Below are 72,089 nucleotides of genomic sequence, written 5' to 3' on the forward strand. Positions count from 1 at the left end.
TAGGAAGTCTATGGACATGACCAGCCTATCTTAGACGTTGGGATTTAATCTCTTGGACTATATCGCTCGCTCTATACATCTGCTTGACCTCATCATTTGTTCTCATTTGGTATTGGTTGCTATTAATGTCGTGATAAGGCCCAAAGATTCTTCTGAGGATTTTCCTCTCAAATTAAAAAACTAATGAAATCCAGTTTTTCCTTTTCCTTTAGGAAAAAAGTATAGTAATGTAGTAAGAAAAATAAAACTTAGTGACCTCGATAGGCGATTTCAAGAATCTAGGACTGCTTCTTAGGGCTCTATGAGCTATTAGGACCTTAATAATTTTAACTTAATGAACTTAAGTTTGAAAACCATCTTCAAAACTTGTCTTAAAAAATTAAAAATATATATTTAAAGTGATAGCCCAACTTGAATTCTATTTTAAAGATTTTTAACCCCTGTTATTTTTAAAATGATAAAAATTTTCATACTTAATTTTTACTTTTAGCCGCGCTGCCATCTACGAGAAACTCTCTTAACCCGCAAAGCAAAGTTAATTTACTGTCAAATTACAGATTACTCTAATAACCGAAGAGTATACAGTAGGGTGGGTCAAAAGTTGAACAACATCGGAAAGCAGAGGTCTCTCTTCTGACAAGTCTAACACCATTTTATATTTGTTTGATTTGCTATTTTGCTTTTTGCTTCTTGATAAAATCATAACTTAACCTAAAAGTTATATGGTTTGAAAGCATCGTTTTTTGTGTATTGTTTAAAGTTTTTAGTCGCTAGGTGCAGATCTCATATAAAACTCTAATTTGAAAATGGCAAACACAAACACAGACTTAACGGAAGAGGATGCGGCAGACCTACAGTTTCCTAAAGGTAAGATCCTTTCATTTTAATATACCGAGCTAGTTAGTGGAATTTTTCTATTCAAAATTTCAGACGATGACCTCTCAACATTTAGTAGCTGTAATATTTTTGACAGCAACGATTCAACCTATTGTACAAATTGTTTAAACGAAGTACAAAGTAAGTACATTCTGTGCGAGAAGTGTAAAGTGAATATCTGTCTAAGTTGTTTTTCAAACGGAGCCGAGTTTTCAAACCACAAAAATGATCACGATTATCGTGTGTTATCTACAGACTTTATTCTATTCGAAAATTCGGATTGGACGGCTGAAGAAGAGCTTAAACTTCTTGATGGGATTAGCAACTATGGTAATTGGTACCATTTGACACAAGAACTTCCAAATAGATCAGTGAACGAAATTATAGAGCATTATGATTATTATTATCTTCAAAGAAAGGGCTGTGAGGGTTTTCCAAAGGCAAACCTACCAGATTCTGCATTATTTCCAGAGTTAGTAGTTCCTTATAGATTCCAGCTTAATCATTCAGATGAACCTCCTAGATATTTATCTAACACTATTGGTAATAAGTCACTGGCAGGATATAATCCAGCTAGATCTGATTTTGAAATTGAGTATGATAAAAATGCGGAGGATATTCTTTCAAATTTAGAAATAATAGATGAGGATGATCCAATGTATGACCTTCTTACGAAATTACAATGTTCTTTGGTTGAAGCCTATAATCGCAGGTTAAGAAATAGGTACCGATGGCATAGTTTAATTAGAGATCATGGGCTTTTGTTGATCAGGAAAACTTACTCGTGGCTAAAAAGGTATGAATTTACCATCCACAAAAATGTTTATGAAAAAATGATCCGGTTTATGCAGCTCTGTGAACCTACATATTTTGAATCCCTGATGGAAGGGCTACACAGATGTGGAGAACTGAAAATTCAAATTGCAAGGTAATTATTTATTTTATTACTCACTTGTTAGTTATAGTCATATATTTTATTGCTCTTTCCATTTATGATATTTAATTCTGTTTAGTTACTTAAAGGGTTTTTGTTTTCTTTTGAAACCATTTTTTAATCTGTTTATTAAGTATATCTAGAGTTCTCTTTTTGATCATTCATAACATTGTCAAAAGTGCTACATGTGTTGTCTTAGTTTTATAAAGCAACAGTACCTGTATCAGTATATTATAGAAATATAAAATATTCCACCCATATAGCAGTCTCCTTAAAATATAAAATATTTTGTAGAACCTAATTAAGCAAACTATCTTACTTAATTAAAAACATGTTATAGAAGATATTTAGATTTTTATTAACATTAATGGATTTAGGTTTTGGCAGGCCTGATCTGTGAAAGATATAAGAAACCTTTTATTCGTCTATTAAGAACATCTACTTACTAATATAGGAATTTGTGGTATTTTCTTGTTTCATTTTGATCAAATCAACTGTATCTTATTTAACATTTGCTGTTCATATTTCCTCTGGATATGCTTTTCCTTTCTTCTTAAGTGCTTCAGGAATTTTTTCATGTGCCAAGTTTTTTCTAATTGTTGGATTTTCATACTCATTATCAAACCGCTGACTTCTTTTTTCTGCCCTGTTTTTACCCAGTATTTTAACTGATTTCTCCAATACAATATCTCGTATTTTTATCCATATCCATATCTGCTACATTTTCTGTTATTTTAACTTCTATTTGCTCCCTATACTATGTCCGGATCTTTTAGTTAGAGAATATTTATTTTTTCTTTCCTTTTTTGATTGAATATTCTGTCTTTAAACTGTGCCTTAACTAAATACTGATCATTATCAATGTTATCTCCTCTGGAAGACTTACATCTGGAACATTGTCTTGTATCAATGACTATTTGGTGAACTGTGTCATTGTCAGGAGATTTCCAAGTTCCCTTATGGATGTTTTCATGGGAGAATGGTGTCCCACCTTTAACATATTCTTAATCATAGACAAGTTTATGAGTCTCGGTCTGTTGTCATTTGAGTCTGCAACTAGGCTCTCTTTACTGATGGAGGTGAAAATATATTCTCTCCTACTATTATTTTAACATTATTTTTAGGCACTTATAGTACACCAAGTCCAATGCCTCATAGAACATGTCTTTTTCATTATTTTCCTCTTCTTGAGTTAGTGCATGGATATTTATAATGCTAAAATGAGCAATACTCTTTTTACTTCTGTAAAAAAAGAATCTCGTTCTGATATAGATAGAATTTTACTTTACCCAAATTCGATTTTTTACTTTAAAATAAGCAAATAATCACTAAAATGTCTGTTATACACAGGTTTCTGTGTTAAATAGGATCTGGGTTAGTTGTCACTTTCTGTAGTATTTGAAACTATGCATCTAAATTTGCTACCAAGAATTTTGTTTTTTGAGGAGTTAGTTTAGCTTTCTTATCTAGTACATACTAATTTCTAGTAGTAAAAATTTGTTACTCTTTTACATTGAAGTAGATTTTAATATTTTTTTGTGATCTATTATACTAATCCATCTTTTGCAATACCTACATCATCATTATATTCTATATAAATCTTGTTTTTAGTATGTACAATAAATTTACAGATTTTTAATATTAGTGATGGATTTGACTGTTACTTGATGGAAATTCATTTTTTATAACAATAAAACACTGAAAAGGTTTGTTTTCAAAACTTCCACAAAATTTTTATAATTATTTTATCACTACAGCTGTTTTGACACAGTGCCTTTCTCAAGTCTCATTGTTAAAAGAATTATTGAAAGCTGATACTGAACTGAACTGATAGCAGTTGCTATCAACAAGTCCTCATAGACACTTTTTCTCAGGACCAGCAACCTCCTGTAGAGTCTTACGTTGCCATATTATCAATTCCAATTGTAACTTTAACATCATAACATATAAGATCCAATAATGTAACCTAAATTCAAATTAATAACATTTAACGGGTTTTTACTCAAATATTTAGTGGCTCAAAACATGTACACCTAGACACACTGACGATGGAATATGGATTCCGAAAACGTTTTGTGATATATCCCGATTGGTTATTTTAATTTTATACCTCTTATAAAGGATTTTTAAATAAATTTTTTCTTATTTGTTTTACTACATATGGAGTGGGATTTAAAAAAAAATTTGTGTATTTGGGAGAGTGTTAGGTAGCCTTTAATGAATTGTAAGACAGACTTTTATATTCAACCGTTATTTTGAGTTGTGCCACTACTGCACATCAACATTTTGTCTTTCAAGACTAATTAAGGCAAAGACAAAACTGGCATTTTTTTTGTTCTTCCTATCAACTGAAATAAAGGTTCAATAAAGAATACTACAAATTACTTGAATGAGGAAATGTGTTTATTAATAACTATAAGAACGAAATAAAAAAGTATATAATGATACTTAGTAATAAAAAAAGTTATGATTAACAATGCTTTAAATGTCGCTAAAAATCAGCGTTGAATTGGTGGAACACTGTTTTCTTCACAAAGGGTAGTAAGGTATTCTTTTCTTCTTTTCAGTTATTTACAGGCTGCCAGTGTAAGCCTTTTCTTGTTCTATAATATTCATGCTTTTTAAATCTTTTTTTGTTTTTTTTTCTTGGTGGTATCAATTGATCTGTACTCCTCTTGCACAAATGAAGTTTTAAAATAGTAGTGAGTACCAGAGCTTTTTTTTACAGGAATTTTACAAATATCATTGAAATGAAAAGTATTTCCTTGGACATCTTCATTGAAAATTGTCGCTGTTTTAGTACTTAACTTTTTCTGGTCAAAAAAATTATTAAGGCATAATTCATGTCCTTTGAAAGGTTGTAGTCAACGAGCAGTTCGGATCAGCATAAGGTAATGAGCCGACAGATAAATAAGCTCTCCTTTTAAAGCTTTAGTGATATTTCTTTCTATTATAGAGTGGGAGCTGTCACCCTCATTTTGTGTGTGACCGACAACTAAATGGCGAGGAGTTATAGAAGAAATTTTGAAATGAGTTACAGCGTACTGATACATTGCAATTAGGTACTTGTTTTTTCCTTGGCCACCACAATTGGCTGAGTAAAATCTGAATTTCAAATCGTCAGAATCGGTTTTTATAGATGTTTGTTCCAAATACATCAGCAGGCACGAACCAATTTCTATGGCACCTTCCTTCTTCGTGTAAAACATAGGCTGCACATTTCTCAGTGCCTTTTTCTGAAGTTTACACAGAGAAATGATAGGTTGACAGCTTACATTTATAATAGAAAGCGGAAAGTCTCCTTTTGGTGTCGGTAGAGCAGCTTGTAAATCAAACAAACAACTTTTTGTCAGTTAGTTACATTCTCTTTGTCAAGTATTTTTAGCTCCAGTCTTATGATGGTTATTATAAGCATCTTCTAGGGCTATTTTTTTTACTGCCCGAATTTTTGTATTTTTCACAATACTGACATTGATCTTTTTGAAAGAAAAGAATGTATAGTTAAATTCATAATTAAAAAGTTTATGATATAAACCAATTTTTTTAAATTCATCATTGTCTCTTTGACAATCAGCTTTATAATCATTGTACAAATCTGTCAATGTTTTACCTTATTCAATATATTTTTTGAGGTACTAGTTCAACAATAGTGGCTCTCCATTGTCGGAATTGAAGAAAGGTGTTTACGAACCCTGTTCATAGTTTCGTTACAAAATGTTTTATGCAAGATTTACCTCTTTGATCGTTTGATCGTTGCTATAAAGCCACTTTCCGTCTTTCCAATACCAGTTCGAATACATCTATTAGTAATTCGAATGGTGAATATAAAAAATCTTTTGCACACTTTTTTTTCTGATCACGGTTTTCCAATTAAAATGCATGATTATAACCACAGCTTGATGTGTAACCTTTATCTGCATATCGATATGTTGGTTTAATTATAGACATGGATCTCAGAATATAATTTCGTTGTTCATTTATATTTCCCATTGATCAATATTTTTCTGATCTGGGATCAGAATTCTTCCTTGTAACGTGAATTTTTCATCATATTTCAGTTTACATGGATTGCAAGATGGACCTAAACTGCGAGCCTGTACAAGATTACCATTAATATTGGAGTATTTTTGGTCTGAATTTCTAAGAAACTTTCTGACATATGTCAGAACATTGGATTTCTTTTCCATTGGTCCGAACAAGCCTTTCTTTTCCTACTATTAGGTTTATTAATCGTTACGTCTTCTATCACCTAAAATGCCCTAATATAGACGATCCTCTCTTTGCGAATCGGTTGATATAAACTAAAATGGGTTTATTTTTTGTTTAAACCGGTAGATGTAAACAAAAAATCGTTTAAAGTTTTCTACTAAATCGATTATTTGGAATTATACATTAAAATAATATTGATATTATTATATTGATACGTTACTCCTGCTCGAGATATGATTAATTCACTTCTTTCCGAGAACCCTTTGGATCTGACAGTTTTAAAACAATAAATTTATTCCTTTCATTTAATGTGACACAACTCTAAAACTGTCATTGATACAGTTTGAAAAATATCTAAAATTGTCTGCTATAGTGGCACAATTCAAAAGTACCGGTATTGCATAGAAACTTGATATCGACACGGTTCGACTTCCGCTGCACAATTAAAAAGGGCCAGTACTTACTGCAAGAAATAATTTATCTCAACCGACAACATGTCATAATGACACTAGTGACGTCTAGTGGACATTTTTGCTATTATTATTGTGCCAGTTTTGCAGGTCATAAATAAACGCTTTTTCAGGCCCTCTGATGATGTTAATTCAATTTTATTAATTTTTGAGTTAAGCCACTAATGCATACAGCCGACGATATGTTTATCAAATGGTGGTGCAGCTCTTGACCTGTCTCAAAATGTCTTTGCTTGTAGAGTTCCAGTTATCTCCATTCCCTCATTTCCAATATCTTTCAACTTCTCCTTTATATCATACAGATATCTGAGCTTCTTCTTCTTAATTTTCCATTACTGAAGGTTGGCTATAACTACAGCAAATTACTCTCTATCTGAGCTTAGGTTGTCTCTTTCTTCTCCTTCTGACCGGTTCGTTTGGCATAGCGATTTTAGTAGGATCACTTCTATCCATCACCATTATGTGGCACATAATAGTTTTAAGAATGTCTGCATTAAATATCAGAAACTTTGTAGGTTTCAAATTTATGTCGCCTTCTCCATAAACCAATTATGTGAATTTAATCTTCAATATATTTTTTTCAATGATTCATCTGTTAACATCCATAAGTGAGCACTGGACGTTTTATCCTTTTAAAAGTTTTTGTTTTGTTGCTCTTGACATAACTTGTATTTATTTCGATGTATTTTTGTTACAAAGACAGACACCATTTCCAAGAATTGCCAAGAAATTACTATTTCAGAAGTACTATAACGTTAACTAAAAGAAATAAAGACTGCTCTACAAATAGCTTTGAAACACATTTCTATTAAATGTTGTCGCTTTTAAAACACTATACAGTTTTTAATTTTTTATCTTGAATAAGCATCAAGCCGATACTCACGATTGTTTTACTGGCTTACAGGCCATGGCCTGAAATGATTTCTATCTGACGTTTCGTCCCTACTGCCAGTAGTGGGTCTATAATACCTCTTGACAGTTGTTCTTAGCCTATATATTTTTATGAAAGATATTACATCTCCCTCTTATATTATTTATTTATGGGACTCAAAGCTATATCATCTCTAACACCAAATATTATTCTTAGTATCTTCTATTTGATTGATGTTTCAGACCCTTATGTCAGCATTGGTACAATAAATCTTCGTCTTGTTAGTTTGGTTTATTGGCTTTACTTTTTCTTTCCTTAATTATGAACTTCGGGTCATGAGGAAACCTTCTTCTTCTTCTTCATCGTCTTCTTCTTCTTCTTCTTTTTATACAGACATGACTCTGTCTGTTTTTCAATGTGTGTCCAGTAAGTTGTCGTTCCATCGTTTTCGTGGTCTTCCGACTGATCGTCTTCCTACTGGGGAATCGTCTCTTGTCTTTACTACTCGATTTGTTGTCATTCAGCTTATATGATCGTTCCATTCTACTCTTCTATTTATTACCCAGTTCTTGATGTTCTCCACCTTGCATTTACGTCGTATATCTGTACTTCTAGCTCTGTCCCATAGTGTCTTACCATCAATTTTTCTAAGTGTGTTCATCTCTGCTGTTTCGAACATTCTTTTTGTCCTCTCTGTGTCAGGTCTTGTTTCTGCCGCGTATGTCATTATTGGTCTGATGACTGTTTTATAAATTCTGCCTTTCGTTTCTTTCCCGATATTTTTCCTACAGAAACCTAGATTAATTAATTAATTTACTATATCATTACTTTTGTTTTCTCTTCTCATTATGAAGCTCACATTTCCAGCCACAGTTCAGAATGAGGCAAACATATCGTTAAGATTTTAGTCGGAGAGGGAGGCCAGGTCCAGATTACCAGGATTTGCTTTTATTTAGTATAAATATTCCTATTATTGTATAAGTCAGTATCTCTTAATCTTCCACAGTGCTCTATCGATAGGAATACATGCCAAAGCTTCTTCCTGTCATAAGTGTACACATGTGTTAAATACTTGTGAAAAATTATCTGAGTCATTTTTACAAGTCTTATAGAGTAGAAGATATTAAGTTTAATCTTAGACATCTCAGCACTCTGTGATAAGCCGATATAAAATCTACAGACTTATATAGTAGTAATATTGGATTCATTGGTCTTTTGTTGCTTTCAATGCTTTGGGTAGCAATGGAAAACCAAGGAATAAGCAAAAAAATATACAAGCAGTACAACAGCTCTACAAAAATATGACGGCAAACATTAAAACTGGAAATAGATTAACTAGAGAAATTCCTATTAGTAAGGGCCTAAAGCAAGGCTGCTGCATAGCACCTACACTCTTCAAAATATATCTAAATGAGGCACTTTTAGTGTGGAGAAGAAAGTGCTGCAATATGGGCATCCCAATCCGAGATGATAGATTGTACACGATACACTTCGCTGACGACCAGGCCATTCTAGCTGAAGACGAGAGTGATGTAGGCTACATGCTTAGAAAACTGGAAGATGAGTATACCAAATGGGGCCTCACAATTAATATACAAAAAACTGAGTACTTAGTTGTAGGAGAAAAACCAGAAAGCCTACAAATCGAAATGGGAACTATAAAACCAAAAGACAATTTTAAATACTTGGGAGTCCAAATAACATCAAAAGCAGGAAGTAGCGAAGAAATACACTCCAGGATTGGCCAAGCAAGAGCAGCCACCAGACAGCTACACGGACTATTATGGAATAAAAAAATAACAAAAGAAGAATTTATAAAACAATAATAGAAAGTATTGGGCTGTACGGCGTCGAACTCTGGGAAATAAACCAAAGAAACCAATAAAAAATTAAGGCCATGGAAATGAACTACTGGAGACGATGTTTCCAGCTCACTAGACTTGATAGGATGAGAAACGAAGATATTCGGAGAGAAATGGAAATCGATCTAGACATAATAGACACAATCGAAGCCAAAAGACTTAACTGGTATGGACACCTTCAGAGAATGCCTGAAAATAGATGGCCAAAAAAAAAATAGAAGAATGGACTCCACCAACTAGAAGAAAACGAGGTAGACCAAGACGATCCTGGAGAGACGATGTCGACGATGCAATGACCGCCAGAGATCTAACAACTGAGGATTGCTTCGACAGAAAACGCTTGAAATTAGGATGCGAGAAGCGGCGCCAGCTGTAGAAGACTCGCTTGTTATATATATTGGTGTTTTGTAATATTTGATGTATCAGAAAGACATAGCCTATTGCAGATTTATCGCCTTTGATAATAATTGCAGAAGTCGCAGACGAAAAGTGAGGTAGAAATCACAATATGTTGGTAAATTAGTACAGTTCTATTATAAGAGGCACTTTGTTAATTATTTTTTATAATTGTGTTAGTACAGCTGTATCTACTACATGAAACTATATTTTAAATTTTACTGAATTTAAAGTTAATAAAATAATCTTTAATACATTAGCAACCTAATTTTACCCATTCTAAATAATTCCAGCTTTCTTTCTGAATTCTCGTAGTTCTTCTTCTGTAGGTTTCAGGAATTTGTCCTTCCATACTGGTAATATTATATGATATGTTAAAGTACATATTAGTAGCACAGCTACAGGAAGTCTGTTTCTAAATTTGTGCAATAATTTGGTTTTTGTAGGTAATGCCATATTTTTATCCCAATTGTCAACCTGAAGTTTGTCGTAAAATATTTTTGTTTTAGTCTATAACATTCAGAATTCTTCTTTTTAATTTTATAAGTTGTATGTCTTTGTAAACTCAAAATGTGCGTTCTCTCATATTACTTTTTTTCATTTTCAACGTCTTCTATGTAACAGTTTAAAATTTTTAATTTTCGTGCGCTGTCAAACATTTCATTTATTACAATACATGTTATCATTTATTAACTACAAAAAAATTAGAGCTTATGCACAAGAAAAATGAGCAGCGACCTCGTATCCATTCTTTGAGTATCTGATGGTCTAAACATTAGTTCTAGAAAATCTAATCATTTTTTAAAAACACATGTCAAATTTTAGGAAGATGCAGCCATTAGTATGTTTTTGATAGATGCATAAAATTGACGTTTTTGGAAAAGTTGCGGATAAGAAGATGGCGATATGCTCATGGAAGAGCTTGTAGTAAAGGTCCGTACTTAAGAGCTCAACTGTCAAAAGTATAGAGTAATCTCCTTGCTGTATTGTGGGTATAAAATATTTACCAGTATACTTAACCATAGACTACAACCCCTCACAGAGAAGATCAGCGGAGAATATCAGGCAGGATTTAGGCAAGCAAGATCAACCATCGACCAACTATTTACGGTTAAGCAGGTCTTAAACAAATCCTGGGAACATGACATAGATATCTATAATATTTTCGTCGACTTTCAACAGGCATATGCCTCAATAAATAGGTCACACTTATACAGAATATTAAGTGAATTTGAAATATCGTCTAAATTAGTTAGTTTTATCCGAATGCCGATGTCGGATACAGTGGCTCAGGTACAGAAAACATGAGATCACGGACCCATTTCAAATAATACAATGATTAAAACAGGGTGATGGGCTGGCACCAACATTGTTTAATATAGCAATATACCTAGTAAGAAAAACATCAGAAGGTAGAAACAACATACTTATCAATAAATCAGTATAACTGGCAGCATATGTAGATAACATAGATATCATGAGCAGAACTAAAGCAACAGGTGAGAATACGTATACGGAACTTAAACCACATGCTAAACAAATAGGTCAGTCAATAAAAACATAATGCTGTGACCATTTCTCAGCTGTGTTTCGACCTGTTGAACCGCAATCTGTTGGATTTTTGGCGTCCATTGGTAACCATTGATGAAACCTAGATCCACTACTACACATCATAGAACAGAATGAACGCCCGCCATTGGAATAAAGCCGGAGAATACTAGTCGTTTTTAAGTTTAGCAGCAACAAATTGACACTACTCGTATCATGCCATTATAACGTATGGACTGAACTGCTAACTGATATACGGACGGTATCTAATTCGTCACAACTTTCCCTTACTCGGTCGGTAGGAAGGCAGGTACCCCAAAGATGATATGTCAAATTCGTCAAAATAATTAATAATAGATTATTTCCTAATGAAACAAAATATTCTAGGAATGTAATACTGTAAATGTGCCTTATAAATACAAATATAGTATTCTAAAGTTTCTAATTTGTAGGTAGTAAATTCTTAGAAGTAATAGTGACGGTTCATCGGTATTGTAGGTCTTCCAATGGCGTACGAAAAATGTCATAAGAAGTTACGACAAAGCTACTTGTATTAAATAAATATGTACCTATTTATAATTATGTTAATTTTAATATGATTATTATTGACATTTGGGTTATTATATATATATTAATAGAATATACATGGTGTTCGGTAACGAATGGCCATAACTTAATCTTAGATTCCTGAGATTAAAATAGGCCGATTTAAACTAACTTACTTTAGTTCGAAAGTTGATAATAACTAAAATAAAGGGTGTCAAAGTTAAACTTTTATTTTTGAATATTTCGTGACAGGCATGGCATAACAAGACGAAATTTCGTAAGCTGGAGTTTCTTGGAACGAGAAATCTAAATTTGGCTTTAAAAATGAAGGACGCCACATACGTCTTTCGTTTCGTTTAGAATCAAAACTTTTATTCTCTTAATATTTTTACTTAGAAAAGATATACTACATCGCCGTACAACCCAATACTTTCTATTGTTTTATAAATTCGAGTTAATTACGATAACAAATAATAATTTTAGGTTAGAAGGTAATAGTTATACCTCCCTAATAACGCGATAGTCGGTGAAAGTCAGCTACTCAGGGATTCAGTTGTTTTGCTATCGAAGTAAACAGTGGTGAGATGACGATGAGTAGAATACTATTTTGCTGACGTCAAGTTGCCTAGCAACCGTCGATTCTATTCGTCGTTGCTATGTAACGTGACGTCAGCAAAATAGTATTCTAATTATCGTGGCCCCAACGCAGGAGATGACTCACATATCGATTAGATTATCTAAGCAATGAACACGTATTTTAGTGTTGTGAGTAATACGGAAAGTGAAAGCAGTAAAAGTAAACGACGTCCAAATTTTTCGATGGAAGAAAAAACTATTATATTCAATGTGTTTTGTGGACTCCGTGAAAGGAATAAAAGTATGTTGGTCAACGATGTAGTTACCCTGTGTAGTGATTTGACTAAAGTGTCGACGAGAAGTGTATACAGAAATATAAACAATTTTAAACAAATTGGATGATGGACCTGTTGAAACCATTGAACCAGAGGTAGAAAACGCATCCAGCTTGAAGATCATACCAAATATGCTATTCGGAGGAAATTTCATGCTTTCTTTTTTCGGAACGAAATCCCAACCTTAAAGAAAGTTGAAGTTAAAATAAATTCCGATAATTCAATACCCAAAATATCACGACGTGTTTTATTGCGAACATTAGAACAAATGAACATTAAATATATGAAAAGAAGCAGGAATAGTGTTCTTTTAGAAAAAGATGAAATTGTTTTGTGGCGGAGAAATTACTTACAAAAAGTCCGAGAGTATCGTGAAGGACGAAAAGTATACTATTTAGATGAATCTTGGCTAAATCAAGGTCATACTGTCTCAAAGCTGTGGCAAGATTTAGAAATTAAAAGTCGTCGACAACCCTTCATTGAAGAGCTTTCATTAGTTTAAAAACACCAGTGGGTAAAGGACGGAGGCTGATAATAACACATATAGGCAGCGATTCGAGTTTTTTGGACAACGGCTTGTTACTATTCGAATCCAAGAAAACCAACGATTACCATAAGGAAATGGACGCTCAAAGATTCGAAGGTTGGTTTTCAAATATTCTACCAAACCTTGAAGCAAATTCTGTCGTTGTTATGGACAATGCGTCATACCACAGTCGACTGTTGGAGCCATCACCAACGACTGCCTGGCGAAAAGGTGAAATAGTCAACTGGCTCTCTCAAAAAAATATACCATTCGATGACAACATGTTGAAAGTACATTAAATCTCGCGAGGATACATATAGCCGTTTTCAAGAAATATGAAGTCGATGAAATTGCTCGTGCAAACAACATAATTGTACATCGCCTCCCTCCGTATCATTGTGAGAAGAACCCTATTGAGCTTATATGGGCTCAAATAAAAAACCAAGTGGCAAGAGAAAACTTGAGTTTTAAAATGGAGGAGGTGAAGTGCTTCTTAGCTACTGCCATACAAAATGTCACACCTGAGTCTTGGAAAAATTGTATAAGACACACTATAAAAGAAGAAGATAGAATGTGGGACTTAGACACAAGAGTGGATATTTCGGTTGAACCATTAATTATCAATGTAAATAATAGTGATCGCGATAGCTCTTCATCAGCCGACGAGTCGTCTTCATACGATGATTAATATTTTGACTTCCTGTGGAGGTTGAACCATTTTATCAAGATTACTTTCGTATGTAAGTAAGTTTATTTTGTTAACCTAGTTTTCAAACTAAAATACGTTTTGCACCAATATATTTTGCTCTTAAAAAAATTAATACTTCTTATATATATTAGGTATATTCGATTCGATTTATTTTATTTAATTATAATATATATGTGCGTGTGTTCACTATAAGTTGTTCACTATGTTCATATGTTCACTAAAAGTAAAAGTTCACTTTTGGATTTTCCTAATTGGATTTTCCTAATTATGTAAATTAGTATATTCAAAATATAAGGAATTCCAATGAAAAGAAACCTTTCATTGAAATAACAGCAGGGTAAATCTCTCTACCTGCCTTTTCGATAATTAATTTTTGTAACAAACAAGAAATGTCATTAAAAAAAGTTATAGTTTGTCATTAAATGTCATAGAAAGTTTCTTTGTCTGGTATGTTTTGTACAAAATTATGGAATTTGAAAGTAGTTTTTTGAGAAGTGTTTTTTTGTGATAAGAACGTATTCACTTCATAAGTTAAATATAAGTCTCATCATATTATATTAAGATTAATTTTTAAAATTCACTGCAACAGTGTGAACGATACGCTACTGAATGCTAAGCTAGGAAATCAATGAGCAATTTATCTCTCTCTATATTATACCAACGTTGATCTACTATTCCTTTCTACCGGTCCTAGAATACGATGTTGTCATGTATGACTTTTACAAAGAATATTATCGTACTTTAGATGTTTTCTATATATAAGTAATGTATATAAATATAATATTATACATAAATATTGATGTTATTAAATACATTTTATTAGATACCTTAACAAATACAAAACGATCATGATCATAATATGATAATTTTGCTGCATGTCAATGATTAAATTATAAATTGCTAGAATATCTATCATCACAAACTGGCAACGATTTTGTCGCTTTATCGCATTCACAGTTCTGAGAATTTACTGCCTATATTTTTGAAACTTTATTATAGGTACTACTATTAAAACAGAGAAGTGGCTTCGTGAAAACATTAAGGGGGGAAATAAAATACAGGTTACAATTACATTATTTGCCTAAGATACAACAACATTCGTGCTTTGTATTTTCTTATTATTATTATTAGTGTAAGAGTGTTTAATTTCATAGGGTCTTATACTAGCGTATATGTAACTAAACAAATTAATGCATAACTCATAATTTTTAAAAAAATCTTATTTGGTTTCAACTACATCCGTACGGCAATGGTTTATGGCCTTGACGGTAACCTTTAACCTCTATTTGCATTTGTACTGAGCTGCCAGTCGCAAACAAATATATTTAAGCGAAATCTTTGTGTATTTTTATATCTTAGCATTGGTTTTTTCTTTCTAACAAATTTTTTATCGTTTATTTTGTAGGTTAATAAATTTGAAAAGACTGGGCATTTGTACATTAGCTGACGGTAGATTATATTTCAAACTCAATAAGATCCGCGAAGCCAACAAAAAGTCTCTAAAACTTTTCAAACAACTTCCGGCTCTCAATTGGAAGCAGACCAAAGACGCAAATTTCACGACTTTGGCCAAATTCAATCGCCGTCGAAGTGTCGCCCCAATTGAAATTGTCGGCATGCCTGGCTATGCGCAGCTATCTACTCAAGAAGCTGAACTCTGCAGTACTGTAAGACTGGTTCCAATTGCTTACTTCCAGCTGAGGGAGACTTTGGTGGCTGAGAATAAAAAAAATGGTTCTGTTTCCTTACAAACTGCTAGAAGACTGTTGAAAATTGATGTAAATAAGACTAGAAAATTGTATGATTATTTGATACAGACGGGATATATTTTAAAACCACCTCCAGTATAATATATGTGTAATATTCAAACAAAAGTATTTGATTTATGTTTAAGTTTAATGTTTCTTTTTATTAATAATTTTAATAACAATAAATAAGTTTTATATAATTCGATTTATTAATAAATCTCTATCTTAATTACAGTATTTCTCTTACTAGATTTCATGCACGTCTAAGAAGAACACAAGTTGTACTGGTTTGGGGTAGGCTTCTGATATTCTTAGAGTATGACACAGGGATCTGAGTGCGCCTCACTTTTCTTTTTGTTGTTTGTCAATTATATCACTGGATGCCTCTATGATTCCAAGTATTTAATATCCGCAGATGATGTTAAATTGTATAAAGTAATTTCACGCCAGGCTCATGCGATTAATCTTCAAATCAATGTTAATACCGTGAGGAAATAAAGTATTATGATACGCGCGCACTTGACCAAGCCGGGCGGCGACAAAACACAGCTACAACCCTGAATTAAATGCTGTAGGAAGAGGAACAAGACATGTTGTATCCATACTTGAATGAGTTACGAAAATATCAAAAACAATTAAGGGTAACCAAGGGAATGGTGGCCTGTAAGGTAATAGAAGCCACACAGCTTCTAATAAATGTCACAGTGTATAATTTATTTAACGAAATCAACCAGTGGCGCTATCTACTAATGGGTAGTTTAACTAGTTAAGGAAGAACCAGCGATTTCTAAAATTAAGGCGTCCGATAAGAAATTTTAATTGTATCTTTTCGCGGATGAAATTTAATTTTTGGTTTTCATTAAACGCATTACAGTGTTTCTTTAGTAGTCAATAGACTTTAGAAAAAAATAATCGTAAGTAGCGTTTTGTGTAATATTAAATTTTTTTTAAAATTGAGGTAAACATCTACATTTTGGGGTTATGTTGGGCTACCATAGCCCCTTGATTGATGGAAACATAATTTTTAAATCTAAAAATAAAAAATCATTATTTCAAACATGATAAATGATGTCCTCATTGAAGTAATGGTTTGGGAAGTACCCTTCAAAAAGGATTAAAGTAAAACAGCGATAATGGACCTTCTTTAGGCCCCAAACCGGTGTTTTCAGAAGTAAAAGAAAAATATCTAGCAGGCATGTTTTACATCTCTCAAACCTTTTCTATGGAATTTCAAGGCAAGAAATTAAAAAATCACCTACCTTACCTTTTTAATAAAGATACAAAAACTGCAGGCGATGATTGGATGGGGTTTTATGAAAAGAAATCCTTCAATCGCTCTCAGTAAGCCGGAACCAACATCCATAAACCAAATAACAGCGTTGTGTAAAGAAGAATCCCCATATTTTTTATAATCTAGAAGAAGTGCAAGCAAAGTACAATTTTATTGCCTATAAAATTGTCCACACTAATGATACAGGGATTTCTACTGTCCAGACACGAGGAAAGATTTTAGCTAAGAAGAAGTGAAGCAATTGTGATTTGATACCAGTTGAGAAAGGGGCAGAAATATTACAGTGGTGTGTGCTTTCAGCGCAACCGAAGTTTGTGTTTTACTCATTTTTTTGCGAGGAAAATAATGAATGTACAACTCCAAAGAGGGGGTCCACTTAGAGCTATTTACGCTTGTTCGGATAAAGGATAGTTCACATAAGAACTGTTCGTACAGTATTTAGAACATTTCCAAAAATTTGTGAAAACAAGCATGGAACATCCTGTTCTAACTATAATTAGAAGATCCATTCAACTCACTATACGCTGCAAGCTGATCAATTTTGTAAACAAAAAAAAATTGGGAATTACACTGTCTAGTTATGGACAAAGAAGTGAGAGATCAAGTACAAAAAGCAAATAGACTGACAGGATCTCTTAATAACACTGCATGGCGAAACAGACACATTAACACTGAGATGAAGTCAAGAATTTATAAACCCAGTGTAAGACCAATAATGACATATGCCTCAGAAACAAGACCGGACACAGCCACAACGCAAAGGCTATTGGAAACGGCAGAGATGAGAGTACTGAGAAAAATTACAGGACATACGATGAGAGATCGAAAGAGAAGTGAAGACTTTAGAAGAAAATGTAACGTGCATTGTATAAATGAATGGACACAAGATAGAAAAAAAGAATGGAATAACCACATAAGCAGAATGGAGGAGACCCGTGTCGTCAAAATAGCAAGAGATAAGTCACCAATCGGCAGAAGTAGTACAGTACCGCGCAAAAGATGGAGTGACAACCTTCCATAGAGGTATTAATCCGTCAATGAACAAGCAGAATTGCTTATAAAGAGGAAGAAGAAGAAAAAAATTTAAACATATGATTCAACACTGTTATTAATTGGATGACACTAATGACTTAAAATTTGACAATCGTTACGAATCGAATCTTTTATTGACAGATATTCTTTTAATTTTTTACTTCTCATTTAATGTCTGTATTTTGTTAATTTTCATGCAGTTTTTAATTTAAAACTGTTTAGAATAAATATATGACAAGAAACGAATTGATGGGGACTAGTGAATCGATGTGAACAACCATTATTTCGTGGTGCTAGTTCCGTGACGCTCGCCTAAACATTTTACTATAGAGAAAAAAGTGATACAACTCCAGTATAGAAGCTTCGCCTTAAAAACTATTTCGGAAGCATAGCTTTGTTATCGCTGGCTACGGACAGAGCAGTGGGTCGCGCAGAGGTATGATAAAATAAAAACGACTGTTACGGCAGATCGCGCGACTACACACTACGTGGAGTAGTAAACGTAGTTCCGTGCATTTTTCTTAATAAATTAAATCAAATTAAAAACCACCGTTCCGTGCGTAGACGATATGCTTCACCTCCTCGGTTACTCCCGGAGTGTCACATCCGGTTTTTTTTACCATTCAGTCATACCAAATTTGTCTTTGTAAAGATTTAAATATAAAATATATTAAATAAATAACCTATTTTTCTTCTTTTTCTAAAAAAAAAACTGATTGGTTTAGTATAACAAAACTGGAATGAGAACAAATCGATTACTCTGAACGCCTTTTTTATTTTCTGAATTACTATTATAATATACAGAATAAAACCACTACCTCATAAAATTTAAATATATCTGTACGTCTGAAAAAAATCAGTTACCAAACTAGTGGTGTCAGGGATTTATTAGAATATTTTTATACGGGTTTCTGACATATTAGCTTTGGCGCTTGGTCTAATGATTAATAACACGGTATAGTTTAAATCTTTTTTACAAAACTGGTTTGATATGTCACTCGGTATATCAAACCAGTTTTTGAGTTTATAAGGTAGAACAACGCACAACGTAGACTCCAACTGAGTTCAGGTTAGTAGATGTAAACCTAAAAAAAATTAGTAATATTTATGTGTTTTTAAATATTTATTGAGAGGTCGTCGGTATAAATTATAAGATGGAAATTGTTAAATATGTATTCCAATTTTTAGAATTTGAAAATGCAGAAACTTTACTAATATCGGAGGTTCACATGTTATTAGAACATAGAAAGGATCAAAATGAATCTGCGGAGGATGAGCAGGAATTTTCGGATGTATTTATGAAAACGTTAACGTATACAGATCGATTTAGGAAGTTTAAAAACAAGGAAACCATATCAGCTGTAAGAAAGTAAGTATATTTAACAATTAAACAAACTAGTTACGTCATCGCGACCGTTAGAAATGTGAAACCTAATAGTAGGAGAGCTACTGAACCCTCCGAGTAACGTTTTGTCTTTTAGGCTAGAAATTCTTATAATGATAGGTCATAGCATGCTAAGTACGGTAACCATCACCTGGCACGCATCAGCCCTGCACATCATCAACCTCTGTAGTTATGAAAGTCTAGAAAAAATTTAAAAAAACTTGTTCCCGTAAGCTTGAAATTTTCATATGATTTAGTTCATTCACTTTGAAGTTAAAAGAAAAAGATTGAAAGGCGTTTTCAAGGAGCACAAGTACCTGACCGGTGAACCGAAAGGTGTGTCGTATATGCGTTACGGTTAAACTTCGAAAATGGTTAATCTCAACATTAACAGGTGTATTAATGTTAATATACGAAATTGAGATATATTGACACTAACAGGTTAATGCCGAGTGTTAACTATTCTCCTTGGGTTTTTTAAGCCCTTCTATCTATTATTATTGCCGAATATAGGCCTCTCGTAATTCTCGCCATTCATCTCTGTTTTTTGTAAGACGTTTCCACATTGGTCCTACAGTTCTTTTAATATCGTCGCTCCAGCGCATTTGCGGTCTTCCTCGTGGTCTTTTGGCTTCATATGGCCGCCAATTCCCGATTTCTTTATTCCATCGGCCATTCTCGTTATGTCCAGCCCATTTCCGTTTCAGTTTAGCTGCCTGTTTGACAGCATTTTTTACTTGAGTTTTTCTGATCTTCTCAATGTTTATTTTAGTAAATGTCCAGGTTTGAGCTCCACTTTGGTAAGTACAGGTAGGACACAGGATTAAACACTTTGGTTCGCAGAGGTTTTAGGTATATTTTTATTTTTAAGTACGTATAAGAGTCTTCCGAATGCTGCCCATCCCATTTTTACATGCCTGCTTATTTCGGTAGTCTGATTTTCTTTGCTTACCTTGACATTTTGACGCAGATATGTATATTCATATACGTGTTCTATCTCTGTCCCTTGGATGTTTCTCATAGGTTTGTCATCTTTGTTTGACATTGGTTTAGTTTTGCTGAAATTCATTTTCAGTCCTTTTTAGGGATTCTGCGTGGAGCTCTTCAATCATCGTATTCAGTGCATTCCACGTGTCGGCTATTAGTACTACATCATCTGCGTATCTAAGATGGTTCAAGTATCTTCCGCTAATAGGGATTCTCTTATTTTCCTAGCCTATTGACTTAAATATATCTTCTAGGGCAGCTGAAAATAATTTTGGAGATATTGGGTCTCCTTGACTTACGCCTCGGTTGATTTTTACTCGTCTTGTTTCGATTCCATTACCCAACGTCACTATCATTTCAGCTTGTTCGTAGATATGTATTAATATTCTGTACCTGGAGTCGATCCGGTTGTTGACTAATGCTTGTTCTATTGCCCACAGTTCTACGCTATCACCAGCTTTTTCAAAAGCTTTTGATAGCGTAGTAGATAGATCTTCTTGGTTAATGTTGAATAATTTGTTAGAAAATAATACAACGTTGTCAATTGTATAAAAATACCTGCTATTTTAAACTGGCAACAATTTGGAAAAATTCTACCATAACCATACACACAAAACTAAAGCTGGTAAGGGCACTCATTTTTCCCATAGCCACATATGCATCCGAAACGTGGACCTTAAAGAAAGCTGATAAAAATGAACTAGACGCTTTTGAAATATGGGTATACCGCCGCATGTTAAGAATATCCTGGATTGATCATCGCACTAACGTATCGATATTAGAACAACTTAAAGTGAAAGATAGATTGCTTAAACAAATACAACAGAGATATTTGCAGTATTTTAGACACATTGCTAGAAGAACAGGTACAATGGAAAAACTGATAGTCGAGGGTAGAGTTAAAGGAAAGAGACCTAGGGGAAGATCTCCGAGCCGTTGGGTAGATCAAACAAAAATATTGATTAACCAAGGTTTACATGAAGCCGAACGACTAGCCCAGGACAGGTAAGGATGGAGGGAAATCGTGAAAAAACTGTAAAGGCCTGATGGTGTCACCACATCCCAAAAGGGATTAGGACTGAGGAGAAGGTTTTCCTTCAAGTCGTCAATCGATTCATGCTTATCGACGTGGACTAGCACCTTCACATATCCCCACATAAAATAGTCTAGCAGTGGTTACCAAACGTTTCCTTAGCCCAGTCTGGTTATACAAAAATCATCGATTTCACGGCAAAATGTTTCGCAGATATCTGAAGCTTTTAAGACATAGGTGGGGGTTACTAGATGACGAATAGATAAAAAGATACTCCTATTTTTACCTTGCGTTTTTTTTTAAACGATAATTTATGGTCAGAATTTGATTTTTTATCTATAAGTTTTTTCCCTTAGAATTTAAATAAACAATATTTATACCATTTTTTTATATCAAGAATATCTTTACTTTCCCGTTTTTTCAATTAAAATTGATAAATAATTTACGGAGATATTTGCAAAAAGCAGTTTTTTGCACTAATTTATAAATTTAATTAATTTTTTTATTAACAAAACTGTATTATTTTTATTAACTATGTATTAAATGTTATTAATACATTTCAACATTGAGGAATTACCGTCCTTTAAATTTGTGCGAAATTTCCCCCCGATCGGTCAAATAGTTTAAAAGTTATTCAATTTGTTTATCCCTGGGACTAATTATTTAAACCATTGAACTTGCCCTATGAATGATGCTAGACACATTTAACAAATTTCATAGGATTCTTTAAGACCTATACTATCTCAGAAGTTAAATGAATATTAGGTTTTCATCGAAATTATTTACAAAATAAACGTTTGAAAAAGGGGTATGTTTTTTACTTATAAACAATTGCAATAACTTCCATATTTTTTAAGCTATTTAGGGTGAATTTCAAATGGACTCAATTTTTCCGAGTTTTCCCATATTTTCCGGCCAGTGAAAGCTATGTAGTTATTCATATTTCTACGAGCTACCCCAGAATAAAAAAAGAGGCTTGTAGCTGCAAAGGAAGCCAAGATAATGTAAATTTTTCCTACGTGTTGCAATTTGAAGTTCCGATGCCGAAAGAAAAACGGAGCTGAAACAGATATCCTCTCGACTTTCCTATGTCGATCTTTCGAAAGTACCGTCGTTTCGAAAAATTAGATAAATTTTATAGCTATAAGTTTCAGTATAAAGTTTAGATTTTCATTCAAAATTTGTGCAAATTTTACTTCTTAATGTTTATAAACAATGGAGATAGAAGATAGAAGGTTTTTTATTTTTTTAATGTGAGCTTTTTTACCAGCTATCCAATGGTTGTACGTATAAGTCTGTAGCTTGAAAAATTTAGAAGTTATTACAATTGTTTATAAGTAAAAAACATACCCCTTTTTCAAACGTTTATTTTGTAAATAATTTCGATGAAAACTCAATATGCATTTAACTTCTGAGATAGTCTAAGTCTTAAAGAATCCTATGAAATTTGCTGAATGTGTCTAGCATTATGCATAGGGCAAGCTCAATAGTTTAAATAATTAGCCTCAGGAATAAACAAATTAAATAACTTATAAAATATTTGACTGATCGGAGGGAAATTACGCACAAATCTAAAAGATGGTAATTCCTTGATGTTTAAATGTATTAATACCATTTTATTTTGTTAATAAAAAAATTAATAAAGTTTATAAATTAGTGCAAAAAAACTGCTTTTTTGCAAATATCTCTGTAAATTATTTATCAATTTTATTAAAAAAACGGGAAAATAAAGATATTCTTGACATAAAAAAATGACATAAATATTGTTTATTTAAAATATAAGGGAAAAAATTTATAGACAAAAAATCAAATTGTGACCATAAATTATTGCTTAAAAAAAAAGCAAGGTAAAACTAGGAGTATTTTTTCATCTATTCATCATCTAGTATCCCCCACCTATGTCTTAAAAGCTTCAGATATCTGCGAAACATTTTTCCACCTTTTTTTTTAACCAGACTGGGCTACCTGCAATAAATCAATTGTGGCACGAGCTGTGTGACATGTTGCGCCGTCTTATTCAAACGACAGCTTCTGCACATCATGGTTGTTCAATTGGGGAATGAAAAAGGCAGTAATCATGGCTCTATAGCGGTCATCATTAACTGTAACGTTCTGGACAGAATCGTTTTTGAAGAAGTACGGTTCAATGATTCCACCACACCATAAAGTACACCAAACAGTCAGCTTTTCTGAATGTAATGGTTTCTCAACATACATTTGAGGATTATCTTAACTCCAAATAAGGCAGTTTTGTTTGTTAACGTAACCATTCAACCAAAAGTTACCTTCCTCGCTAAACAAAATTTGCTTATGAAAATTGGAATCAACGGCAATCTCGTTTTAGTTTTGAAAGCCTTATATCAATTTAATCTCATTTTAGACCCACTCACCGAATCTACGAATCTACGCCTTGTTAGGTGATGATGTACCTTCAATTCTTGCATGAGTTGATTTTGTAAGCACGCAAAGCAAGATCTTTCCGCAAAATCTTCCATAAAGTTGATGGACACGTATCCAACCGCTGTGCACGATGGCAGATAGACTGATTCGGGTATTCCTGTATGCTTCGCTCTACAGCAGCAACAACTTCTGTACGCACTACACGGCGTGTCTGTGGATGCATATTATCATTTAGAGTAAACGTGGTGCAAAAACGTTTCAATGGTTAATCGAATTACTTACTTTGCTGGACTATTATGTTGACAATAAAATGGACGTAGTGCGCGATACGTATTTCAAACAGAACCACAATTTTCAAAATAAATTTGTACAATTTGGAAGCATTGTTCAGGCGTCAAGTCTATTCATGCTGAAATGCCAATCCGAACTAAACATAAATCTCTTGACAGCTGTCAAAATCGCCAACAGTTAAAAAGTATTACCAACTTACATTTCTATATCTCTAAAAAAATCACACTTTAGTACACATTCAAAATCAATTATCACAACAGTAAAAGAAAAAAAATTCCAATTCTAATACAAATTAAATTACATTAAATATTAATGAAGGTACAAATTTACAGAAACTTTCAGTTTTATTTTTACGTAATGCTTAGAATTTTTATTATAAATCATTTAATTCTCCGGTATTGTGTTGTGAAAGTCTAAACTGTAAGTAACAACCAAGACATTTCATTTTTTATTTTGTAACAAACTTCAAACAAGATTAGGAGAGTATTCGGAAGTTATGAAAACTTCATAAGCTAACTTTCGAGAGGAGTTTCTATAAAAGAAGTATCTGGAAGAAAGGTTAAAGTATAAAATGAGCTCCCGATTTTTCAGTGATGGAATATCTTTGAAAGGCTGTTTTATACTTAACAGAAAGATTGCAGATAATGTCCTTTCATTTTTTTATATTGTTTTAGTTAAATTAAGTTTGGTTAATCAACATCATCAGCTTAGTATACTAAAACTTTATACAAGGCGCCTACAAAGACTTATTCAAAGAGGGTGTATTTTAATAGAAGACAAAGGTATTCCTCAAAAAGTTTCTACTAGACAATATGTTAGCGACTGTAGTTTTTAAATTAAATATTCTACGTATTCCACCATACTGTTGCTAGGATCAAGTACTGGTCCTAACTACATACAGTGGGTGATCAAATTATTAGAGCCACCTAGTAAAAGTAATTTTTTTACTAAAAGTGTATATAATTGAGCTGAATGATGTATTAATTCCTTTGTTTCCATTTGATTATCTTGTATAAAACTATGGAAGTACAATAAATAGTCTGGCAATAGTGTCACCCCATCGGGCGTGGCAATATGTAACTCAGATGCCATTGTTTGTCAGTGCTCTCCAGCCTAGCTTGCAACTCTTGTGCATATTATGTTGTATTCTTGGTGTTTAGAGTTATAATAAATAATTTCTATTGCGCTCTAGTGATATTCTGACAGCCGTATACTATTTTTTGTGAATTTGACGAACATTGCATGTTCGGTACACCAGTAATACCAGAACATCATGGGAAAAGCCAAAGACATCTCACCACGGAAAATAACGGAAATAAAAACAATATTATTGAACACTTATCATTTTAACAGAAAAATAGCATCAATTTCTAAAGTTTCAAGGGCAACTGTGGACCGTATAAAGAAAAAATCTTTGGATTTGACGCAAACAAAGTTGTGGTCGAAAATAAATTACAACACCACGAGATGATAGAAAAAATAGAGATATTGTCTTCGCCAATAGAAAACAACGTCGAAGGATTTTAACGAAATTAATGCAGGAGTCGATTAACGAATTTCTCATTAGAAAGTGGAAATTTGAGTAGCCTATAAATGTAACTGTTGAAAGCAGCCATTTTATGTTGGGTTGAATGTTGAGATTTTTCGTACATAACATGATCTGTTTGAGTAGGTTTTCTGTAAATATTGTACTCTAGAGAATCTTTTTTACGAGACGTAGTAATATCCAAGAAGTTTAACTTATTGTCAGATTCTGGTTCCAGTGTAAAAGAGATGTTAGGATGGAGGTTATTAAGATCGTCCAGAATCTGTAAAGCATCATGTTTGGTTCTCTGTATGAGAGCTGAACTCTTTATTTGTGGGACATGGATTAGAGCGCTTGTTGCAACTTTGCGGCAGAACGACAGACCATACATATAATATAGTATATGAGTGACGACTTTGTTACAGGTATTCCTGAAGCAGTTATATTAATAGTTATAATAATAGATTCCTAATTATAAACTACCAGATAAATAATAAAATACATATTATTTTCTCAACAAATACAATAAATAATGTTTTTATTATCACAAATTAATCTGTGAAGAAAAGTACTAGTCTAGAAGCTTGGTAAATAGATTCCTCTGGGTCCCAGACCTTTTGTTCAGAACACTACTGAAGTTGAGGTTAATAGATCAATTGTCACCAAAGATACGGATAACTCAAGATATAGATGAGGCATAGTATTGAAATTTCACTTAGATGTTCGGCAAAGGCCAAGCCCGATACTCTGTTGTATCGGTTTCTTATTGGTTATACAATATAATACATTTAAAATTATTTTATTTTACAAAAGATATGCTATACTAATTAAAAATTGTATATTTTCAGTTTACTAATGCAGACCAAAAAACTTCATAAATTCGAGTTGGCTGCTATCGCAAACTTATGTCCGGAAACCACCGAGGAGGCGAAATCTCTAATTCCTTCCCTTGAAGGACGATTTGAAGACGAGGAACTTCAGGCAATCCTGGATGATATTCAAACTAAAAGAAGTATACAGTATTAGAGAAAAAAGTTGATAATCATATTTAATTCCAGGTTTCTTCTATTATATTTTGGAACAATTTAATTTATATTTAAAAATGCTGTAACAACTTTTTTACGATGTAATGGTAAAATATTTTGTTTTAAAAAATTATTTTCATTGTTTTTTTAATTTTGAGTAAATATATCATATAAAACAACAAAATTTATAATTATATTTTCAAGTAGCCTCTAAAGATACATACTTTTACATTTCGATTATGTTGGAAAATTAGTACCCTTAAAGCTGTGTAACCCAGATCCCGTCTACCACAGAATGCAGTGTGTGACGAAAATATATAGTGGTTACCTGCATATTGTAATATTAAATATTCAATTTGTATAACACGCAATCCATATATGGCGGAAAAGTGGTTGGCGACTATGCAATTCCGTTTTACACGGTTTAACGCATTTACGCTGTTATAAACAGCTTTATTAAAATCTTTTACTAAGTAATTTTCCCCTTATTTTAGCAAATTCAGCAATATCATTCTTTGTACGTAAAAGCGTAAAGCTTTAATGAGTTGGTGAATGTCCAAAAATGAAAAACGGTCTCTAAATATAGTTAATGCCTTCTTGTATCTGGAGAAATGCTGAGAGCAAATAATGTATATTATAAAACGGCTAAAAGTACATAAAATAACTCTTATATTCATAGATAAAGATGTAAAAAATTAGTACAGAAAAAACCTCTTGGAAGGAATTTTGGAAGTTCTTTTTCGAATAGTGGGACAGTACAGGCTAAATAAAAAAAATAACGTTGTGTTATATAGGTACGCATTACAGAATGTTCTGTTTTTTTTTTAAATATATCTACTATTGATATTAGAAGGGAAAATAGAAGGAAATAGAGGACCGGGACGCCGCCGAATATCCTGGCTTAAGAATTTGAGACAGTGGACAGGTATGACCACCACAGACCTATTTCGAACAGCTGCTAATGAAATACGATGGGCCATTGTGGTAGCCAACATCCATGAAGGATAGGCACTGGCAGAAGAAGAAGAAATTGAGTTAATTGCATCACGATGACTCTGTCCGAAATGTAACTTACACATTTAATATAGCAAGAGACTTCTTTATGTAAAATGTATGCGACGCCATTCCGGTGGTTAGTGCCTTCTTCTCCGGAATATAATACATCGTAGTCATCTATCCCAAGAACTGGTACATAGAGCCTTATCATCTCACGTATGGTGTTTTGTATCTTACCGGGCTCGTAGAGACTTATCACATTCCATGTGCCTATTCTGATACCTGATTTTATTCTTATTATTTATTTTCCATTATCACGGGGATTACGCTGGATAACGGCCTGGGGAGCCCTGTGTGCTTGTCTTCTCCTGCCGGATCTTGGTGTCCGAGAATAATAATGGGGTGGTTTCCCGTTGCCTACCCCATCGCAGTATCACAACCATTTAAACTGCTCCAGTCATGCTTGTGATGGTCCAGTTTCAAGCCGATCCAGGATTATTTTCTCTGCGCCTTGAGCTGGTACTGATGATCGCTGCTGCCCTTCATTACTTATAGTGATTCTACATAATCCCTACAATCAAGGGATTGCCACTTCCGCCAACCGTACCGAAGGAATTCTTCCCCGCCGTGGCTGCGGTTGTGGACTTCATCCGTGACCCTGGATAAGGGACCCTACATAAGATAAGCAGGTACTAGTTTCCTGGTTCAGGAAACACCTGGAATCTGCGGAGGGCAGAGATTGATTCGTTTTCCCTGATAGGACTATCCAGAGGAGTTCCTACCCGCTACTCACACATATACATGCCCCAAACTGCTATGATCTCACAAACCTTGAAATGTCTTTGAACTCGATTTAATAAAGTTTGAAACCACTAACTCGGAAATGGCAACTCCAAAAATCCTTTTATGTCTTTACCAAATCTTGTGATACAAGTTCGAAAACATGTAGACCTCTGTTATAAAGAAAAGATGCTGATTTTCTTGAAGAAGCCATTTTAACCTCTAAATGCCCCTTAGAATTAACCTTAAGGACAGAGTAAATACCTATGCTGATTACAGTCCCTAAGTCCAATTATATCCATAAGAGAGATCTTTGTCTTGGTGCTATTGATCACGTAACATCATCCACGAGAACGAGCTAACTCCATTAAATTCTTACAATAAAAATTTTTTTGACTTTTAATGTTTCTTTGTAACATCCAGTTTTTTTTTCTGTAAAACTTTGAATTTTATTTTTATCAACTATTTATTTGCGTCTCCCTAATCTCCTATTCTTAAAACAGATAATTTTATTTTTAAATTTCTACCAAAAAGTTGTTTAAAACTTTCAGTGTGAAAAAGTTGTGCACAAATAAATGATTAATGTTTACAAAAATGGACGTGTTAACGGTTTTAGCAGTTTATGTTTTGCAAACTTGTTTTTGTAGTGCTAATATTTAAAGTTGTACTTTGAAATAAACAGATTTACAGTTTGTGATTAAATACAAGGTAGTAATTCACATGATTGATGATTTGTTTTCAAACGGCTTTTAGTATTAGCATAGCGCCTACACATCAAAATGCATTTAATTTGTTTAGGGATTAATTTGCTCTAAGCCTTTTATCTACCAACTGCACCAAATCTAAAAAAATTGTATATATGACGGTATATCTTAGAAATAGTTACATAATTTTAATCTTTCGCAAACAATTTAAATCTTCGCTTTTAATGATAATGAGAATAATTTATTTGTTACATAAAACGGAAAAGTTTAGTTGTTTCTCCTCCTCATGAGAGATATGTCGATTATTTTTCACTCTTTCTCTCTCATTGAGGTTTTTAGTTGTCTTTTTTATTGAATCTGCGTCTGGTTTTATCATTCGTGTACTGCGTTTTTTGTCTCGCTAAGTGCACTGCAAAAATGCATCGCATTCATATTTTTTAATATTGTTATTCTACTGATTGTATTTGGATTTACTAAAGAACGACAAATGCTGGATATTGAGCTAGTTATAAGAAGAAAAATAAGTGACTTATTTTAATGTTATATAAGATAAGGTGAACAAGTAAAGTTATAGGAAGAGAAATAATACGACCAAAGTGACAGTATGCTGCATCATTTGGACATAATATTAGTTGTTGTTTGTTGTATTGTATTAAGCTATTTTTGTTGATATCTTGTCTAGATATGTCTGTATCGAGTAGAAAGTACTGGGTGTTTTCTCTGTTGGTGGAAAGACTAATTTGACATGGGAATTTTTATTAATCTATGTAACATGCTATGATAGGCAGGTGCGGACTTTTTTTTATGAGGGTGGAAATGTTCTAAATACCATACCATTGCTCGGCGTGTGTTGGATTCAGGGCAGAGGAAAACATCTGAGCCCCTTTCCCCATGTGTAGAGGAGGTCCTGAAAACGGATGCCTTTCTGTTGCCCTGCCTACCAACTAAAACCACCCATTCTTCGTCAAGACACCCCCGTACGTGTTCAGTTAGCGAACGAAACTTAGAGGTGCCTTGCGCTGCCTGAATTGATAATGAAGATTTGTTGCCGGTTCTTAGCTAGGAGCGGTAAGGGACCAGAAAAAAATGTATATAAAATAGTTACATGGACTTGCCGATGGTATTACCTAAGAGCGGTAAGGAACCAGGGGGAGAGTATATGGAATGTATAGTTATACAAGGTAACAATAAGCAAGTATAATAAACAAGTGTATTACATACATATGTACATACATAGATACGTACATACACATACACACCTACGTACACACATATACACATATCTACATATTCATACATAATATACAATGATAACCAGTTTTAAATGGAGGTGGATTGCCCCAGATCACTCTCATCCTGTCTCAGTTTCTTTCTCTATCATGGACTTTCTCTTCATAATTTTTGTTACTTGGTCTATAAGAAATTCAAAGTTATCTCTGCTTTTCATAGCGACACGTATCAAGTTGTCAGAGGATATCTCTCCTAGGTTTGTTCGCATTATATGTTATTCCGACGCAAACACCTTGCACCTGAAGATACAATGCCCCGCATCGTCTTCTACGTTACATATGACACAATTATCATCGCTGGTTTTTCGTATACGATACGTGTAAGACCTGAAAGATCCATGTTCGGTCAGGAACTACATAAAATAAAAATTTACTCGTTTGAACTTACATTTGTACCACTCTATCACATTTGGTATTAGTTGTTTGGTCCATCGTGCCTTGTCTATCTGTGCCTCCCATTCTGCTTGCCATTCTGTTAGTAATTGTTCTCTAATAGCGGCTCTGACACCTGAAGTAGGTGGCCGTCTCGAGATTTATAGAGCGTCTGCCATTCTTTCGCTAGGAGGTGAATAGGGAGCGTGCCCGCTATTACCTGTAGGGCTATCGTTGAAGTAATCCTGTACGCACTTGTAAATTTTAATAGGGGCTTTCGCTGGGCTCTGGTTATCATGTCTCTGTACTTTTTGTAATTTAGTACATCTGCCCAAATGGGAGTTCCATATAGGAGAGTCGACTGTACCACTTGCAGGTACATTCTTCGTTTTTGGCTGCTTGCTGCTTCTTTCTTCCGCCCTCTGGACTACATTTGTCAGGTGTTTTGTGAACCTTAGGCCTGTGTCGATGTATATGCCTAGGTATTTTGCACAATTTGTAGGCATTAAAATAGTACTACCAATTTGAAAATTCATCTCGGGTCTTCGTCGTGGTCCTTTTAGTATGACTACTTCCGTTTTGCTTCCTGCTAGTTCGAGATCGTTTCTAGCCAAAGAGCTGTTGACTTTTCTGCAGCATGTGTTGACTTTATCTTCGATTTTTTAGTTCATGTCAGTCATGACTAGTATCGCCAGGTCATCTGCGTGTGCAATAGCTAGAGTATCTCTACCATAGTCTATTTCTAGTACCCCGTTATATAATATATTCCAGAGTGTCGGACCTAATACAGAACCTTGCGGTAAGCCAGCTGTTAACTTCTGTTCTGAAGTTTTTTGCCACTGTAACGTATCTATTAGTAAGATACCTTTTAATGATATTGATGAGATATCCTGACACTCGTGCTGATTCCAGTTTTGTTATGATATATGCCCAGTTGGCAGAGTTGAAGGCATTCTTTACAACTAACATAACCAATATAGCCCATCTTTTCTTTGTGTTTTTTACAGTATCGGTTAAACTTTTTACCGCGTCTATGGCTGATTTAGCTTTTCTAAATCCGTATTGTCTGTTGGAGATAGTCTCTCTTTCACTTAATTCATCTTCTAATCGATTTTTGACAATATTCTCGTACAGTTTTCCCAGACAGTCTAATAAACATATAGGCCTGTACGAATTGGCTTCGTCCGGGTTTTTACCGGGTTTATGGATTAGTGTAAGTTTAGCTAGTTTCAGCTGGTCTGGAACTTCTTGTCTTGTTAGCAGCTCATTGAGTGCTATTCTAGTAGCTTCTGGGCATTCATTCACTAGTATTTTTATCGCCTCTGGTGGCACACGGTCCGGTCCAGGGGATTTACCTATTTTGATGGAATTCGCGGCTCTGGTGAGTTCAGCCACCGTTAATTCTTTGGGACAGTTCTCATAGTCTCTCATGACGAAATAGTTAATAGCCTTGTTAGGAAACAGGATATTCGCTATTTCCCTTCTTTTGTCATCGCATAGGTTATATGGGGTCTCTGACCTCAGCGTCTTAGTGGCGATCATGTATGCTTGGCCCCATATATCGTGAGGAAGCCAGGCGCGGACTAAGGCCTAGGCAACCTAGTCACGTGCCTAGGGCCCGTAATTTTTGGGGCCCCAAAATTAGGTTTTTAATTTTTATAATTAATTATGGCGGATCGTTGTTTGATAAAGTCGACAAGTGTAGACGAGCGTTCCCGTGATTATGCATCCACATTCACACCCGCAGGTGTCGATGGCGATGTGTGTAAATACGATAGAGTCTCGCGCCTATGGAGTTTAAAAAGTAAAACGTACCTATTTAAATCAGTCTCCCGAACGTTACGTAATCTATCTTATTATGTGAGTTTTAATTGAAAATTGTGCAATCAAGACATCAGTGCAATCAAGTGCTAGACTTGATTGTAAATAGATTGTTTTGGAGTCATAGTTAATAGTTTGTAGATGTTGAAAAAGTTGCATCGTTAATCAAAAAATATTTAAAAGCTGCAGTTGCTACTGGATCGTTGGTGTAAACAAAGGGAAAAAGAGCGCCAGGATCTTTAAGTTAGCGTCTATGTCATCGTGTTCTGGATCTACAAAGCCTAGTTCAGAAGAAAAATGAAAGCTGGAGGAACAACTAAACCGAAAAAAACTGCTATCGCTGCGAAACATTCTCCTAAAAGGCAAAATCTATCAATTCGTAGTAAAGTACAAATAACTGCAACTATGCATCTTGGAAATCATAGAATGGAATAAAAACCTTCTTCAACTTGGACCATTTCATCATTTGTTTGATATATTTTCAATTTTTAAAACTGTTGCCTTCGATATACCTATATAGCCAGCTACTGATATTTGCATTCGTCCAGAATAAAAAAAAAATGTTAAAAATAACTGTTGCGCTGGTGTAACAGCTTCTGCCCTAAAAATACGTGCTGATATTAGTATTTTCTCTATATACATTAGAACATAAATGTTGGTTGGTTTATTGATTTTTATCCACCAATGTTAATGTGATGACAAATTTTATTATAATTTTAAATACCTCTTCTTATTTTATTATAATCTTACCTCTTTGTTATGAAATTTTATTAAAAGTTCGATGTGTTCAAATAAAAAAAATAACTGTATCTTTTGTCGAAGAAAACCTTTCAAAGAAATACAAATCATATTATTCTAAACAATTCATTATTTCCTGTAAACTTTTGAGTGGCATACATATATATATATACATATATATATATATATATATATATATATATATATATATATATATATATATATATATATATATATATATATATATATATATATATATATATATTCATTTTTGGGATAATTCGAACTTAAACAAGTTATCAGCATCATTTTTAATTTGAAAAAATAACATTTTAAACTTAACACTTTGACTGCCGCACTAAATTCACCATAAGAGTCCTGTGTGCCACACTAATTTTTTTATGAAAATGTATTTAAAATTGTTTATCAACATACCTTAGATACATTGCTTAAATAATTTAATTATATTTTTTGTAGTTTGACTATTTTCACGAAAAATATACACGTGGCCTGTAAAAGCATTTTTTTAGTCTACACCGCGTGTATAAGTACGGATATACGGTCTATACTTGTCGTATCTTGTCTAAAACGGTAGCGTGACGTTGGCTTGTATTTGTTAGTTCAACTCTAGTTTTTCTTGTATAAGTGTATAAAATGTCATCATATGAGAGTGAACAGGCCCGGCTTTATGCAATATGGGATGAAATATCAGATATAGGTAATGATAATTATTATCCATTTGAGAATGAGTCTAAAGAATATCCTGACTACGAAACAGAGAGTTCACGGAACAGCAGTGACATACCAACTAAAAGACCTTGGATAACGACTAAGGGTAAGTTTGAATAAAGATCAATAAATAAATATAGGGCCGTAACTGATAGTTTATATACTTATACATATTTGGCAATGAAATAATAGGTATTTATGTTATAAGTGCATATATCATGATGCAATAATTTTATTATATCCCAATGAGCTGGCGGGAGAGGGTAGAAAATTACAAGGGCAATAAGGTCATGTTTATGTGCGAATGACACAGGATGTTATGTACGACTACATTTGAATGCAAATTTATATATTCTATTGACATGCTGTTAGATTTTGTTTTTTTTTTTGTTTCAGATAGCGATGAGTCAGATAATCAAGATTCTTCAGGGAAAGAAGAAAATACAGGGGCTGATTGGGGATTAGTATTAGGCGATCTGAGAAATTTTAATTTTGAAGAAAATATAGGATTAACAGAAGAAGTTCTAAACATGAAAAATGAAGAAGAATTCGCCTACTTCAGACTTTTTGTGGACGAAGAAATTATCAGCATTATTGTCGAACAAACCAACATATACGCAAATCAGGTGATTGTGAATAACATCGTTGAAGAAACCATCGGTCCATCTTCAAAACTGCATAAATGGAGAGACACAGACGTGACTGAAATGTATTGCTTTTTGGGGGTACTGATTTGGATGGGTCTGGACCATAAACCTAAACTTCCTGAATATTGGAGAAATTGGGATTTATATTAGCCAAAAGCAGCAGGATATATGTCTCGAAATAGATTTGAAATTTTGTTGCGTATGTGGCACTTCGCAAATAATAATTTATGTCAAGCAGAAGACAGACTGTACAAAGTTCAGTCCCTTTTAGCTTTGCTAAATTCCAAATTTAAAAAGGTTATAGTACCAGACAAAATATCTGCATAGATGAAACGATGGTACCCTTTCGCGGGCGTTTAAAATTTCGCCAATATATGAAAGGAAAGAAACGTAAATTTGGAATCAAACTCTTTAAGCTATGTCTCAATGGAAAGTATACGTATCACTGCAAAATTTATTATGGTGCAGACAAGATTGATGGAATGTATGTTGCAACTAAAGTAGTATTTGAACTTATGGACAAATGTCTCGATAAAGGAATGACATTGTGCACTGACAACTGGTACACCAGCGTAGAGCTAGCTGAAAAGCTACAAAGCAGACAAACGCACCTAGTAGGAACACTACGAAAAAATAGGAAAGGTATTCCGAAAGAAGTACTGATAAGCAAACTGAAGAAGAGTGAAATTGTAGGAAGAGAGAGAAACGGCATTGTCATTTTTATATGGAAAGATAGCGCGATGTCCTGATGCTTACCACCAAACATAAACTGAATTTTATTGATATTCCAGGGAGAAATGAGGTCAAAAAGAAGCCAGAAGCTATTGTAGTGTTACGATAAATATGAGTCATATTTAACCTGTAAACATTTTGTTATTCTAACTTGTGTTCTAGTATATTCTCCGACCCGCTAGAAACCTGTTTTTCGCTCCCTTCCGTTCGAGAAAGGTCAACACAGGTCGCCGAGGGGATTCCAGAACAACGGCTCTTTAATATAAATAGAGGAATTCTCATTGTGTTAGGGAGTCTGAAAATATAATCGAGTCGAGTTTGAAATGTAACGCGCGTATTGTCGGGATAAATAAACTGTAAGAAATGTTGTAAATAAATTATATAATTATGGTGTGAAATAAATTAGTATAATATTGTACAAATAAAAACTTTAATAAACTAAGTATTCGAACATTTTTTATAATAAATAAAGTTAATAAATTAGACTAATAAACTCAGTTCAGTAGCTTATAATAATGCAAAAAGTTTCATTGATGTATCGGACCAATTGTCGTCTTATTCTACCTCTATTAGATGGAGCATTAAATGGTACATGAAGGTGGCAGTTGAACTACTTACTTGAACAAGCATAGTAAATGCTCATTATTTATATAATAAGAACACAACTGTACCAGAAAGAATAAGTATAACAGATTTCAAATAAAAATTGTGCTTGAAACTACTTTCAAAAGGTAAACAAAGGTATACTCCCCACAACACACCATCAGAACATAAATTTATTCAAGAAGTTAAAAAAAGTCGGTGCCTAATTTGTTACCAACGAAATAAAAATGACCATGGATGACAGTATGCAATAAATAAATCTAAGCATGTTACCACTAAATGCCAAGTCTGTGACCAAAAATTTCTCTGCTTAGAATGTTTTTTGATAAACACAAAATTTTGCCAAAATAGTCATTTGAGTATAATTTAAAATATGTGTTATTATTTTATTTTATAGTGTATTATTGTATCTATTATTAATCACAATAAACACTATTACATCAAAATTAATTAGCGTTTAAGTTATAAAAAATCTAGTATAATTCAACTGCTGATAGAAAAATGACGAAGTATTTTTTCCCAGGCTAAGATCATTTTTAATTTGTCCTAGGCCAAGTTAAATCCTATTAGAAATACACGTAAAGTGTGCTGTGGAATACACCTGGCCAAACGATCTTTACTGACTGTGTATATTTAGGTATACATATATATATATATATATATATATATATATATATATATATATATATATATATATATATATATATATATCGTCGTTGCGCGAGCAAAATCTGCTATGTACACTTTGTGGTGAAATTGAGTTATGAGCACAGAAATTCCCAAAATTTAATTCTTAACACATTGGTATAATCTGCTCTAGGCTATGAATGGAATTAACCAAGTTATAAACTTTTGGTTAAAATCTGCTATGTGTTCAGGTGAGGTAAAATCTGCTAAGTACTAAAATTGCTTATAACCGAAATTGCTCTTTGTAAAAGTTGAGCGACTACGTGCACTTAACAGATTTTAACTTTATTAAATTCTCTGCTGTAACTATATTTTAGGCACATTAAAAATACATTCTTTTGTGTTAATTTCATTATGAATTTGACTGAGTATGTACTTTTTACACACAATGCAGTATTATACGGGCGATTTATAAACTTTTCGCTGCCGTCCGCGTTCGCAGTTGGCGTTGGATTGGAATAGTCCATTATTTATAAACTCTAGCGGCCGTGCGTCGCTACAACGCAACACAACTTATCTGTTCTATGGTGCAGTGTGTGCATATTGTAATAACTTGTTTCTTTTGCATTCTTTTGCAATTTTAAAATTAGTGTTTCTCTTCAGTTTATAATAAACTATTTCGACAGGGGACTTATAAATCAAGGTTTGTATTAATTTTTTAATTCATCTGCTAATAAAATCATTTCAAAATTTTATTTTCTCTTTTGAGGTTAGGTGCATCATGAACTCATATTATAGCCTTGTTATACATTATTTTTCTCAGTTACTCAATTATTAGGCTCCGAACTAAATTATTGAATAATTAAATTATACTATAAAATTATGCATAAAATTTATTATGACCATTGTTTCAGGACAATGGCTCATAGAAGCAATGGTAGAAGGCGTTTTTTAACCTCTGCTGAAATGGAACAAATTTTGAATGAAAGTACTACCGACAACGAAGATTTTAGCTCGGATGATGACTAGAATGATCCAAATTGGACGCCAATCGTAACCACTTCTGTCCAAGTACACTTGCGTCCAAATTCTGCTTCTATATACATGGAGGAAACAACTTCGGTCAATCAGCCCCCAGACAAACCAGCTGTCGACAAGCCTGAGAATACAACTGCGGTCTATCAGCCCCAGGACACGACTGCTGTCAATCAACCTAAACACACGCTTACGGTAAACCAACCTCTCGACACAGCTGTGGTCGAACAGCCCCAGGACACACCTACGGTCGACCAACCCCAGGACACACCTACGGTCGACCAACCCCAGGACATAGCTGCGGTCGACCGAACTGAGGAATCCATTAATAGGTTATCCAGGAAAAGAGCACCAGCTTATAAGAGACGGACAGCTAAAAAAAATCGATTGATAGGAAAAACATACATTGGCTTCGAGAAAAATGAAAAAGGAAAGATAACTCAGGCAGTAGAAAGACAGGAGAGAGGTGTACTGCCAAGATGTAAACATGACGATGTCCAACAGAAAACAAAAAGAACTCATTTATGTGCCCAAATAACAGACGACGAAAGAAAAGAGATTAACATTATGTTTTGGAATTGAACAAGTTGGGAGGCAAAAAGAGTTTTCGTACAAAGTAATGTTGACATACACTCTCCGAAACAAAGAAAAAGAGGTAATCAAAACAATGTCGAACCGAAGAAAGCCTGTTCACGTGATTGCCATTTAAAATCACCTTCGTCAGGCAATCGAATCTTTGTGTGTCGAATGTTTTTTCTAAACACACTTAATCTTGGTCGTGATACATTTTTACGATGGAAGGCACCAGCAAATACTACAGGCACAAACGATGTAACAGAGCCAGCTGTAGAAGAAGAAAGCAACTCTGTATCAAAATCAGAAATTAATCGTAAAAATGTTGAAAGTTGGATTGAACTCTTACCGAAAGTTCCAAGTCATTATTGCAGGAGTCAGACAGAATATCAGTATGTTGAAAGTAATTTTAAATCATACAATAATATGCACAAAATCTACAAACACTGGTGTGTAGAAAATAATATTGATTCAGTGTCACGTATGATTATGTGCCAAATATTAAATAAAAAGAAAATCTCCATACATCATCCTCGCAAATACCAATGCGACAAGTGTGTTGAGTTTGAAACTAGAAATGTAAACAAGTCCGAGTATGATCTTCACATTGTAATGAAGAATGAAGCACGTGAAGCCAAGGCAGCTGCAAAAGAGTCTGCTTCAGAAACAAGACTTGTAGTAACGATGGATTTGCAGTGTGTTCTATTGAGTCCAAAACTGCTCGCATCTCTTGCTTACTATAATCATAAACTTCAGTTGCATAGTTTTACATTATATAACCTGAAATCAAGAGATGTATTCATGTACGTATGGCACGAAGCCGATGGCCAGGTATCATCAAACGAATTTACGTCATGTATTGTGGACTTCATTAGTAACTGTCCGCGTAGTTATACAGAGTTCGTTTTGGTATCCGATGGTTGCAATTATCAGAACCGAAACAAAGTTTTGTGCAGTGCTCTAACTGATCTGGCTAAAGAATTGAATATCACAATTGAGCAGATCATACTTGAATCTGGTCATACTATGATGGAAGTAGACTCGGTTCACTCGACACTGGAATCTGTGTTCATAGCTTCAATATGGACGCCATCTCACTATGTAACACTAATGAAATCAGCACGACCGCGCCAGCCTTATTTTGTGAATCAAGTACATTACGAGTTTTTTTTTAAACTATGAAAGTGTCCCATCAAATTTCAACAGCATAAGACCGGGGAAGTCTGTAGGAGATCCACGAGTTGTCGACATACGAGCACTCAAATACACTCCTGATGGGTGTGTATACTTCACACTTCGACATCCTGAGGACTATGCTTTGCTGCCATAAGACGCCCTAACACACTCTTCAACCCTATACCTAAGCGTTATGATAGTCCACGGCCTATTGACAAGCAAAAATATGATAATTTGCAAGATCTCAAAAGATTTATAGACCGGGAAAGTCATGCATTCTATGACAGTTTGATACACAAATAAGTTCAAACTAAACTACAAAATGTTACAGTAAATTTAATGTTTCGTTTAGAAATTTCTAATTTTTGTTTCTGTTTTTGTTTAATTCTCAATAAATATAGTTGAATATTCATTTGTTTTATTTTTAAATCAATAATAAAAGAAACAATTTGTTTGAACATATTAGGCAAAATCTGATATTTACTAAAATCTCCCAAGTAAGATCTGCTATGTAATTTTTTTTTCACAAAAACAAAAATAAATCTCAGTGCCTATTTCAGACTTAGTAAAATACGCTTTTACATTAACCATATGATTATTCTACATATATCCTCCATAAACAACTATCTTACACAACGTACCATTTTCAAACAAAACAGTTTTATGTCTCCCCTGTAAAATTTAGTTTTCTACACATAGCAGATTTTGCTCGCGCAACGACGATATATATATATATATATATATATATATATATATATATATATATATATATATATATATATATATACATATATATATATATATATATATATATATATATATATATATATATATATATATATATACAGTCAGTATATATATTTAGGGATTCTACAGTATTCACTGCCTTCCCTCGCTCAACCGTTTCCATCTCTCTCTCTGTTGTTCCATTCTCCATCGTTTAGGCCTCTCTTACTCATGGCGTCGTCTACTTCGTTCCTCCAGGATTTTCGGGGTCGTCCTCTTTTCCTCCTTCCTATAGGGCTCTATTCGGTTATTCTCTTTATCCATCTGCTGTCGCTAGTTCTTCTTACATGTCCATACCACTTTAGTCTTTTTTGTTCTATACATGTTAGTATGTCTGTTTCTATTGATGTTCTTTGTTACTTTCTTACATTCTTGTTACTCTGCAGCATCTTCGCAGGCATTCCATCTCTGTTGCTACTATCTTACTGCTGTTTTTCTTGTTTATGATCCAATTTTCATCCCCATATGTCATAACACTTCGCACTAATGTTTTATAAATCTGCGTTTTTGTCTTCATATTTAGGTGTCTATTTTAGTCAAAGTGTTAAAGCAAAGAAGATTGTAAGAAGTTTGAGGTTTTAATGTATAGTTGACAGCTTTCTACCATTTAAGGTAAAGTTGGGCTGTAGTACGTATTATAAAACTTACACTTAGAGTGGACTTTTAAATTATTTAATGTTCACTTTAAATTGATTATAATATCGGCCGTTATTAAACAGACGATTTTATATCATTATTAATTGGATGGAATGACATTTATGACTTTTGACATTTATGATGAAGTTTGACGTTCGAGAATCGTTACGTATTGATCTCTTATTTTTCTGTTTGTTTGACTATCTTTTATTTACCGATATGTGCCTATATACTTTTAATTTTTTAATATCCACAAGGAAACTAAGTTCCTGTAGTTGGCTGTATACCATATATTAAAAAAAAATTTTCAATAAAATCCTTTATAAAAAGGTATATAAAAAAACCCAGTTGGGCTATGTTAAATTGACAAAACGTTTTCGGAATCAGTATTCCATCATCAGTGTCAGGTTAATACATGAATGTAGCCACTAAATATGGGGGCAAAAACCCTTTAAAAATTACTAAATGAAATTTAGTTTACATTATGTCTAGTTTAAAATTAAGATGGTAAAGTTACCGTTGGATTGGTAACATGGCGATCCAATCCAACGGTAACTTTACCATCTTAATTTTAAACTAGACATAATGTAAACTAAATTTCATTTAGTAATTTTTAAAGGGTTTTTACCCCCATATTTAGTGGCTACATTCATGTATTAACCTGACACTGATGATGGAATACTTATTCCGAAAACGTTTTGTCAATTTAACATAGCCCAACTGGGTTTTTTTATATACCTTTTTATAAAGGATTTTATTGAATTTTTTTTTTTTAATTTTTTACTTTTCTAGTGACGTTAAAGACGCGCTATTCTATGACGCTAATCGTGACGACGCCATCTTGTGGCGCTAGTTCCGTGACGATCGCCTCAGCATTTCACTATAGAGAAGAAAGTAAAATACAACGCCAGTATAGAAGTTTTGCTTAAAAAAAAATGGTACAGTAGGCGGTACAGTAGACTAGCGCGAAGCTTCATACTGTTTTCTGCATTCTTAAAATTTAAATAATATTGTTAAAGTTGAATAAAGTAATTTTATGATTTATGTTCTAAACAAATTATTTTATATTAAAATATTTCAACAAATTATTATGTTTACTTCTAACACCACCTGCTAACGTATTAACAAAGCATACATTGTTTACTTCTGACAGACCTATCAAATTCAGACGAAATATTAAATTAATAAATGTTTATAAATAAATGTAATTTTATAGTTAATTTAATTATATAAACTAAATATGATGCTGAAAAATAATAATTGTATTCATATGAAATTATTTTAAAACGAAAAGTGTCATAAAAATTTAAACAGATGATTCAATATTGTTATTAATTTAATGCCATTTATAAATTTTAAATTTTCATAATCGTTACGAATCATATTGTCATACGGTCGGTTCCTCCTCCAAGTAATTTGGAGTTTCAGGATGGTTTCCGACAGCCGCTCTGAAGGAGGAACGAACGTTTTTCGATTCCATCCTCTTGCTCGTGGAGTTATGTGTTTTTGACTTGTACGCAGCAGTGTGCTACCGGCAGTGTAGAATACTTTAATTTCGAATTTTTTACGTGAATTGTATATATATATTTATCTTACATGAAATATTGGTTAGTATTCTATGCACAGTAGATGCCTCGAATCTCATAGGGATGCTGGCCTCTCAAGCCTCAGCGTGTAACCAAGTTCACACTCCTCGAGATATAGGATCGTCGGCAGACTGTTGACTCTTTGACTAGCCCTGGATTGCGGAGTAATTGTAAGTCCCGTCGGGTCTTTTATTTACTCTCGTAATCACGCTCGATATCAAAGGGCTCACTCCCTACCGCCACCTCTCGTGAAATAATTTTAAGTCTTGTAAGGACCTTTATTTATTTTTAATGAATTGTTAGTCAGTGAGCGCTCTCTTCGAGCTACTTGATGGCTTTTGCAAGGTAATCACAAGTCCGTTGCCAGACTTTTCTTTACCTCGACAAAAGATAATCGAAGTCAACAAACGCCGGTTTCTACACTTCCTATGGTTTGATTAATGTCGTAGCTGTAAAGCTTTGTATTTATTCAGACACTTAAAGAGCTTTAGACGTTCGTCGAAGTGAAGCCTTCTTAGTTCGATGAAGTTTGTTCACATAGGTGAGAAATAAAACGCAGAATGTTGAAAAAGGCTACTCAGCCAACTTGTACGGTCTTGACGGGTATCAAGGTGTAGACTGACTTAGTACCACTTCGCTATTAAAGTGGTACCTATCTGATTCCCAGGCTTTTCCTCCACCTCTCCTCAACGTGTGACTTACATGAGGAGGCTTATAATCTGAAATTTACTTTGGATGCCCTAATGGAACATCCTCTGTTTTTATTGATTGTGGTTAGGCTACCTAACTGTAGGGGTAGCACACATATCGGTGTGCTACCCTATTTACTTTACAGACTCTATTGCAGTTACTCTAACTTGACATCGGGACTAGTGTCCCTAAAATAAAAAAAAGTGTGTGTTCCGAACACCAGCCTAAGCTGATGACTTTCTGTCGGAAAAAATGTGTTGCTCAGCGACTCAGCCGCCGACTTGGTAAAATAAATTTTGTTCTCCTCGCCTGCTGAGCATCCTAGTGTGGTCCGGCCACCCAGCCCATGTATCCATGTATGCCATGTCATGTATGCACATGACGTCGGTGCCCGGAATTCGTGATAGAATCTAAATACGATCTGCCTCAGGGGCCTAAGCCTATACGGCTGGTATAAAAGGCTTGATGGGCCTTTTATTATATTTTGATTATTGTTTAGTTTCGAGAAAACAGCATTCAAGTGAGATTCAAGGTTCGGTTGAGACTTTGGTTTTTTAGAAAGTGAGCGATTTTTTTGTTTTTTTTTATCCTAACTACTATTACTAAGCTAACTTAACTATGGGGTGTGCATTCCCATGTGTATACTGCTCTCACACACCCCGTGTATATTTATTTTTTTTTTTTAATTTTTTTAACTAGATTCTAAATTACTACTACGTGTGCGTGTGGTGGGGTGTGCATTCTCAGGAGTATATTGATCTCGCACACCACAGTGTATATTGATCTTATATATATATATATATATATATATATATATATATATATATATATATATATATATATATATATATATATATATATAGTAAACTCTTAACTATTGGGGAAATCTGCAAGAAAGACTCAATTATAGAGTATCAATTGTTTCGCCGAACGTTTTCGCCAAAGATAATTAATTTTGCTTCTTCAGGACTGAAAGAGAAGAAATTATAATTAACTACCATATATTATTTATTTAAAAAACACTGGAGATCTTACCGTAACTTAGAATTGTAGAGTTAGGATGTTAAAACAAAAAAACTTAACTAGTAACAACATAGTGGTTTTTTTTGTTACTATGTGAAAAAGTTATCGTTGGGAATGTATGTTAAATCTAATTTACCGATCCCTATTTTTTGTTACACATGTAAGACTAGACTTAGAGTGTCGTCTAGTCTTCTTGGAAAACGTTTTAAAGAAAAACTCGAGTAGGACATCGTAAATACAAAATGCTCTTAAATATTGAAACATGAAGAATAAAAATTAATGTTTCATGCAACTTTGAAATTGCATGTGACAGATTATATTAAACTTACGAATAAAAATGCATAAAATATTTATTACTGCGCATTTATATGACATGCACCAGACATTTGGTTTCCGTGTTATTTGTAAAATTGCTTTTGATGGCCAACTTGCTTATTTATCCGTTACCAATTTATTTATAACAATTTAAGTGTATATAAAAATAAACTGGGTCATATGTCCCTTATTACCATAGCTAAAATTATATAAAACATACGTAACTATTTGTATACGTTAAATGAATTAAGTAGCAGTTACATAGTTTGATCTAGTTATTCTGGAATAAGATATTTAAGAAAGAAGCTACAGATATGCTTCAACATGTAAATCTACATGACGGAGATATATACAGAATGAATTACATATATAGGGTGATTACATATTTGTCTGAAGCAAACAAATTAATGCTTGGCACTTAAAATAATAGACTGTTGGGTCATGAATTGTCATTTGGTTGACTTCCCTACTTATATTTCACCATAGTCCTATCTTGGATCATACTAATGTCAATCGTCTTTATCGATATGTCCTCAATTTTTAATATTGGGCGTGTTCAAGTAGGAATTCTTGAAATTAGCTCGTCAATTAATTAAAATAGGAAACTAAAAAACAAAAGATATATATGATTGAAAATAGATAAAATCGGTTGGCATAACTCATAAATGTTACTTGGTTGGTAGCACTGTTAATAAATTGTACAACACTCTTGGTTCTTCTTCCTCTTCATTAACAGGTGTACAGTTCCTTTATTCGAATAAACATAACATTACTTTTTAATGTTTGACTCATACGCTTTTAAGTATGGCTAGCAGCGGTTGTAAAAAATGTCCAAATACATTTTGTTATTTTGTTATTAAAAAACCTCAGAGAAACATTATTGACTTTGTTATGTTTGTGTTGAGGATTTAAGGAAGTGATCGAAGAAAAAAAAGCTTTCAGACTTGCAGTGCCTATGGTATGAAGAGAGCAAAAAACCATTCAAATCTAGGATCTTCAGCACGTCGAGAAGATTCATCCACAGCAAATTCAGACCCACTTTGTGATATCGAGTTACATCCTGAAAAGAGTTCTCCTGAACGTCAAATTCTAGTCGAAAGTGGTATTAATCGAGTTGATTTACAAGATCCAAAATTCTGGCCAAGAAATTTTGTAGATGAAGTGCTGAAAGAATTCAAAACACAGTATCTTAATTTTTTAGACTTTAAATCTTCAAAAAGAAAAACAGGAAAACAAAACAGGTACTGCACTAAATCACTATTCTATAAAGTTTTAAAGAATGGTAAAAAAATTCGGCGTGACTGGTTAGTTTATTCAAAAAGCACAGGCCTTTTATTTTGCTTATATTGTCGACTCTTTTCAAGCAAAAATTGCACTTTTTCCTTTTCTACTGGATTTGACGACTGGAAAAAGGCTAAAGAAAAATGTGACAGTCTTGAAAGGTCAGTCGTTCATTTAGAACATCTTAAAAATTTTATTTCAAGAAATTCATTGAGTATGAGAAAGATCGATGATTCTCTGCGGCAACAGATTGAGCATGAGACCACATATTGGCGAAACATATTACAAAGAGTTGTTAGTGTCATAAAATTCTTAGCTAGTAGGAGACTACCTTTTAGAGGAACCGACGAAAAATTGGATGGCAACTAACTTGGATTACTAGGGTTGTTGGCGAAATGTGGTGGCTCTTTTAAAAGAACGTATTGAAAAATATGCTTCAAAAGGTTCTGGTTCAGTATCTTATTTATCAAAAACGATTTGTTTTGAATTTTTGAAAGTACTTTTGGACCAAATACTAGAAGAAATTGTAAAACAAATACATTGTGGCAAATATTATTCAATCAGTGTTGACTCTACGCCTGATATAACACGTGCAGATCAACTGACATTCATTATTAGCTATTGCTCGGACACCGGAACACCTTTCGGGAGGTTCATACGGTTTTTAGACAACACTGTCACAAATGATAAAGCAGGCAAAAGAAAAATACTTTGAAGAGAAATGCAAAGAGATCGAAGACTTTCAAAATAAATATGATCTGTTTAACCTACACAAGAAAGTTAAAGAACTGGTAGAACTAAGAAAACAAAATCCAACTTGTGCAATTCTGGATAGACACGGGACTACTATAACACATACGGACGAGAAAGTACAAAGATGGGCAGAATATATCGACGAATTGTTCGATGATGAAACAGAAGATCTGGAGCACATAGAACTTGCTTCAGAAGAAATAGGTCCATATATTACAAAAGAAGAAATATTACACGCATTAAAAACAATGAAGAGTGGGAAAAGCCCTGGACCTGACATGCTTCCTATAGAAATCCTAAAAATTCTAGATGAGAAGCACATTGATGTTTTAGTGACACTCTTGAACCAAATTTATAGTTCAGGCGTATTACCCAAAGAGTGGTTAACGTCGATTTTTATTTGTCTCCCCAAAAAGAAAAATGCAAGAGAATGCAGCGATTACCGCACCATTAGCTTGATGTCTCATGTGCTAAAGTTACTACTAAAAGTCATCAATGAAAAATGCGACATCAATAAAAAAACTGGAATCATTCGAGCTGTGGGTGTATAGAAGAATTCTGAAAATATCGTGGACAGAACACGTTACAAACAAAGAGGTTCTGAGAAGGATGAATAAATAAATAGAAATTTTAAATATAATTAAAACAAGAAAATTGGAATATCTCGGACATATTACACGTGGAGAGAAACACACCTTGCTCCAACTGATTATGCAGGGAAAGATCCAAGGAAAGAGAAGCATAGGGAGGCGTAGAATGTCATGGCTGCGCAACCTGAGAGAGTGGTACGGATGTACATCAAATGAACTTTTCAGAGCAGCCGTCTCAAAAGTCCGAATAGCTATGATGATTGCCGACCTCCGCCGCGGAGATGGCACTTGAAGAAGAAGGTCACAAAGTCGAAGATATGGAAGCCAGCATTGTAAAAATTTTTGTCCAACCTGAATATAAATATCGATGACAGCAAGGGAACAATAGTGTGACAATGCGAATAACATGTATGCCGTTTATAGCGGTCTCAAAGCCCGAATAAAATCTAGAAATAGTTTGGCAAAATAGGTCCGGATATATTCGAACGCGACACGACCTTGACGACGCGTCTCGGTCTCGAAACGAAGCGACAATCTACAGCGCGTGGAGCCTCTCAGAACACTGCTGTTGTTTTCATTTATCAAGCTACATTTTACTGCTACTGCTAACGACAATCAGTCGCTCGTGGAGCCATAGCCTAACATACACTTTTCTATAGAAATGTAGCCACACATACAATAGAATTATGACCTTGGTAACGTGCACGCAACTTTATTTGGCTTTTACTGTATATTATTTTCTTGTCAAATATCTATATACAATTTGTAGTATATTTATATGCTCTTCTAAATAATCAGTAGTTATTAAATGTTTAATGTAATAATTAGATGCCTTAAAAACAAGTAACTGTCGAAAAGTATTTTTTCTAAATAATGTTTCGCAAAAATATTTATATTAGAATTTATATTATTTAGAATGAATTTTAAAGGTCTAATATTAAAATCGTTTGTACTAAACAGGAAAAGTGGACTTATTTTGGATCTGGATAATTTTCTTTCACTTCCGGTTCAGTTATTTCTCTGCTGTAAACGCATTAATATTATATTATCTGGCAAAATCGATGAAGCCACTCTAGTCGAGAGAAATCGTTCGAACATTTGGAATTATACTTAAGAAGACATTGAGGAGTTATATATTTTATGAGACATTTTAATATATTTAGAAAAGAAAAACGTGTTTTAGTATAAACGTTAAACAAAAGAATATATTATACTATATTTTCCGTCCCAGCTAATTCTCTGAAAGATTTTTTTTAGCTTTTATGGTCTGAATTTCCCAACTGCCTTTCTGTAGTTAATTAAGCATGCAATAAACGTCTACTATCAAAACTTATTTAATTAGCATTAAGGAAATTAAAAAATAGAATGTCACCACGAAGAGGAGAGAATACTGAACGGAGGACCAGATCTGACCAAACAACTATTAAAACTAATCCAAAAAATAATAGAACAAAATAGGGTACCACAAGGATGAAGATCAAGCATCCTAATAACTCTCTTTAAAAAGGGAGATAAATCGGACCCGAAAAATTACAAAAAAATAATTTATTAAACACAACACTAATATTCATATTCTTACCGCACACAAATGTTCAAAGAGCAACTACCAACTATTCCAAATTAAAAAGGTTAGCTTTTTATTAGTTCTCTCCTAATTTAAGTTGATACGTATGGTACAAACCTGTGGTTGAAATTAAAATATGTTTTTATGGAGGCTGGGAACAAAGCGATTTGGATACGATGCAAGAAAGTAAAATCGCTTACTTTTTTTTCACTTACCTAGTTCTTATTGCTTTCATTGCAGGTCCTCGAGAAATTTAATACTTCCGAAGCAAAAACCATGGTGATAGTATAACTTCTGAAAATGTAGCTGCACGCCATGAACAGGTTATATCCAATGACATATGAAGGGTACAGGTCCAAAAGGGGACAAGTCGCAATTTTTCATAAATAGATCTAGTGGTGCCATCTTGTAGCAATTTTAACGTAGAAGTGGCCAGCGGCTTGTTACACGTCCTAAAAGCGCTTAGTTCCCGTGAAATGCTAATTCTAATTTAGGCATACACCGCCAATAGGGGGCAAGTCCTCATCAGGCAGGTCCTAAAAGGGTTAAGTCAATATAAACAGCTGATAGACGTTGATCTATTACGTGCAGTTTAGAGTTAGGTTCGTCGGTGTAGCTAGTGTTTTCATTGTTTTCCAAGTGACTCAAAAGTAAATAACAATAAATACAGAAAACAATAGTAGTGGAAATGAGAATAAAGTAGTGCCTAGACAGAATAAATCAAAAAGAGGAAAAAGCACGGCAGAATGAGAGATGTCATGAAAAAAATTAGACTACAGAGTCACGAGGTAGGTGCTACTTGTAATTGTCGTAAACAATGTTTTCAAAATGTGCCTGAAGAAGCAAGAAAAACTATACTCAAGAATTTTAACGCAATCTTCTTCTTCACGTGCCATCTCCGCGACGAAGGTTGGCAATCATCATGGCTATTCTGATCTTAGATGCTGCTGCTCTGAATAGTTCAATTGATGTGCATCCGTACCATTCCCTCAAGTTACGCAACCATGAGATTCTTCTTCTTCCTACACTTCTCTTGCCCTGGATTTTCCCTTGTATAATCAATTGAAGTAGGTTGTATCTCTCATTACGCATAACATGCCCCAGGTATTGCAGCTTTCGTGTCTTGATGGTTTCCAATACTTCCATTCTATTGTTGATTCTTCTCAACGCAATGACTTCTAACGCAATGACTTCTATTAATGGGCAGAACTTATATTTATGTGGATTGATTACAGTACTTCTTATTCGCCGAAGAAGGCCTAGGAAAGATGAAAACGAAGCAAATTTGAGAAGTGCTGCATATTCTTACAGGGTAAGTTTTACCACTGATAGTAGCTTAAAAGAGATAAATATTTGTAGACAAACTTTTATGTCCATTCATGGAATAAAGAAGAAAAAATTAGAGATATTACAAAATTCACAAAAAATGACCGGAGTCGCTTTTAAAGATTAAAGGGAAGAAAATAAAAACCATCCTAGAAAATTGGAATCCCATGTTCTTGCAGCAATGTACGAACATTTAAAGTCATTTAAAGGCAGGAAAAGCCACTACAGTGTGAATGATAGTAAAAAATTATACTTACCTGAAAACTTAAACATAAATAAGATGTTCAAAATGTTGTGCGAGTTGAACCCTTTTATGAAAATATCTAACGAGTCTTACAGAACAGTATTTAATACAAAATTAAACATAGGTTTTGGATATCCCTGAACCGATACATGTAGCTCCTGTGCTGGGTTTCCTATAAAAATAAAATCTCTTCAGTCTGATGTTTTAATCAGTTTCGATCTTGCTCAAAATGAACGCTTGCAAAAGGAAATACGCCAGCTTACGATACGAAATGATGTACACAAAAGAAACGCTGAGGTATTTCACAGTAGAAAAAGGGCTGCGAAGAAAAAAAGTCGAGCATCTGTGACTAACGAAGCTATTTGTCTCGACTTTGGAAAGAATCTCAGTGTTCCAAACATAACAACAAACGGTGTTTACTGTAAGAGTCAGCTGAACGTCAATGCCTTTAATATCCACATTCTATCTACAGCAAAAAGTGTGTTTTACATTTACCCGGAAACACTTGGCCAAAAGGAAAGCGACGATGTATGCTCAATGCTGAATGACTTTCTATGGAATTTTCTCGATATACAAGTAATATCGCTTGAAATATTCTGCGACTCGTGTGGAGGGCAAAATAAAGATTTCACCATGTTTCGGTTTTTGCATTATATTGTCCACAATACACGTAGACTTGATTATGTGTAAGTTACTTTTCCTGTTCGTGGGCATTCCTACATGGAACCAGATAAAAATATGGGCTTAATAAACTCCAAACAACGAGCTCAGATTCCTTTAGATTGGGTTGAAATTTTTAGAAGTGCTCGTGCAGAACCATCGCCATTTGACATTGTGGAAATAGATCAATCCTACTTTCGAGCATGGACGAATTTTTTTAATACTAAAACAGAATATTTGAAGAAATGTCCTTTCAATTCCCGTCCAATTCGAGAATCAGAAATACATCAAGAACATGGTAGACTAATATATCACCGGAAGAAGAAAAAAAAAATATGCGAAAGGGACCTGTGCTACTACAAAACGAATTTGAACTTCCTCCGTATTCTTATTCAGGTATAAAAAAAATATTAATATCTTGGAATACTATTATTAAACAACATTATTTTTAGGTTTGATACCAATCTCGGCTAAAAAATTTAAATGCTTACAAGATTTAAAACGATTCTGTGATGACGAAGCAAAACAATTTTTTGATAACCTGTCCAAGAATTAGAATTATTTCATATTAATAACTTTTGTTTACTTGTCATTTTAACTTATTTTTTTGGACTTCGCCCCTTTAGGCCAATAATGTTTGGTGGATTGACCAATTAAAGCTTCTGTTTTATTTTGCGTAATATCAATATAAGTGATATAACTGATCTAATCAATAGAGTTCATGATAACAATTAATAATTTATCAATAACTGGTATTAAACTTTAAACTTCATTTTGTACGAAATAAACATTTGGTGACTTAGCTCTTTAAGGACCTGTACCCTTCATATGTTAACGTCAAAAGATCTTACTAATATTAAAAATGTATTTTAGAGGAACCAAAGCGTCGCAATGAAAAATCTAAGAAAAATAACGATTTTGCAATTAAATGAAAATCTCCCCCTCTCTCTCTCTCTCTCTCTCTCTCTCTATCTTCGCTCTCTTTCATTTATTTTTCAGGACACTAGTCGTTCTAATAATAGCATGTTTCGTTGATTGAAAAAAAAGTTAACTTAAAGCATCAGCGAGAAGCGCTACTACCTGACTTGACAATGGCAAGTGCGACCTTGCTGAAACGTCGTCAAAATGAAAATTTTTCAATGCGGAGTCAAACTCGGAAAACTGCAGAAAGTATATATATATATATACCTATATATATATATATATAATATATATAAATATATATTGTATATATATTATATATTATATATAAATATATATTGTATATATATTATATATTATTTATATATATATATTATATATATATATATATATATATATATATATATATATATATATATATATATATATATATATATGTTACGGTAAATATGATTAAATGGGAATTATTAATAATTACCGGTTACTATTAATAAATCCTGTATTCAAACGGTAAACGTGATAAATGTTGAATACCAATAAGTTCTTACCGCCTTGAAAGTCCATGAAAGCACGATTTAGCGATCAAATTGATACGCTTAAATCTGGAAAAGGAAACAATCATCAGTTATTCACCAGAGATGAGTATTATGCATTTTTAATGAAAGTTAAAACAACCAAAGACAAGACTTCTCACAAAACACCTGAAGAATATCAACGGTTATCACGGTATGATATTGTAAAAATTGGTAATGTCGAGAAACTCGTTGTGCAAGTAAAAACCGACAGATATCCTATTGTTTATTATGTATTTATGGAGGAAACTTTCGATATCATTCACAAGACTTATATTTCAATTGGACATGAAATGATATGGTAACAGAATGATAAAAGAACTTAAGACGAAATATAAGAACATCACTGTGGAGTTGGTTTACTTAAATCTTTGTGTACCGTGTCAAAAGAAAATAAGTATTCCAAAAAAAGGACTCATTGTGAAGCCAATTTTAAGTAGTGCATTTAATTCGAGATGTCAAGTCAATCTTATTGACATGCAGTCACAAGCGGATGGTGACTATAAATTTATTATGGTCTATCAAGACCATCTTTCCAAATTTGTCCAGCTCAGAGCATTAAAAACCAAGCGTGCCGAAGAAGTTGCGTACCATTTGTTGGAAGTGTTTACCATATTTGGAGTTCCACACATTTTACACAGTGATAATGGTCGAGAATTCGCAAATAAGATTATTGAAGAAGTCTGCAGTATGTGGGACGAACTGAAAATTGTCCACAAAAAACCCAGACACAGCCAGTCGCAAGGTTCGAAAGAGAGATCGAAAAAATGTTGGCCACATGGCTGGAAACAAACAAAACGAGTCAGTGGTCAGAAGGCGTAAAGTTCATCCAATTTATGAAAAACAGAGCTTACCATTTCGGCATTAACTGTAGTCAATACGAAGCACTATTCTGTTGTAAGGCTAAAGTAGGATTAAAATCATCCTTACCTGCTGGTACTTTAACTGAAATTACAAGCGAAGAAGATTTAGAAGCAATATTAGCAGATGGGTCCGATGATGCTGATGATGGAGCAAAGCACCGTGGTAATTTGGATGTTAACAGTACGACCGAGGATTCACAATTAGCGAATGTTGAATATCCCGGTATCGCTGACAGTCCAATAGAATATAATGCATGTGCAATAGTTGCTGTCAATGGGAAGACAATGACAATGGTGAAGACAAGACAATTGGAGTTGAAGAAAATGAGGGACACGAAGAAGATGGCACTGAAGTTGAGAAAACTTTAAAAAAAATTCAAGAGATTTGAGATCTTGCTAAACAGTCTCTTATAAAACAAGCTGACAGAATGTTAAAGCATTCTAATGATAGATTTCCTGTTGTAAAAGTAGGTGAAAGTGTTAGAGTGCGAATTCATTAAGTTGATAGAGCTAAGGCTGATATACTTTTAACCTCAATTCTACCTTATAATGTCAGCTGCTTCGATAATCCTTTCCATTAAATAAGCTCTAGTTCGGATTGGAACTTGAAAAACAAGTTCTTTGAATCTGCCCTAGATGTGGTAGTCACACGGTGTTAAATCGGACGATCTAGCAGGCCACAAAAACGGTCCAGTTCGTCCGATCCACCTATTGGGATAGTGATTGTTGAACCAAGCCGTAACAGCACGTGCACAATGTGCAGGCCATCCATCATGTTGGTACACCATTCTTCGTCTGAGGGCGAGGGGTAAATCTTCTAAGAGTGGTGGTAATTCATTCTCTAGAAAGTCTAAGTACACTTGACTATTTAACCTGCCTGGCAAAAAGTAAGGTCCTATTAACTCTCGTCCGATAACTCCTAACCAAACGTTGACACTAAATTTTTACTGAAAATATGTTTCTTTCGGTAGATAGGGATTATCATGTGCCCAGTAATGCAGGTTGTGAAAATTTGTTATTCCTTCTCAATTAAAACTGGATTTATTAGTCCATAAAATACTTTTAAGAAAATTACCATCGTTAATGTCTGCATCTAACAAAAAGCGGCAAAAATTTACCCTTCTAATTGGATCACGTCTTGAAGACCTTGTACTGGCATGTAATGATAAGGGTAGCGTCCATCGTTGTGCACTACCGACCAGACCCTCCATTGCGAGACATTTAACTGTCGAACAACCTTTCTGACGCTTGTGGTAGGATCATTCGTAACACCTTGCAAAATTTGGTCGTCTACACCAGGACCGTAACGTCCAGGATTAATACTGGAAACAGAATTGTTAACACTACCAGTTTTACTAATATGTCGATATGTGTTAATAAAGACACTTACATGGGAAAGTTGCCGGTTAGGGTAACGGCGCTGATATACTCGACGTGCTGCAGATGCATTTCCATCACTCTAGCCATAGAGAAACAGAATGTCTGCGTACTCTGCATTCGAAAACGAAGCCATCACAACTAATCCATAAATCACGTTATACAGATACACAGTCTGGTTGTTCACTCAAACAAAGTTCAAAATCGTAATGCACACAAAGCTCACAAGAAACTCCAAACACAATTCGGATGTCAAAAGAGTAAAACGCACCTTTCATACGCATACAATAACCATGTTTATAAACCAAAATAAACCACTTCATAGCAGGTAGATTGTTTGTTGGCATAGCAGGTATATTGTTTTTTGTTTGTTATGCGTTCGGAGAATAACGATAGCTGATGGAAATTTTATGCGAAGAGTCAGTGTTGTAGATTTACATTTTTATTCCATTCGTAAAACAGGGAGGTAGTACGCCTAGATAATTTTTAAACGTCGAATTGTCGAATATTGACAAATTTAACTTTATTTCGGAAACGTAAACAGTTTGAGCGATACATTATTAGCAAAAAATTTTGCAAATGGCGTCCCCTATTACCCCTTAAAAAATTTCCATCGACCTACCAAACACCCTCTATATATTTATATATATATATATATGTATATATATATATATATATATTGTTATGATATGTAAAATCAAGAAAATATTGGTTTGTTTAAAATATTTCAAAGTTCAACAAAAAATTAAAATAATTTAGGATAATATCCCACAAACATTTCGGAGAAGGAAAGTTATTAAATCCTTGAATTACCTGTACCAAACAAAATGTAAGCTTTACATCAATCATTTCTTTGTTATACTTAAGTGACCCGCATAAGTTTAAGTGAAAGACAAATTGAAACGGGTTTTTACAAATACATTAGTGCAGTAATTAAAGACAATAGAAGATATTTTAGAAAGAGGTTTTTGTTAGTTTTAAGAATTATAGAAAATAATATTTGTAAATAAGTTTTAGGAAATTTTATAATTATAGGTAAAAATTTGTTTGTTATCGAAATGAAAAAATGGGGAATTGTGACGAGTTTTGATTGGCGGAGATTGAAAAAGGTGGGATAAGGAAAGTTTAGCTAGATTGAGGAAAGAGAAAAGATAGGCAGTTGGTTTCCAAGTCTTCAAGAAAGAACAGTGTTTGTTCTCTGTCGGTTCCCGAAATGTAGCAAGCAGTAGTGTTGAATGTTAGTGAGTTTTTGTGGAGTTAGTGTATCTGACAGAAGCTGAAACAACAAAATATTGTAAGTCATATTTCTCTACTTATATTCCAAGAGTCACTGTTCAGGCCAACGAGAGATTCAGTTTATCGTAAAGAGAAGATATTCCAAGAGTCAATTTTTCACTCGGGCCAACGAGAGATTCAGTTTATCGAGAGGAGAAAGGCTATCATAATTTGAATGATTTGTGCTTTTGAAGGAGATCATTAAGGACGATATACTTGCAACAATCTGATGTAAGATTGCTGATTACATAGGGAGCGGTTGAGAGGAGATAATATAATCTACAAGGAACAAGGATTTGGACCACTCATCATCAGAGAGAGATAATTTTGTTTTCTGCAGTTTTTTTTTCTTTTATTGATAACACAATTTTTACACGTAATTTAGAAAGGATATAAATATTTGGATTAGGAGAGTTAGAATAGTCTGGGATTTTGAGATTTCAATTAATATTGTTTGTACCATTAATTTTTGATTGTTCACGTACGGAGAACAAAATTTTGAGAATCCTTATATGAGATTTGTTTATTGAAAACTTTTGAGTGTGAATTATTTCATTATTATTTATTTCAATATATAGTGTTAGATCATATGTGTTTTTTATTGTTCCGGTATTCTCTGGACCTTACCTTTCACATGTAATAGCATAGATATAGAAGCACGAATTGAACCCTGAGATAAAAGAATTAAAAATTGTGATAGAGTCATAATCATATCATTTAAATAATATTAATTATTAAAACAAATTAATTAGCTAATTATTGCTTGGCGCACCAAGACTTTAAATATCACAATAACTGGCTTCCAAAACGTGGGGCTTGAAAATATCGCAGCTTTACATTTGAAGGAAGGGAAAGAGATCTGGAATAAGTACAGGTGATCCAGAGATAAAAACATATAACATTGAGGGAATTTGAATTTGAAAGTATTTTGACAATTTTTCCAGGGAATATAAATTTGATTTATTGATTGATCGTAGTTAGTGGATATTTACTGCTATTGAATTATTTGATTTTATTTTCTTTACCAATCGTACATTTGATATTTATTTTGAATTATTTGAATTTTGCTGATTGCATATTTGATATTTGTCGTGAAAATTTAATACATTTGGGGAGAAATATTGTCGTGTTCTGAAACATATAGAGTGTTGTAAAATTTCACATTTGGCGGGGACAAAAACAATAACAAAAAGTAACAACATGTCTGTCACAAGGAGACAAAGTAAAATGCAGGAAAGGAAGGAGGATAACAGAGAAGATGAAACAATTTTGGAAAAAGTATCGGATAATGAAGGAAATGTGACAATAGTTGAGGAGAGAAAAGAACTATCAGGAATAGATAAAATATTACAACTAATGCAACTCCAGTCACAAAAAATGGATGAAACAAAACAAACAATACAAGAAACAAAACAAACAATGGCAGAAACAAAACAAACAATGGAAGAAAACCAACGGGAAACAAGGCAAGCAATAGAACTAAATAACAGAAATATAGAGCAGCGTCTGGAAAACTATGAACAAAAATTAGAAGAAAATGATAGGAAAATGGAAAAGCGTTTGGACAAATATGAAAATGAGGTAAAAGTCTGTTTAGAAAAAGTCAGAGAAGAAACAGAGAGGAAACTAGAGATGCAGAGAGAAGAAATAGAAACTAAAATGAAAGATATTAAGACTGTACAGAAGAAGGAATTAGAACAGTTAGAAACAAAATTTGAAATGGCTTTACAAGAAGACAAGAAAGAAATAGAAAAACAAATTGAGGATATCAGAAAACAACGAGATATGGGAGACAGGAGAGAAGTACTCATCCAAAGTCCGGGTGACATAAAAATACAGTTTGGCGGGGATATTCGGAAAACACACCCAGTACCGTTTGTTAAAAATTTGAAAACCAAATTACAACATATTAGATATTTTGACGATTGCAAAGAAACAATTAGAAACCATTTGAAAGAAGGAGCAGCGTTATGGTATGAAAGCAAGGAAGATGAGTTTGAAAATTGGACAGATTTTGAAAATAAATTTCTCAACTATTTCTGGGGGAAAAATAAACAGAGAGAAATCAACCAAGAGCTACAGAATGGAAAATATCACGAAAAAATGGGAATATCTGAAGAAAGATATGCTTTGCAGATATATAACAATTCAAAATATCTAGAATACAAATATTCTACCGAACAGCTGGTAGAAATGATCAGCAGACATTTTGAGGAAACGTTGGAAGATCACGTGATTTTGAGAAACTATCAAGATATTGATAGTTTGTGCCAATTCCTTCAATTAAAAGAAGCGAAAAGAAAAGAAATGAGAAATAGAAGACAACATGACCAATATAATGGACCGGAAAGAAGGTATTCATCAAATTATGACCAGAGAAACCGACATCCCAGATCAACAAACGAATATAGGCCGAGAAATTACAATAATTACAATAGATAACAAAATTACGATAACAGGAATGACACACAACATAGAACATATGAAAATCACAACAGGAATAGAGATGCACAAAATACTCCGAATAGGAATACTAACGAACAAAGGGATGATAGAAATAACCAGAGCTTCCAACAACAAAATAGAAGGGAGATGAATCATGTAGCAATAGGAAACGAAAGACAAATCTCTAATTCTAATCTAATATTTTTAGATGCATTTATAAAACATAAAGCAATTAAAATTGTGATTGATTCTGGCTCGGAGATATCGCTAATCAATAAAAAACTAGTAAAAGAATTAAATTTGGACAGATTTGTGTATAAGATTCCTAGGGTTGATTTAGTGGGTGCAAACAATAAAAATTTGACGACAGTAAACGAAGGTTTGGGAGTACAGATAAGAGTGGGAAACAAATTCCATATTATGAAATGTGTGGTGATTGAAGACTTAAATCATGATATGATAGCGGGAATTGATGAATTGAGGAAAAAAGATATCACCATAAATTTTGCGGAAAATAAAATGGAAATCAGAGCAGAACCAGACAACACAGGAGAAGAAAAGCAAACAGATAGGAAAACAAATTCTGGAAGGATCAATGCACAGGAAAAACACAAAGAAATCGATATGACTGTAGAGAATAAACCGAAAGTACAAGAACAAGATCTAACAGAAGAGAAAAAGAGAAGGAAGAAAAAGAAGAAGAGTTCGAAAAGAAAGCAGGAAAATAAGATGGAGACCAGAGAAAAACAGGAAATAGAAGGTACAGAAGAATTGTCGGCAACCGACGATAAAACAGAATGGAAGCAGGAAGAAAAAGAAAGTATCATCAGAGAAATGAAAGGAATAGAAACATGGTGCTCGGAATACCAAAGGGAATTAGAGGATAAAAGGAAAACAGAAGAAAAAATGGCACTAATGGACGAGAATCCAGAATTGTGTGAAGAAGTATTATGGACAGTGAACACATATGAACAAAAGGAGGATGAAAGAAAAATAAATTGTGGAGAAAACATAGAGAAGATTTTAAGAAACCATGGAGATCTTGTTAATAAAGTAAACCGAGTGGCTAAAAATTATGAACTTTCTTTGAAGGGAAAATACTTGGAAAAATTTAAAACGAAAATATATCCAATCCCGTATAAAGACAGGCAATATACGGGGTATTTTAACATTCACGACATTTATCAGTATCATAAGTAGATTTTAATAACATAGTGAAATGATTTGATCCTGGAAAACTTTTGTCATTTTAAAATTTAACAAAGAGTTTTCGGCAGATCAAATGGCGGGGATTTGTTATGATATGTAAAATCAAGAAAATATTGGTTTGTTTAAAATATTTCAAAGTTCAACAAAAAATTAAAATAATTTAGGATAATATCCCACAAACATTTCGGAGAAGGAAAGTTATTAAATCCTTGAATTACCTGTACCAAACAAAATGTAAGCTTTACATCAATCATTTCTTTGTTATACTTAAGTGACCCGCATAAGTTTAAGTGAAAGACAAATTGAAACGGGTTTTTACAAATACATTAGTGCAGTAATTAAAGACAATAGAAGATATTTTAGAAAGAGGTTTTTGTTAGTTTTAAGAATTATAGAAAATAATATTTGTAAATAAGTTTTAGGAAATTTTATAATTATAGGTAAAAATTTGTTTGTTATCGAAATGAAAAAATGGGGAATTGTGACGAGTTTTGATTGGCGGAGATTGAAAAAGGTGGGATAAGGAAAGTTTAGCTAGATTGAGGAAAGAGAAAAGATAGGCAGTTGGTTTCCAAGTCTTCAAGAAAGAACAGTGTTTGTTCTCTGTCGGTTCCCGAAATGTAGCAAGCAGTAGTGTTGAATGTTAGTGAGTTTTTGTGGAGTTAGTGTATCTGACAGAAGCTGAAACAACAAAATATTGTAAGTCATATTTCTCTACTTATATTCCAAGAGTCACTGTTCAGGCCAACGAGAGATTCAGTTTATCGTAAAGAGAAGATATTCCAAGAGTCAATTTTTCACTCGGGCCAACGAGAGATTCAGTTTATCGAGAGGAGAAAGGCTATCATAATTTGAATGATTTGTGCTTTTGAAGGAGATCATTAAGGACGATATACTTGCAACAATCTGATGTAAGATTGCTGATTACATAGGGAGCGGTTGAGAGGAGATAATATAATCTACAAGGAACAAGGATTTGGACTACTCATCATCAGAGAGAGATAATTTTGTTTTCTGCAGTTTTTTTTTCTTTTATTGATAACACAATTTTTACACGTAATTTAGAAAGGATATAAAAATATTTGGATTAGGAGAGTTAGAATAGTTTGGGATTTTGAGATTTCAATTAATATTGTTTGTACCATTAATTTTTGATTGTTTACGTACGGAGAACAAAATTTTGAGAATCCTTATATGAGATTTGTTTATTGAAAACTTTTGAGTGTGAATTATTTCATTATTATTTATTTCAATATATAGTGTTAGATCATATGTGTTTTTTATTGTTCCGGTATTCTCTGGACCTTACCTTTCACATGTAATAGCATAGATATAGAAGCACGAATTGAACCCTGAGATAAAAGAATTAAAAATTGTGATAGAGTCATAATCATATCATTTAAATAATATTAATTATTAAAACAAATTAATTAGCTAATTATTGCTTGGCGCACCAAGACTTTAAATATCACAATAATATATATATATATATATATATATATATATATATATATATATATATATATTGATTTATAGTATCAGCAATCGGTCAGGAAATAAAACTCTATTTGTTCAGTCTCAATATTTCGTCACGATTTTGTGACTTCTTCAGGAGAAAACTGTAAATTTATTAGAATAATTAATTATTATATGTAAACAAAGTGAATATTTTAATACTTACAACTATAAGAATAAAAATTTAAATTTAAATTTAAAAACATTTCAAAAAGTTTCTTTAAAGAAACTTTTTGAAATGTTTTTAAACAATGGCTACCCAAAACATATATTAAAAAACTTATTTATAACATAACACTAACTTTTACACTAGGGCTTTAATAAATAATCCACAACCAGTTTTATATAAAAAAATACCTTTCATAAAAAATTTAACAGACCAAATTGTCCCATTTTTCAAAACATTTCCGAACATTAAATTAATTAAATACAATCCACTTCTAAATTCAAGGTTATTCTCAAAAATTAAAGTTAAAACTCCAAATTCATTAATGAGTAATATAATTTATAGAATAAATTGCAGTCAATGTCAAAGTTGTTATATTGGTCAAAGTCAACAGTGGTTTAAACAACGTGTCACTCAACACAAAAGTGACTGTAACATACGAAAAAACTCTTGTGCCTTAGTGGACCACCACTTGAAGACAGCACATAACTTTGACTTTAATAATGTAAAAATCTTGGAACAAGTTGATAATTATAAAAATCAGCTTTTCCTTGAAATGGTACACATTAATAAAACTCCTGAATCTATCAATTATAAGACAGACACCAATCATTTAAGTAATATCTACTGCAACATACTAAACAATATATAATATGATAGATCTTAACATTTAAACACAAACTTAGTAATTCTCTAGTAACTGTACCTATAATTTTATTACATTCCTAAATATCAGTATTGCAATAACTGACTACATACCATCAATTACATTTTATAGATCAATTTATCGTGTTCCTGATTCTTTTTCAATTTTGTACTATTAATTCCATCTTTCCACTTTATAATATGGATAATAGTGTCATAGTAATTGTTTATTTTAACCTACTCACTAAAAATTGTACAATGGGAATTCACTCTATAAAATATTGCGGTTACCATAACTCCTAAATAAAATCAAACAAATATGTCATTTATTTAGATATGCTAAAAAAAATTTAAATTTTTATTCTTATAGTTGTAAGTATTAAAATAGGTATTCACTTTGTTTACATATAATAATTAATTATTCTAATAAATTTACAGTTTTCTCCTGAAGAAGTCACAAAATCGTGACGAAATATTGAGACTGAACAAATAGAGTTTTATTTCCTGACCGATTGCTGATACTATAAATCAATATTTAAAAGAGTACGGTCGAAAAATAATTTGAAATCTATATATATATATATATATATATATATATATATATATATATGTGTGTGTGTGTGTTTAAATATTATACATATACACTATATGTATTATATAGTGTATTGCATCAAAGTATTTTTTGAGTTTTTTTATCGGAAAACGATCCTTCCTTGTTACATACTACTATGATTGTACCGATTTTATGGTTTCTTTTCCTACTATTAGCCTCCGTGTGTCTCAAAAGAAATAAAAATTGTAGAAAAAATGAGTCCGTGAATATTGCGGTCTGAAAAACATAATAGCTTAAATAGGAAAATAGGTAGGAAATTTATTATCAATTGCTCTATAAGAAATGTTGGGAAATTAAAAAAAAAAATCAAGCAACTGTTGTTCGCAGCAAATATATCATATTCAAAAATCAGGTTAATTCATAAAATTATTAATTCTCATCATTTCCCTGTATACGAAATAAATCGAATATAAACTGAGTAAATATTATTGCCATAGCTAAAAATAAAATTTGCTTTAAGTGCAGAAAATAAACTCTCTGGGCACAGTTGTCAAAGCAATAACTGTTTTCTTAATTAAAATATAAAAACACTTTCTCATATTTATTTATTTTGGAAGTTTAAAACCACTTGTTTGGGTAGCCAAATAAAGTTGAGCCAAATAATACCAAGAGAATGGACGGGAAATGTTCTAATGATTATTAAACACAAGAAACTGCGACAATTATTGGACTATTTACATTTACTACGATAATTTTTATATTATAAAAAGTGCAGGAATCAGCAGTCAATGAACCTACAGGAGACGCACAAAATAAAAAGATCATGATAAGAATAAAATAAATTTAGTCCTAGAAGTCATTGGATGTCAAGAAAGTCCTGTCACATTTTATAGAGTCGGTAAACCAAATCAAAATAAACGTTATCCCCGCATGATAAAAATGATAATGAGTTCTGAACACCACACTCGAAAAATTCTTCGTAACAAAAATAAACTTTTGGAAAACAAATCTACTGAAACTTATTCTGTTATTGATGACAAGACACCTATGTAGCAACTTCGTTTAAAGGAACTTCGTACTGAGCTTGAAACTCGTAAAAATAATGGAGAAAATGACCTTACAATTAAATATGTGAATGGCTGTCCAAAGATAATGTCCTAAACTCTCTTATGTTCAAATTTAATGAATTTATAAATACTGTTCATCCCTTAAAAATTTCATTGTTGTTGGAGATTTCAATTTTCCATAGATTAGCTGGCTCATTATTTTCAAAATTAATACCATCAATTCCCATAATTTGTTTAAAAACTTTATCATGAACTCAAATTTATTACAACTGATTACTGAACCTACAAGGTTTCGAGCCAACAATAATCCTTCAATTTTAGACTTACTTTTCATAAATGACGATCAATTAATTTCTACACTTGAAGTGTCCTCTCCTGTACGTTTTCAGATCACTCGCTGATTACTGCTTACATTCAATTTAGTTTAACACCGCGTTGCAAAACTAATTTCGTAACGTATGCCACTACTGATTTCTTTAATATAAATTCAGTTTTATCGCAGTTTAACTGGAAATCTATTTTTCTTAATCGTCAATGTGGGACTTCTTCATACTGCTATTACAACAATTTCTAATCATACAACAGAACCGCAGCTATACAGAAATCGACCAAAACCTTGGATTAACCTCTCAGCTACCCATTAAATTCGACATAAGCGAAAGCTTTGACGAAAATATAAACTTACTGGTTCCCTTGACGATTTTTTCGCCCACCGTAATTTTTCTAAGCGAGTCAAACAAACTTTGCTAAAGTTAAGAACAGAATTTGGAGAATTTATCATTGCAAGTGGTAATAGTAAAAAAGTTTATCGGTACATTCGCATATCTTTATTTTCTAAAGTGTCCATACTATTACTTCAAAAAGCTGGCGGGTCTTTATGTTCTTCGAATAACGAATCTTAGGAATGTTTATCGTTATTCTTTTTTCAGGTTTTACAGATGAACCTAACGATACCATTCCTAAACTAATGTGCCCACGTTTGTCTAAAACTCTTGACAATATATCTTTCACACCGGGTGCAATTAAACATCTGGAAACATTCGGACTATGGAAACGCAATAATTCTTCACCTGGATTAGATGGACTTACCTCATTTTTCCTCAACCAATGTGCAGAATCTGTAGTTATCCCTATATCTCTAATAATGAATGCTTCTTTTAATCAAGGTTCTCTCCCCTAGTCCTGGAAATTGGCTTCGGTTACTCCTATATTTAAGAAAGGAAATATACTTGATTGCAATAATTATCGTCCAATAAGCCTAATTCCTATTGCTGGCAAGGTCATGGAATCGATTATTTTGGAAGCTATGGCTGAGTTTCTTCTTCAAGAAAATGTCATCCCTCACCAATAGCATGGCTTTATCAAAGGTCATTCAACGATCACAAACTTACTTCATTGTATAAATGATTGGTCATTATCTTTAAACTATCGTCATTCTGTCGATGTAATCTATTTAGACTTCTCCAAAGCTTTCGACCGTGTTCGAAAACATCGATTACTAGCAAAATTGGATCACTATGGTATTCGCTGAAAGTTAAACATTTTAATTCAAGATTTTTTATCCGACATATACTTCAGGTTTCGTGTTGGGGAAGACCACTCATTAAAAAAGTCAAGAGTGAAGCCCCATAAGGATCAGTACTTGGACCGCTACTTTTTTGGGTCTACACTAGTGATCTTCGACAATCGGTAACCTTTACAACGATCTCGGAGTAATAATTAATAGTGACTTAAAGTGGTCTGATTACATAGTGTCGGTGTGTAGACGTGCAAACTCGAAACTGTTTTTAATCCGTAAATGTTTTACACGTATATCTCTATCCTCTGTTAGTAAACTTTCTTTGCTTTAGGCCTATTCTTGAGTTTGCCGAGCCAGTGTGGAATCCAGAAGAGTAGAACCCTATACATAACGGCAAAAAATAGAAAAGTACTTGGATGAAGTAAGTGCTGAAATACTAAAGTTTTTATAAATTAATGGAATTAAAGCACTACGTGGTCTCTTTAACAGAATTTATGATACTGGGATATTACTAACTAATTGGTTTATGTCGACATTTGTCACAATACCTACGAAACATCGTGAGCAGACATGCAGTGACAATAACTTTGATGGGTATATTGTCTAAGTTTTAAAGATCTACCTGCGAGTGATACATAGCAGAATATACAGGATAGAGGGGGAATTAGCAATACTTAATTCGGATTTAAGAGTGGCTTGAACACGAGAGGAGCCTTGATCGGTATACAAGTACTGATACAGAAATGCAGAGATATAAATCAAAATGTATATATAAATTCCTATAGTTGGCTGTATACTAATTACAAACGTTTATTTAAAATCCTTTATAAAAGATATATAATTTAAAATCCCTTTCGGGTTACATCACAGAACGTTTACCGACTAAAAAACCCATCATCAGTGTTTTGTTACTCGGTGCACATGAGTTAAGCCACTAAATACCTAGGAAAGACCGTTTAGATCGTACAAAAATTAAGATCGTTATTATTTCCAGATTTAGCCATACGGCTCACACTCCCTCTAAGGGGAAAATTCACTCATCCCAGATACCTACGGTATCAAAAGGATTGAGCTCTGGTGGGACTCTTTCCATGTTATCGAGTCCTAGGTGACTTGGTATGTCGGTGTATCTCCCAAAAATTTTCGTACGCATCTGGACGTCGAAAGTAACACAGCTTTCTGCATAATCTTATATAGATGTTCATTTAGACCCAGCTTTTTTATGTTTTCTAGGAGGCTCTTCGGGATGACTCCAGTGGTAGAAAGAATAATAGGTATCGTCTGGGTACTTTCCATTCTCCATTGTCTCCTGATTTGTATTTCTAGATCTCTGTACTTGGCGATCTTTTCGTTGTATTTAACACGTAAATTATTGGTGTTGGGTATCGCCACATCAATAAGTGTTGTTTGCCTAGTAATTTTATTAACTAGTATGAGATCGGGTCTATTATGGGCCACTGGTTGGTCTGTAAGCACAGTGCGGTCCCAGTACAGCTTGTAGTTGTCATTTTCAAGCATTCTATCAGGGACGTATTGATAATAAGGAAGATGGTCGGTTTGGATAAGTCCCAGTTTGTCAGCTAGTTCTTCGTGGATAATCTTTCCTACTGTGTCATGACGTTCTTTATAATCAGTACCTACAAATGCCTGGCAGCCACCGGTAAGATGTTGGATGGTTTCTTGGGCTTGGCATCCATATCGGCATTTGTCATTTTGGACTTAAGGATCTTTAACAATATATTTCAGGTAATTTTTAGTTGGAATAACCTGATCCTGAATGGCAAGTAGGAAACCCTCAGTCTCGGGAAACATCCTTCCTGATGTCAACCAATAGTTCGACGCTGTATTGTCGACATATTCTTGGCTGATCTCATTAAGATGTCGCCCATGCAGAGGTTTACTCATCCAGGCGCGCATTTTGTCTTGCTTAGACAGGTGGTTTATGCTCATTTCTTGTTCCCCCAGTTTAAGCGGTGTCGTATCATCTACTGCGCAAATTGCTCGATGTAAAGTAGATGTCTCAGCCTGTACCTGAAAATAAGTTCTTAAATTAGCAATTTGTTTATCCAATTGCTCACCTATATCCATAAGTCCTCTTCCCCCTTGATACCGCGGTAATGTTGTTCTCTCTACTGCACTACGTGGATGATGTTTTTGCGCCTTTGTGAGAAGTGTTCTTACTTTCCGCTGAAGACCCTCTATATCCGTTTTTGACCACTTTATAATACCAAATGAGTAGCTCAGCGCGGAACAGGCGTACGTATTTAATGCCTTAAACAAATTTTTACTGTTAAGATATGACCGATTTAGTTGTCTTACTCTTCGCACGAACTCCGAAGTTAGTTCAGTTTTCATTTGTTTATGGTCAATTTTCCGCGCTTGTTTTACTCCGAGATATTTGTACATATCATTTTCACCCATTGCCTCGATGTTTTGGCCATCTTGCATATCGAAACCTCCGGGCTGAACCTTTCCTCTGACTATGTTTAGTATACGGCACTTGTCTAGTCCAAAATTCATACTGATATCATTTGAGAAATTTTCTACAGTTTTTAGCATCTCATCTAGGTGGTTTCGAGTGGAAGCCATTAATTTTAAATCATCCATATACAACAGATGATTAAGCTTCGCTACAACAGTGTTGTTATTTTTGATGCTAAAACCTGAGTCAGTAGAGTTCAGCAGCTGAGATAGTGGGTTCATTGCTAGGCAAAACCAAAGTGGACTCAACGAGTCCCCCTGGAAAAGCCCCCGGTTAATAGGGATATCTTCAGTTTCGATATTAATTTCACCCGGTATTTGAAGGTGAATTTTAGTCTTCCACTCTGCCATTATATGCTTCAAAAAGGTCACGAGATTATCATCGACTTTATATATTTTCAATATATCTATAAGCCATTCATGCGGCACTGAATCAAAAGCCTTCTTGTAGTCAATGAAGGCAGTAAAAAGGTTTCTTTTTTTTGGTGTATGCCTGGTTAGAAATGACTGAGTCGATAATAAGTTGTTCCTTGCAGCCCATGGACCCCTTAGCGCATCCTTTCTGTTGAGGCTCTATGATATTGTTCAGAGCACAATGTTGGTAGATACGCTGGGCCACACAGGATGTGACCAATTTGTACAAAGTTGGAAGACAAGTAATTGGGCGGTACTTTGCTGGATCTTGGGTGTTACTTTGATCCTTCGGTATTAGATAAGTGGTTCCCTGAGTAAGAAATGCTGGCATTTCCTGTGAATTAGAAATAATATTATTAATAAATGCTGTTAAAAGCTCATGAACACTCCAAAACTTCTTTAGCCAGAAGTTTTGAACTCCGTCTGGTCCAGGAGATTTCCAGTTATGAAGCTCTTTGATAATGTTCGAGACTTCTTCAGTGGTGAAAGGTTCATAAGGAATATTACTGTAGTGTTGACAGTTGTTCGTCGTTTGTTCAATCCATCCAGCATTGTTGTTATGAGTAGCTGGCGTCGAAAGTTGGTTTCCCCAAAACTCATGAATTTCTTCTTGGCTTGGGTAGGATTTATTTACATTTTCTACGGTGGAATTTAGTTTTCTATAGAAAGCCTTCTCTGCATTCTCAAAAAGTATATTGTCGCATTTACGGTTGTTACTAACTTTGTATCTCCTTAGGCGACCTGAATAAACGGAGAGTTTTTGTTTTAATGTATCCAGGCAGTGTTGAGCTGTGTTGTTTTCTGGATCATGTTGTGAGTGTCTTGGAGTGTTCAGAATTATTTCTTCAGTTCTTTTAATTACTTTTCGACTTCTTACTCCTCGGATGTATTCTGTAATTTGTCCAATATCCCTGCGCAATAATTCAATTTTACTCAGCAGTCTTTTTTCCCAGGGTGCAATTCTGTTTTCAGTCCTTCCGATATTAGTTCCCCGTCGTGTTCTGATCTTAATGCCCATAACATTAGCAATTGCTGTTGCTGCACAATAAATCAGCATATGCAAATATTCTAATGTATGGGCTTCCACGATATAATTGGATAGGACTTTGGTGTTCATAATTTGTAACAGCGCACCTAGTTTCTTACAAGAGTTTATTTTTGGTAGCGGTGGTCTGCTAAGTGGGTTTGTACCATTAAACTCTTGTACGGCACGTGCCATTTCTCTTACCAGGCTATCGTGCAACTCGTTGTTGTCCTGCTGCGTATTAACAGGTTGAGTTTCTTGTATGATGGGCTCAGGAATCTGCTCATTAGGGATTTGATTATGGACTTGATCCACAACCAGCTCTTGGTTATGAATCTCCCGTTCGACTTCGCTCCTGATGGTATCGCGTCTAGCCTCTGGGATAAAATTATTTCTTATAATTACCCGGTATTGATCTGCTATTCGCTGTTCAGATACTTGAATCTCTGGGTACTCCCTGCAAAATTCGGCATACAGTTGTTGTCGATAGCCGATCGTTTCTCGACCGAGGTTCGTCACCTTGTAATAGAAACGCAAAATGTTTTCATTAATAGACACAGTCCATTTCATGCGCTGCCTCGGTCGTCCCGCTTGAGTGAGCGCCGGCTGATGTTCCGGCGCAGCACCTTCAGCGGGTGGAGCTCGTGTTGTTGTTTGGCTCATTTGTGGTTCTTCTTGTTGTTGGGCTGTAGCTGATTGTATGACAGGGGCCCGCCTCCTCAACACCCTGCCATCGACGTCCCGCATGCTGTCACGTCCAGCGCCGGCTCCAGACGTGCCCTGGCGATCCCCAGGCAGCGACCCTAAACATAAATTATTAAACTCCATTTTCATGGGTGTGCATTTTATACCTACTGCCAGGTGTCAGTTTTTATTCCACGGCAGGTATCCCTGCTACCCTCTGGGTATCGGTTCTAAGAATACCCAGAGAGCATCCCCCATTCGCAGGGGCCGCGCCTGATAGAAGAACTGACAAAAAACTCCCACAGGGAGTTATTTAAAATCCTTTATAAAAGATATATAATTTAAAATCCCTTTCGGGTTACATCACAGAACGTTGACCGACTAAAAAACCCATCATCAGTGTTTTGTTACTCGGTGCACATGAGTTAAGCCACTAAATACCTAGGAAAGACCGTTTAGATCGTACAAAAATTAAGATCGTTATTATTATTATTATTATTATTATTATACATAAGCGAGAGCAGAGGAACTAAGTTCCTATTATGCCCAAAAACAAAGAAATTTCATTAATAACCTACTAGTAAAAAACAAAAATTACAAATAAAAGAAATAAAATTACAATTTTTGGTTTAAAAGAAAAACAATATTTTAACTATAATGTAAAACGGTCATGTCTGTTTTTGAACGAGTTGGTAGAGGGAGCAGAGACAATGTTATCGTTAAGGTTATTCCAGCACTCAAAAACTCTATTTGGTAAAAAGTTCTGCCTTGATCTTGTAGAAAAATTTTCTTTCTTTAGTTTGAACTGATGCCCTCAGAGGCGTTCATTTTGATTAATGGTAAACATTTCATCGAGATTTCCAAAATTAAATTTTAGTATTTTAAAAGTTGTAATTAAGTCTCCACGTTGTCGGCGAAGTTCAAAAGAAGTTAGGTTAGCCATACTAAGTCTTCCTGCATAAGAAGGTCTTCTCGGTCCCAAAGAAATTCGAGTGGCTTTTCTTTGGACGTTTTACAACATAGTCTTGTCTCGAACCAGATTAGGATACCACGTTGGTCCAGCGTATTCAAGTATGGGTCTTACGTACAGAGTGTAAAGTTTACAGAATGATTGCATTGAAACTCTCGAAAAACACCTCCGAATAAAATACAGTCTGGAGTTCGCACGTTTACAAATAGAGGTAATATGGTCGGACCAAGTTAGGCTGCTGTTTATGATAACACCAAGATCGTTATACGAAAACACAGAATCTAATGGCTGCCCGTTAACAAAGTACGGCACAAGTGGGCTATTTTTACCAATTCGAAGCCCTACACATTTTTCCGCGTTTAAGGGTAGTAACCACTGGGAACACCAAGTTAAAATAGAGTCAAGTCCATTTGGAGGGTTAGGTGGTTTGTAATTGGATTGGCATATATTTTTGTGTCATCAGCGTAGAACGATCTTTTACTTGAGACATAATAAGGAACATCGCTGGTGTAAACCGTAAACAGCAGAGGTTCAAAGGCGGAACCCTGAAGTACTCCACTTTCCACTAACCTGTCCTGTGAGAAAGATCCGCCAACTCTAACTTTGTAATATCGATCTGTCAGAAAATCATCTATCTAACGAAGTAAAGTACGGCGAACTCCGAAATGTTCTAGCTTATGTAGAAGTCTGCGCTTAGGTACACGGTCAAAGGCTTTAGAGAAATCTAGATAAACAACGTCGACCGGCTGCGAACTGTTAAGGGATGACGTCCAGTCGTTAACGCAATGTAAGAGATTGGTTAGAGTAGAGCGACCAGAGACAAATTCATGTTGTTGTGTTGAAATAACATGTTCCTGGAGAAGGAATTTGGTCATATCCTCGGAAATAATGGCTTCCATAACTTTGGCAACTACTGGCAGCAAGCTAATCGGACGATAACTGTTGGGGTCGAGTTTGTTGCCTTTTTTAAAAATAGGGGTAACGGAAGCTAATTTCCAACTAGGGGTAAGGAGTTCTGGATGAAAGAAGTTTGCATAATTAACGTTAAGGGTATTGCAAGCGTGTCTGTGCACCTTTTTAACAGTTTTGGTGTTAAACCATTTAAACCGTGAAGCGGCTGTGCGAAGTTTAATTAAGTGTTGTTTGACATGATCCACTGTGAATTCAACTTGCTGTAAGGATGCGCCGACACGATTACAGTTAATAGCAGGTAGATAACCATCATTCGATTATTTAGTAAAAACCTGTGAAAATGCTAAAGAGAGAGTTTCGGAAGATTCTTTGTCAAAAGAGCATAAAGTCTGGTTGGATTTTTGAAGTAGAGGAATGGAAACTTTAGACGTCATGGAGGAACGTATGTATTTGTAGACTTTTTTAATGTTACCGCTTTCGATAACATTTGCTTCAAAATTTTATCTTGGGGTTTTTAGAGATGTTTTTAAGTTATTTGAAAATCTGCGGTGGCTTTGGAAATCACTAAGAAGCACGGTGTGTTAAAATTTTCGCCATAGATGTCGTTTGTGATTAATTTGTTTAATT

The 72,089-nt window shown here is 33.9% G+C and overlaps 2 protein-coding genes across 3 annotated transcripts; both read left to right on the forward strand.

Moving 5' to 3' along the window:
• The first annotated feature begins 575 nt into the window (after window positions 1–575).
• On the forward strand, window positions 576–26,758 carry LOC140447885 (DNA-directed RNA polymerase II subunit Rpb4-like). Of its 2 annotated transcripts, none has more exons than XM_072540797.1 (3): window positions 576–867; window positions 931–1,804; window positions 15,264–15,831. In XM_072540797.1, the coding sequence occupies exons 1-3, from the start codon at window positions 807–809 to the stop codon at window positions 15,706–15,708; spliced, it is 1,380 nt and encodes a 459-aa protein (XP_072396898.1). In that variant the 5' UTR covers window positions 576–806; the 3' UTR covers window positions 15,709–15,831. The 2 variants fall into 2 exon arrangements, with proteins under 2 accessions (XP_072396898.1, XP_072396899.1); XM_072540798.1 differs by lacking the exons at window positions 931–1,804; window positions 15,264–15,831 and adding exons at window positions 19,118–19,298; window positions 26,398–26,758 and having other exon boundaries at window positions 632–867.
• Window positions 26,759–52,652: 25,894 nt separating this feature from the next.
• Window positions 52,653–53,165, forward strand: LOC140449068 (KRAB-A domain-containing protein 2-like). The gene has a single exon (XM_072542210.1). The coding sequence runs from the start codon at window positions 52,653–52,655 to the stop codon at window positions 53,163–53,165; it is 513 nt and encodes a 170-aa protein (XP_072398311.1).
• The last annotated feature ends 18,924 nt before the right edge of the window (window positions 53,166–72,089 follow it).

The sequence above is a fragment of the Diabrotica undecimpunctata genome, chromosome 8, assembly GCF_040954645.1.
Source record: "Diabrotica undecimpunctata isolate CICGRU chromosome 8, icDiaUnde3, whole genome shotgun sequence".
Classification (NCBI taxonomy): domain Eukaryota; kingdom Metazoa; phylum Arthropoda; class Insecta; order Coleoptera; family Chrysomelidae; genus Diabrotica; species Diabrotica undecimpunctata.

Coding starts and splice junctions, on each gene's coding strand:
- LOC140447885 (XM_072540797.1), top strand. CDS start 807: ATGGCAAACACAAACACAGACTTAACGGAAGAGGATGCGGCAGACCTA. Junction 868..930: donor AGACCTACAGTTTCCTAAAG/GTAAGATCCTTT, acceptor TCAAAATTTCAG/ACGATGACCTCTCAACATTT. Junction 1,805..15,263: donor CTGAAAATTCAAATTGCAAG/GTAATTATTTAT, acceptor TTTATTTTGTAG/GTTAATAAATTTGAAAAGAC.
- LOC140449068 (XM_072542210.1), top strand. CDS start 52,653: ATGATAAAAGAACTTAAGACGAAATATAAGAACATCACTGTGGAGTTG.